This window comes from Cervus elaphus, chromosome 26 (assembly GCF_910594005.1).
Source record: "Cervus elaphus chromosome 26, mCerEla1.1, whole genome shotgun sequence".
Classification (NCBI taxonomy): Eukaryota; Metazoa; Chordata; class Mammalia; order Artiodactyla; family Cervidae; genus Cervus; species Cervus elaphus.
In genome coordinates, this window is record NC_057840.1 from 11,569,147 (window position 1) to 11,625,202 (window position 56,056).

Below are 56,056 nucleotides of genomic sequence, written 5' to 3' on the forward strand. Positions count from 1 at the left end.
TGGGTCGGCGGAGCACTCCCCTCTTCATCAGTGGAAGGTGTCCCATGGTGGACATCTCCACTTCAAGGAAAGGACTTTCTCCAAGTCTGCAAATGCCTTCAACAATCGCATGTGATGCCTCTTCTTAAACTGATGACATCTAACAACCTTAAGATGGACTGATGTAACTATGGACATAATGTGACTTTTCATTTTGATTTTAACTTGGTTTAATGCCTATTTTGCCTTACATCTGTAACTGTATAATGGGGTTTTCTAACCGTCTAAAAGCTTTTAATTTACAAATAGTTGTCCGAGCTCCTATGAGTGCCACAGCCTCCTCCAATTGTTACTTGGAGCCCCTGGATCAGACATCCTCACTATGAGGATTAGGAGAATATGTTGCCTCACCAATTTAGGGACAACGCCCCTTGTCAGCTCGGAAGCAGTTATGGAATGAGAACGACGCCCCTTTTCCCTAGGCAACATAATTCTGCTAAAAGAAAAGGGGGGAATGAGAGAGTCATTTCCTAGGCAGGTTGATAAGAAGTCTAGGGGTCCCCAAGGAGAGAGAGGTCTGGGATATTCAAGGAGGAAGAAAGGACAAACTTTTTTACTTTTTTTCCTCTACATTCCTTAGGATTAATGTATCCTGCCTGAGGACAGTCTTTGGATTAAACCTTCTAGCCAACTCTGTTATCTTAAAATGTAAATTATGGGAATGGGTCTGGTCTTTAAAAGGATGTATCCTGCCTGAGGACAATCTTTGGATTAAACCTTCTAGCCAACTCTGTTATCTTAAAATGTAAATTATGGGAGTGGGTCTGGTGAGGTCTTTGCAACCTCCAGACATTCTTTGGATTCATTGGAGAGTATATAACTCCATTGCTAACACTAGCAAAGGGGTACTCTTTTGCCCCCTTCTGATGCCTATGTCAGAAGCTTTCTCTATCTCCTTTATACTTTAATAAAACTTTATTACACAAAATAAATAAATAAATAAAATAAAGACCTGTTCCACCATTTTCCCTAGGGCACAGAGTGCCTCACTCTCCACCCTGAATTCCCCTCACGGGCTGTCAGCAGCTGCAGCAACACAGGGTTTAGTTTCCACAAAGGCCGATGGCAAATGCCCTTGTTGTTGTTCAGTTGTTGGCAAAGATTTTGGCAAGTGCAAAGAGATCCAACCAGACCATCCTAAAGGAGATCAGTCCTAGGTGTTCACTGGAAGGACTGATGCTGAAGCTGAAACTCCAGTACTTTGGCCACCTCATGCAAAGAGTTGACTCATTGGAGAAAACCCTGATGCTGGGAGGGATTGGGGGCAGGAGGAGAAGGGGACGACAGAGGATGAGATGGCTGGATGACATCACCAACTCGATGGACATGGGTTTGAGTAAATTCCGGGAGCAGGTGATGGATAGGGAAACCTGATGTGCTGTTATTCATGGGGTCACAAAGAGTTAGACACGACTGAGTGACTGAACTGAACTGAACTGACTGAATTTGTAGTTGACACCTCCATCAATATTCTCCTTCTCTAGTCAGAGGAAATCTAACAAAAATCAAATAGATCCCTCTTCTCCAAATTCTTTGGATTGTTCATTGTGTTTTAGATGTATTCTCTGTAACTATCTCATGTGGGATATTACTACACTTTGATCATATTTATTTTTATTGAAATGTAATATATATATATATATATATATATATATACACACACACACACATACACACACACACACAATTAAGAAACTGATCATGTTTCAAAAGTTTTGCTATCATTATTTACTTCTCTGTTACACATATGGTGTATGTAGAATTGTTCTCAGTCCCCTAATTCTACTTCTATCCAAATTAATTTTTTCCTCAGGTACATCCCTATCTTCAGGAATGCAAAAATCCCTTGGGTTACATTTTGTTCAGCCGGAAGCAAGTGTTAACTTTTTAACAGACCTGCTCCTCAAAAACATGTGGACTAGCATCATTTCTATCTTCCCCCACATAACAATTTAAACCTGAGTTTGGGCAGCTACATTGTTAATTGCAAGGTGGGTAACCTAAAATATCTCCCAATAGGATTTGTGCTTCACTAAAAATGGAGATTTTAAGTAATCAAAAAACATCTTAAGGAGAAAATGTATGCTTCAGATAGAAATGAGAAAAAACAAAAGTCATTTTGCAGGTTTTTCCTGGTGCCTCTGCTGACATAAAGACAATTCTGTGTTGGCAAATACTACCCAGAAGATGACCTTTTTTAGACTCTCATGGCCGGTTCCTCAAACGTAGAGTAGTATGACACAGAGCTCATTGCGTGGTCCAGTACTGAAGTACATTAGCGCTCCCCGCTGCTGTGAGAGTGACCAGGAGAGCCAGTGGGTGGACGAATGCAGTGCTTTTCTACAAGTGAGGGAGTGCTTTCACTGATACAAAGATCAATAATGTACTAAGATACTCTGGTAATTATGCTCTACATCAATTTCATAAATCTATATGAATAACCACTTTATATAAGAAAATTTTAGACTTAAAAATAAATATTAACACTTTTTACAATCTCATCGAGAAAAAAATTAAAATATACATACAGAAAAAAATTTTCATCTAAAAATGTATACCGCAAAAACACTTTCAAAAATGGAAAGATTCCTGCACTCAGAATCAGATCAAAAAAAGAACATTACTGGATTCTCAGAAATTGTCCCTACATCCATCAGAAATTGATTTTCTGTGTGATATGTGAGTTTGTATATTTTTAAGGTACAAAGTAGTGACATCATACAGCTTTTACACTTCTATGTCCAGCTTTTTTCACTCAAGATTATGTTTGTGAAGTTTCCCCATGCTCTTGTATGAGGATGTAGTTACTCATTCTCATTGCTCTGTGTACTTTTCCAGCATACAAACTTATCATAAAGTCACTTGTCTAATCTGAAGCAGGAGTCAGTAAACTTGACCTGTAAAGTTTTATTGAAGCTGTGACACACCATTTATTCATGTAAGAAAGGCAGATTTCCAAGCAAATACATAGTTTCATTAACACAGCTTAAGAGAACATTTCCATGAGTAAGACATATGGATTTGTTGAGCCATCATTGGTTCAAGGTTTGAGAAAAGTTAAGTCCAGGCTGAACCAGGTGTCATTCTGACAACACAGAATTTAAAAGAAACCTCCTTTTAATTTTGTATAGAGAAGGAACAAACAAAACAAACAAGCAAACAAGCAAAATGTCTGCCACTTGCAGTCTATTTCCTCTGCTTGGGGATTCCTAGCCTTCCTGCCTGTTACCCTCTCATAAGGAGTCTATGAGATTTTGAACTTGGATAACAGGGCATGTAAAACAGCTGTTTTTAAAAGTTTTTGGCCTACTGAAACTCACATTGTCTCGATGGCTTCATGTAACTGACATTTCAGGGTGAGTAAGTGAGTGAAAGTCACTCAGTCATGTCCAACTCTTTGCAACCCCACAGACTATACAGTCCACGGAATTCTCAAGGCCAGAATACTGGAATGGGTAGCCTTTCCCTTCTCCAGGGTATCTTCCGAACCCAGAGAATGAACCCAGGTTTCCCACATTTCAGGTGGATTCTTTACCAGCTGAACCACAAGGGAAGCCCTAGAATACTGGAGTGGGTAGCCTATCCCTTCTCCAGGGGATCTTCCCAACCCAGGAATCGAACTAGAGTCTCCTGCACTGCAAGTGGATTTTTTTTTTTTTTTTTTTTTACCAGCTGAGATAACCAACGTATATATTCAGATCATTTCTTTGATTGAATGTGAAATGACTCTTTTTTTTTTCATATTGTTTCCAATGATATGGATGGATTTACACAACAGTAAAGTTATATTTTATAGAAGCAGATCATATCACCTGAAAAGAACCTTAGAGGTAATCTAGCTTAAATCCCTTTTCTACACAGGGTGATCTGAGGGATAGAAAGCAAGAGTGTGGTATTTAGAGTGGTGTTCCTGCCTGGTTCATAGCATGGTTCTAACTAATGAGAAAGCCATCCAGGGAAGCTAAAGATTTCTGCCTCTAGCTTTAACCCAGATCCTCCTACTTACTGGTGTCATGAACATTACTGCTGTTCTATTTGTAAGTAGTTTACTTGTGCAGCTTACAACAAGTATGAGTGTGTCTATCCTTTGCATTAGACATCTACCAAATCTAACACTGCCTTGCCATGTTTCAGTCCAGGTCAGTCACTCAGTCATGACTGACTCTTTGCGACCCATGGACTGCACGCCAGGCTTCCCTGTCCATGACCAACTCCCGGAGCTTGCTCAAACTCATGCCATTGAGTCAGTGATTGCCATGTTTATGCCAAAGTATTTCAGTGGCAAGGATGCAAAAAGAGGTCAAGATATAGGAATTTGACTGTAATATTAAAACCTTACATCTGGCATTGATAAATTGCATTTGCACAATGATATTTTCCATGAGTCATTGGTGCATGTATGAGGAGAATATGATGTGAAGACATTAGAATGGTAAAGAATGAAGAATACTGAAATTGACAGGCTAGAATAAATTTTGTGTTGTATTGTTCCTTTTTTTCAGATTATTATCAGGAAAGAAGAATCATTTTGCCCAAATTCCTATCTGACTAAGAAATTATCTTGAACAATTTCTATAATTTCTAGTTAATTTCTTCAATTCAAGAAGAGGAAGCCTACAATCAACTGAATCAGTTCTATTTTTGGAAGTCCACTTAATGGGCTTAAAATTTTCTTCTCTTTACATATTAGTTACTAGGTACAATAAAATGGGCTAGTATTCATATTGACTCAGTCTTTAGATGCTGATGTTAAAATTGATCATATATATAAAGATGGATTAATTAGATCCATGTTTATTAACCGCTGAATTAATGGTATCCATTGACATCCATTTTGATTAGCTATATTTCTGACCATGTTTGCTGCCATGTTGTTGCCTTATTGTTGCAACAAGTCAAAAGAAGTTTGAGTGAATTGATAAAGTATGCCAGGAGCACACATTTAAGTCTTTTATCTTATGCAAGAATTTAGAGTTTTCCTTAACATGTCATAGTGTTTTACAAATACCACCTTGAACAACAGAGGAATTATGTAGGCTTTATTTTTCCATTCTGAAATATTGTCACATAAGGACATTTTACAGTGGCAGCTAGAAAATTGAAGACCATCAGAGGCTTTTAATTTTATAATTGTAATGAATAAATATCAGTCTTTCAGTACATTATGGTATTTAAAATACATTGTCACATCCTAGCTTTCTCAACCAACTAATTTAGTGCTTTAGCCTTCAGGAAGCCAGATCAAAGGCAGATGAAATAGTCAAATAGCAAGAACTCAGAGTTTATTCTTTCTAGTGAATGTCTTTATAGTATATGTATAGTATATGTCTTTATAGTGAATGCTTTTATAGTATATTATCTTAATGTCCAAAACCATTCTATGCACCTTCCAAACAAACTTGTGTATATGTGTTCAATATATTAACTGTACTCTGATATACATTTTTAAGCTACTTATCAAACCCTCATTTAATTTTGTATTAAGGAAAGTGAAAGTGAAGTCTTTCAGTCCTGTCTGACTCTTTGCAACCCCATGGACTATAGCCTACCAGGCTCCTCAGTCCATGGAATTTTCCAGGCAAGAATACTGGAGTGGATTGCCATTTCCTTCTCCAGGGTATCTTTCCGACCCAGGGATCAAACCTGTGTCTCCCGCATTGCAGGCAGACGCTTTATCATCTTGAACCATCAGGGATGCCCAGTTTTGTATTGACTATAATTGACATACAGTTGTATTGACATATAATTGACATATGATTAGCAGTGAAAAAGTGTTGTCTTCTATTTTTAGTTTACTACATATTTGTTTATTTGAATGCAATGCTCATTCTTTAGCAAAGAACTCTGATAAACAGGATAATATAAAGTAATCTTTTAATTAGGTGGTTTATTTTGTGAACCACAAGAGACAAAGAGGGGTATTTAACCAGAGCTAAGAATAAGGAAAAAGGGAAGAAAATTGGTGAGCAGAGAGTCACAGAAGAATTGATAGTTGATAATGAAGCACAATTATGTACTTTACTATGATTCTGTCCACTGTCCCTTACATTTTTTTATTGTGTGTGTGTGTGTTTAGCTGTATTCAGATAAAATTGACAAATAGCATGCATATAGTACAGGGCATGAAGATTTAATATATTTGTACATTGTGAAATAATTACTACAATAAAGTTAGTTAACACATTCATCAATTTACATAGCTATCATTTTGAGTGTGCATACCATGAAAACCCTTAAGATCTACTCTCTCAGCAAATTTCAGTCTTACAATACACAATTGTTAACTAGAGTCACAATGCACATGTGACTAATTCATGACTAATTCATCAAGTAGCAGAAAGTTTGTAAACTTTGACCAGTATCAACCATTGTTCCCACCTTTCAGCCCGTAGCAACAGCCAATCTATTCTCTATTTCTATGTGTTTGACCTATTGGATTCTACATGCATGTGAGACTGTATAGCACTTGTCTTCCTCTGTATGAATTATTTCATTTAGCATATGCCTTCATGGTTCTTCCATGTTGTAGCCAATATGGCTTCTTCTAACATGTATGGATTCATACACTTTAAGATCTGAGTAACTGTCAGATCCTCTGCCTGCTATTTTTTCATCTTCCAAATTGAATCCTTTTCTGATTTGACTGAATATCCAAAGATGACTTTCCTTTAGACTGGTTTTAGATACTTTTACTTTTGAATAATAGACCACTATGTGTTAGCTCATGATGAATTTCAGGCTTATTATGAATTACATGATTGTTTAGTTAATACATTATTAATACTAGCTTATATTTAGTAGTATTAAACTACAAGATATACTGTAGTACATAAAGAACCAAAAAGCTCAAAGATCAATGAATAAAATGCACTATAAATATTAGCATAATTTAAATAGTGCTTGACTAAAAACTGAGCAAAAACTAACATATTGAAAAAGTCAGAAAAAATTATCCCAGAAGCTAATGCCATATACAAATTCTGGAAATATAAAGAAGCATGACAGGTGGGGGAAATAGCAATATACCTCAAATAGAAATTATGTTTATCATGTAACCTACCATTTAATTTTAATAAATTATCAATCACCATATATGTATGGATGTGTATGTGTGCACGTATACAAAATATAAATTTTTAAAACCATTTATTCTTTATTTTTTCAGGGTCTGTTTCACATCCTTATTCCTTAGGCTATAAATCAGAGGGTTTAACATGGGAATCACAAGGGTGTAAAACTAAGAGGTCATTTTGTCTTGATCTAGAGAATAGGAAGAACTCGGCCTGAAATACATGAAAAGCATTGTTCCCTGGAAAACTGCCACAGAAGTTAGATGAGAGATGCAGGTAGAGAAAGCTTTGAACCCCACTTTGGCAGAGTGGATCTTCAAGGCCAATAGGATAATATAACAATAAGAGACAAGAACTCCTGAAATGGTACTCAGTTCAATGAAGCCAAAAGCAGTAAATATCAGTAACTCATTGACCTGTGTATCTGAGCAAGATAGCAATAGAAGAGGAGCAACATCACAAAAAAAGTGGTTAATCTCATTTGACCCACAGAAACATAAGCAGAAGGCTAATGTCATGTGTATCAAAGTCTCTGCTATGCTCACCAGGTAAACCCCAGCCATGAGCAGGGAGCACACTCATGTCCTGCTGGACATGCTGACCGCATAGAGCAAGGGGCTGCTGACGACCTTGGTCATAGGCCATCACTGCCAGCAGGAAACACTCACAGTCTATAAAGGTATAGAGCACCAGTAATTGCAGGGCACAGCCATAGAAGGGAATTGATTTGTTCTTAGCAAATAGGTCCACCAGCGTCTTGGGGCCAACTGCTGTGGAAATGCTGAGGTCACTGAAGGAGAGGTGGCTGAGGAAAAAGTACATGGGTGTGTGCAGCTGGGGATCCATCCTAATCAGGGTTATCATTCCAAGATTTGCCAGAAGATTGATGAGATAAACAAGGAGAAATATGGTAAATAGGATCATTTTGTTCACAGCATTATCAGTAATTCCCAAGAAAATGAATTCAGTTATGGAGGAACAATTCCCTCTATCCATTCTTGTTAGTTCTTATGTAAACTTCTGAGAAAATGATCAAGAAAAGGACACTTGCATGTGTAACACTTTTTGGTATCTACAAAATGTCATAAGACAGAATATATTTTTCTATAAATGTCTTTTTATAATTAGAAAAGTATTCAGTCATGTACCCACTCTTTAAAGAGGCATAGCTATCAATTCTTCAATAATAAAAAAGTATCTGAGAAAGACCTTTGAGAAATTGCATGTAAATCTAGATGTCATTCATGAGGTTTGTTGCTTTCTACAAGCTCTTCTCTGAGTGTTAGTTTCTTCATCCCAAGGAGTAGATTTAGAGAAATTTAACTCTTTACCTCTTGAGAAAAACCTAGAAGAGATGCCTGTGTTAGACACAGACTGTAAGACACAGGACTGAGCATTTATGATGACTGAAAATAGTCACTTATATATAAAAAATGAAAGCAATTTTTATGTTTCTCAAAAAAGCATGATTGGTTTCAGAGAATTTGACTTTGTTCCAGAAACAATCAGTATATCAACGACTAGTAATAAAAAAAAAAATTACATTACTTGTTTTAGTTTATGTTATGGTCAGTATTTGCTGAGACATGAATTAAGTATTATTGACCTGGTTTTCTAGAAATTTATTCTTGCTTTCCCACAATGTTCATTACCTCTTTGTGTAGTGGCAGTTGTCAAAAGGTGAATCTCTTAACGAGTGAAAAAAAGAACTAAAAGGAAGTGAAAACAACAGAATTTATTGTATGATTTGCATCGTTTTAGATTTTAAATGGTCTGTTAGTTACTAAATTGGAAATAAGATGAGGGACAATAATGTTTCTAAAATTCATAGACTTTCCTCTATGTGTATAGGTGTTAATGTTTATAAGAAGAGAATGTAAGCAATGAACTTTTTTCCCTCAGAACTAAGTAAACATGGCATGTGGTTCATGAATTTGTACATGTTTTTATTTTAATTGTGGTACCTAATCTATTTTAATAAAACAAAACATGCTTTAAATTCATGTATACATTTTTCCAAAGATAAAAAGAGTAAATATTTCCTGTGAATAAAGAGCAAAATAAAACAAATAAACAGTTTCATTGTGGATATTAACAAGTTCAGATTCTTGTGATTCTGAGGTTGAAATATTTTTAGCCATTGATTTCAGATTTTAATGAGTAAGTCGGCACAAAATGTTTCATTTACAATTTGTTTCCTGAAAATCTTAAGTATTCTCTTCCATATTCTTTAAGTTAGCAACTGGAAACCTACCTGAGATTAGCAGGTCTTGGCTAGTTGAGCAACAAGCAGATGACCTCATATTTTACCAGGTACATTGGAACTTAAATCCCTGTGCTACTGCCCCTCTGCTTTGATGTTATGCAAACATTTCATTAATTATATTTCTGCTTCAGTATTTCCCCCTGAGAATTCAGAAGCTACTTAGCACAGGCTGAGTTTTCATGCCTTCCTCCTGTCATCAAATTGACCTATGGTAAAAAGAAAACTGCAATTTTTTTTTTTTTTTTTTTTTTGTATGATGTGCTTCACAGTTATCCTGAAATGGTTTTCTCCTTCTTTACTTAAAGAGTAAACCTACTGAAACTCGAAAAAGATCCTCCCTCCATTATTTCCATTTCCTTAGATTTGTTCATAGTGTTTTAGAGTCTCCTTCACATCTCATTTAAGGATATTACCACACTTTGTTCATGTTTTCTTTTTTACTGAAATGTAATGTGTACATCATAGAATTCACCCTTCTAATGTCTACAGTTGTTTGTTTTTACTATATTTTTAAGGTTCTTAGGCTATCACCAGTATTTACGTCCACATTTTCATCACTATGATAAGAAATCCTTTATTCTTATTTATTAGATATTTATTAGCTGTTGCTTTCCCTTCCTTCCTTCCTTCCTTCCTGAGCCCTGGTAACTACTAATTTGCTTTCTAATTCTTTGTGCTTTCCAATTCTTGGCCTCCTTTTAAATAGAATTATGCAACATGCTTTTTTGTTTGTTTTTTGGTGGCTACTGTTATTCTTTTCATCAGCCTTGTCTTCATTGAAATATTTTCAAGGTTCATCTATATTGCATGCATTGCTTATTCATCCTTCTTTGAATTTTTGCCATACTTCATCTGTTTTGACAAACAAAATTAGCAGAAATATTCGCAAACCAATCAATGTAATACACCACATTAACAAATTGAAAGATAAAAACCATATGATTATCTCCAAAGATGCAGAGAAAGCCTTTGACAAAATTCAACACTCATGTATGATTAAAACTCTCCAAAAAGCAGGAATAGAAGGAACATACCTCAACATAATAAAAGCTATATATGACAAACCCACAGCAAGCATCACCCTCAATGGTGAAAAATTGAAAGCATTTCCCCTGAAATCAGGAACAAGACAAGGGTGCCCACTCTCACCACTACTATTCAAAATAGTGTTGGAAGTTTTGGCCACAGCAATCAGAGCAGAAAAAGAAGTAAAAGGAATCCAGATAGGAAAAGAAGAAGTGAAACTCTCACTGTTTGCAGATGACATGATCCTCTACATAGAAAACCCTAAAGACTCTTCCAGAAAATTACTAGAGCTAATCAATGAATATAGTAAAGTTGCAGGATATAAAATTAACACACAGAAGTCCCTTGCATTCCTATATACTAACAATGAAAAAACAGAGAAATTAAGGAAACAATACCATTCACCATTGCAACAAAAAGAATAAAATACTTAGGAGTATATCTACCTAAAGAAACAAAAGACCTATACATAGAAAACTATAAAACACTGATGAAAGAAATCAAAGAGGACACAAACAGATGGAGAAACATACCATGCTCATGGATTGGAAGAATCAATATTGTCAAAATGGCTATTCTACCCAAAGCAGTCTATAGATTCAATGCAATCCCTATCAAGCTACCAACGGTATTTTTCACAGAACTAGACCAAAGAATTTCACAATTTGTATGGAAATACAAAAAACCTCGAATAGCCAAAGTAATCTTGAGAAAGAAGAATGGAACTGGAGGAATCAACCTGCCTGACTTTAGACTCTACTACAAAGCCACAGTCATCAAGACAGTATGGTACTGGCACAAAGACAGAAATATAGATCAATGGAACAGAATAGAAAGCCCAGAGGTAAATCCACGAACCTATGGACACCTTATCTTTGACAAAGGAGGCAAGGATATACAATGGAAAAAAGACAACCTCTTTAACAAGTGGTGCTGGGAAAACTGGTCAACCACTTGTAAAAGAATGAAACTAGAACACTTTCTAACACCATACACAAAAATAAACTCAAAATGGATTAAAGATCTAAATGTAAGACCAGAAACTATAAAACTCCTAGAGGAGAACATAGGCAAAACACTCTTCGACATAAATCACAGCAAGATCCTCTATGACCCACCTCCCAGAATATTACAAATAAAAGCAAAACTAAACAAATGGGACCTAATGAAACTTAAAAGCTTTTGCACTACAAAGGAAACTATAAGCAAGGTGAAAAGACAGCCCTCAGATTGGGAGAAAATAATAGCAAATGAAGAAACAGACAAAGGATTAATCTCAAAAATATACAAGCAACTCCTGCAGCTCAATTCCAGAAAAATAAACGACCCAATCAAAAAATGGGCCAAAGAACTAAACAGACATTTCTCCAAAGAAGACATACAGATGGCTCACAAACACATGAAAAGATGCTCAACATCACTCATTATTAGAGAAATGCAAATCAAAACCACAATGAGGTACCATTACACGCCAGTCAGGATGGCTGCTATCCAAAAGTCTACAAGCAATAAATGCTGGAGAGGGTGTGGAGAAAAGGGAACCCTCTTACACTGTTGGTGGGAATGCAAACTAGTACAGCCACTTTGGAGAACAGTGTGGAGATTTCTTAAAAAACTGGAAATAGAACTGCCATATGACCCAGCAATTCCACTTCTGGGCATACACACTGAGGAAACCAGATCTGAAAGAGACACATGCACCCCAATGTTCATCACAGCACTGTTTATAATAGCCAGGACATGGAAGCAACCTAGATGCCCATCAGCAGATGAATGGATAAGGAAGCTGTGGTACATATACACCATGGAATATTACTCAGCCATTAAAAAGAATTCATTTGAATCAGTCCTAATGAGATGGATGAAACTGGAGCCCATTATACAGAGTGAAGTAAGCCAGAAAGATAAAGAACATTACAGTATACTAACACATATATATGGAATTTAGCAAGTGGTAATGATAACCCTATATGCAAAACAGAAAAAGAGACACAGAAATACAGAACAGACTTTTGGACTCTGTGGGAGAAGGTGAGGGTGGGATGTTTCAAAAGAACAGCATGTATACTATCTATGGTGAAACAGATCACCAGCCCAGGTGGGATGCATGAGACAAGTGCTTGGGCCTGGTGCACTGGGAAGACCCAGAGGAATCGGGTGGAGAGGGAGGTGGGAGGGGGGATCGGGATAGGGAATACGTGTAAATCTATGGCTGATTCATATCAATGTATGACAAAACCCACTGAAATGTTGTGAAGTAATTAGCCTCCAACCAATTAAAAAAAAAATAAAAATAAAATAAAAAAGATATCATCAAAAAAAAAAATTAGCAGAAATACTGTGAGTCATTTCTGGGTCTTGTCTTGAAGAAGACAGTATGTGAAAGCCATGAATTACCATGTAGAAATTCCAACTAGCCATCTGAATTTACAATGTGGCACATTCTGAGATTACATGAACTAAAAGGGGAGAATTTGGGTCCATCTTTCTAGACATTCTCATCTAATGTCAATTATTAAAGAACTTGCAACCTAGCCCACCTTTCCACTGAATATTTCATGCAGTCTCAGTAAACATGAGAAAGAACAAAATAAGGAGTCAGTGGTCATTCTCTTAAGTTATCTAGTTTTGAAATACAGTTTATGTAGGAAGAGATAACTAGAACAGTGTGCAAAAACGAATCAGAGAAACAAGCTTTTGAGTATATATGAATGCATGTATATTCAAGGGTTTCCCAGGTGGCTCCGTAGAAAAGAATCGGATTGTCTAGCAGGAGATGTGAGTTCGATCCCTGGGTAGGGAAGAGCCCCTGGAGTAGAAAATGGTAACCCACTCCAGTATTCTTGCCTGGAAAATTTCTTGGAGAGAGGAGCTTGGCAGGTTACGGTCCATGAGGTCACAAAGAGTCAGACACTACTGAGCACACATGGTCAGTGGCCATTCTCTTAAGTTATCTAGTTTTGAAATGCACTTTGTGTAGCAAAAGGTAAGTGGAACAGTGCAAAAATAAATCAGAGAAGCAAGTTTTTGAATATATATATGTGTGTGTGTGTGTGTGTGTGTGTGTGTGTGTGTATAAATGCATGTATATTCAAAGACTGAGGAAAAATGTTTGAAAACCATATAGATAGATAGATAGATAGATAGATAGATAGATAGATAGATAGATAGATAGATAGATAGATAGATAGATAGATAGATAGATGACAAAGAACTTGTAGCCAAAGTAAATGAAGAATCCTCACAGACAGTAAGACAACAAACAACCTAATAAAAATTGAACAAAGAATTTGAACAAATTAAGTCTCATCAAGAAGATATATACAAAGAAACCCACTTCAGACCTAGAGACACATACAGACTGAAAATGAGGGGATGTAAGAAGATATTCCATGCAAATGAAAATCAAAAGAAAGCTGGAAAAACAATACTCATATCAGACAAGATAGACTTTAAAATAACGAATGTTAAAAGAGACAAGGAAAGACACTACACAATGACCAAGGGATCAGTCCGTGAAGAAGACATAACAATTGTAAATATATATGGACCCAACACAGGAACACTTCAATATATAAGGCAAGTGCTAATATCTATAAAAGGGGAAGTCGGCAGTAACACAATAGTGGGGAACTTTAACACTCAAATTACACCAATGGATGGCTCACCCAGACAGAAAATTAATAAGTAAACCAATTCTTAAATGACACAATAGACCAGATAGATTTGATATTTGTAGGACATTCCATCTGAAAGAAGCAGAATACGCTTTCATTTCAAGTAAACGTGGAATATTTTCCATAACAGATCATATCATGGATCACAAACCAAGACCTGGTAAATTTTTAAAAGTTGAAATAGTAACAAGCATCTGTTTCCAATGACAATATGAGAAATCCATTACAAGATAAAGCTGTAAAAAACACAAACATATGGAGGCTAAACAATATGTGACTAAACAACCAATATCACTGAAGAAAAGAAAGAGGAAATTAAAAAAGAAAATACCTAGAGACAAATGACAACAAAAACATGACAATCCAACGCCTAAGGTGCTCAGCAAAACAGCTCTAAGAAGGAAGCTTATTGCAATAAAACTTACCTCAGGAAACAAGAAAAATCACAAAGAAACAACTTTACATTACACCTAGAGCAGCCAGAGAAAGAATAAACAAAGCCCGAAGTTAATAGAAGGAACCAAAACATAAAGGTCAGAGCATAAATAAATGAAAAATATAAAGAAAATAATAACACAGGCCAATAAAACTAAAAGCTGGTTCTTTGAGAATATAAAGTTGATAAGCCTTCAATCAGACTCTTCAAGAGAAGCAAAGAGAAGATTCAAGTCAATAAAATTAGAAATGAAAGATGAGAAGTAACAACTGACATTACAGATATTTTCCATCAGTCATCAGTGATGTGTAAGAAGGATGTGCTATGGAAAGAAGAAGGAAAGTTAGTGATGAGGACTGAAGTAGACAACCTAGAATACATCAGAGTCTTTTGATATGCTGTTCCCTATTTTTGTGGAATTTCAAGAATTTTCGTGGAATAGAAGAGTATCTTCATGCCATTGCTACAGCTTTGATTTGAATTGCAAATTTCCTAAAAAACACTCAGTTCTTCTTTAAGTTATCCAATTCCAGATGAGGAAGCCTATTTTAATCAAATGTTGTCTGCTGCAGCAGTATTTTTGACTTCCACTTAATGGGCTTAATTTTTTCTTCTTTTTTTTCATATCATATTTATTAAATCCAATAAAATGGAGTGATATGTAGGTCAAATCAGTCTTTAGATGCTGTAATATACATCGGACACTTGAATGGAGACAAATTAACTAGATTACATGTTTATTTACTGCACAATACCTGCCAATCCACTGATGCCCTGTTTGTCTTAGACTTTAATTTTCAGACAATATTTTCAGTTAGGCTGCCTTTTATGAGCAACAGTTCCAAAAGAGTTTGGTGAATTGATAAAATATGGTAGAGATAGAAACCTATACATCTTTTATGTAAAAATAAGACTTTTATAAGTTTGTAGCTTTTTCCACAATGAAAAGTTTTCCAACATGCCATAATGTCTCACAAATGCCCTTAAATTTTTTATCCCATGATGATTGTGTGGCTCATTTATTACTAAACTGCTTAGTTCATTAATGTCTACTAGTAGTACCAGCTTAAATTCATTAGTATAGAATCTATAAGATATACTATAAAATATACAAAACCTGAGTTCTGAAAGATTGCTCAGTAAATCTTTGATTTACTTTAAGTCAAAACCTTTAAGACATTGTATAATGTTTTAGTGAGACTGAAATAGTGTTTGAATGACAAATGAACCAAAAATTAGCATAAGTAGAGAAGTGAAAAGGTTTTTCAAAAACAGTAAGTGTCATATATAAATCCTGCCCACATACTAAGCATGATATCTGAGGAAACCTGCAATATTCCTTAACAGTGAAGCTGTGCATAGTCACTCAGTCATATCTGACTCTTTGCGACCCCATGGATTGTAGCCCACCAGGCTCTCCTCTCTATAGGGATTCTCCAGCAAGAATACTGGAATGGGTAGCCATTTCCTCTTCCAGTCTTTACAGTGGAGCTTAATACAAATAATTATTCACTTAGGAACTTGAGAAAATTGTTTCTCCTGTGTCGTGCCATAAAATTTTAATCACACAATTACTATATGTGGGTGGTTGTGTGCATATATGCATAATACAGATATTTAAAAATATAGTTTAGCTTTCAATTTTACTAATGCCTCTTTTATATCCTTTTTCCATAGGCTAAATATTAGAGGATTTAGCAGGGGTATCACAAGAGTGTAAAACAAAGAAATAATTTTGTCTTCATCTAGAGAATAGGATGAATTTGGTCTGAAATACATAAAAAATCATAGCTCCCTGGAAAATTGACACTGCAGTCAAGTGGAAGGTGCAGGTGGTAAAATCTTTGACTTTCCCCTCAGCAAAGTGGATCTTCAAGATTGAAAAGATGATATAAAAATAAGAGTAAGGACTCCTGAAAGAGTGCTCAGTTCAATAAAATCCAAAGCAGTGAATGTCACTAACTCAATGACCTGTGTTTCTGAGCAGGACAGGGAAAAAAAAAAAAAAAAAAACAGGTGTAAATCACAGAAAAAATGGTTAATCACATTTGACCCACAGAAGCATAAATGGAATGCTAATGCCGTGTGTATCTGAGAAATGTTATCCCCACCAGGAAAACCCCAGCCGTGAGCAGGGAGCACGCCCTGCTGGACATGCTGACTGCATAGAGCAAGGGGCTGCTGACGGCCTTGTACCGGTCACAGGCCATCACTGCCAGCAGGAGACACTCACAATCTGCAAAGATAAAGAAGACCAAGAATTGCAGAGCACAACCATAGATAGAAATTGACTTGTTCTTGGCAAATAGGGAGAAATATCAATAACCTCAGATATGCAGATGACACCACCCTTATGGCAGAAAGTGAATTAGAAATAAAGAGCCTCCTGAGGAAAGTGAAAAAGTTGGCTTAAAGCTCAACATTCAGAAAACTAAGATCATGGCATCCGGCCCCATCACTTCATGGCAAATAGATGGGGAAACAGTGGAAAGTGACTGACTTTATTTTCTTGGGCTCCAAAGTCACTGCAGATGGTGATTGCAGCCAAGAAATTAAAAGACCCTTGCTCCTTGGAAGAAAAGCTATGACCAACCTAGACAGCATATTAAAAAGTAGAGACATTACTTTGCCAACAAAGGTCCATCTAACCAAGGCTATGGTTTTTCCAGTAGTCATGTATGGATGTGAGATTTGGACTATAAAGGAAGCTGAGCACCAAAGCATTGATGCTTTTAACTGTGGTGTTGGAGAAGACTCTTGAGAGTCCCCTCACCTTCATGGAGATCCAACCAGTCCATCCTAAAGGAAATCAATGCTGAGTGTTCATTGGAAGGACTGATGCTGAAGCTGAAACTCCAGTACTTTGGCCACATGACATGAAGAACTGACTCATTAGAAAAGACTCATGCTGGGAAAGATTGAAGGCAGGAGAAGAGATGACAAAGGATGAGATGGTTGGATGGCACCACTGACTCAATGGACATGTGTTTGGGTAAACTCTGGGAGTTGGTGATGCACAGGGAGGCCTGGCGTGCTGCAGTTCATGGGATTTCAAAGAGTTGGACACAACTGAGTGACTGAACTGAACTGAACTGGCAAATAGGTCCACCAGCATCTTGGGGCCAATGGCTTTGGAATAGCAGAGGTCAGAGAAGGAGAGGTGACTGAGGAAAAAGTACAAGGGTATATGCAGCTAGGGATCCATCCTAATTAAAATAATCTTTTCAAGATTTGCCAGAATGTTAATGAGATAAACAACAAAAAACATGATAAATAAGATCACTTTAATCCCAGACTTATCAGTAATTCCCCTAAATATGAATTCAGTTAAGAAAGAGCAATTTTCTTTTTCCAATCTTTGGTATTCTTGTCTAAAGTTTTGAAGAAATGACGGAGAAAATGATACATATATGTGAACCACTCCTGGACATTCACAACATATTTATAAGAAAGCATAATTTATTTGTGCTATTTTCTTTTTACATTCCGAAAAGTCTCCATTAAAAGGCACTCTTTGAAGAGATATTGCTATTTAACTGATAATAATAAAAATATCTGAGATAGGCAGTTGAAAAACATCTGTCTGAATCTACATGCCATTCCTGAAGTATAATACTATCTATAAACTCTTTCCCAATAACCTTAGATAGGCAGATAACACCACCCTTATGGCAGAAAGCGAAGAAGAACTAAAGAGCCTCTTGATGAAAATGAAAGAGGAAAGTAAAAAACTTGGCTTAAAATTCAACATTCAAAAAACTAAGATCATGGCATCCTATCCCAACACTTCATGGCAAATAGATGTGGAAACAATGGAAACGTGTTGACAGGCATTACTTTCTTGGGCTCCAAAATCACTGTGGACAGTGACTGCAGTCATGAAATTAAAAGACACTTGCTCCTTGGAAGAAAAGCTATGACCAACCTAGACAGCACATTGAAAAGCAGAGACATTACTTTGTCTGCTGCTGCTGCTGCTGCTGCTAAGTCACTTCAGTCGTGTCCGACTCTGTGCGACCCCATAGACGGCAGCCCACCAAGCTCCCCCGTCCCTGGGATTCTCCAGGCAAGAACACTGGAGTGGGTTGCCATTTCCTTCTCCAATGCATGAAAGTGAAGAGTGAAAGTGAAGTCGCTCAGTCATGTCCAACTCTTAGCGACCTGATGGACTGCAGCCTACCAGGCTCCTCCGCCCGTGGGATTCTCCAGGCAAGAGTACTGGAGTGGGGTGCCATGGACTTCTCCGCTACTTTGTCTACAAAGGTCCATCTAGCCAAAGCTATGGTTTTTCCAGTAGTCATGTATGGATATGAGAGTTGGACAAAAAGAACGCTGAGCACCGAAGAGTTGATGCTTTTGAACTATGGTGTTGGGGAAGATTCTTGAGAGTTCCTTGGACAGCAAGAGATCCAACCAGTCAGTCCTAAAGGAAATCAGTCCTGAATATTCATTGGAAGAACTTATGCTGAAGTGAAGCTCCAATAGTTTGGCCACCTGATGCAAAGAACTGACTCATTGGAAAAGACTCTGATGCTGTGAAAGATTAAAGGCAGGAGGAGAAGGGGACTATAGAGGATGAGATGGTTGGATGACATCACCAACTCGATGGACATGAGTTTGAGCAAGCTTTGGGAGTTGGTGATGGACAGGGAAGCCTGGTGTGCTGCAGTCCATGGAGTCCCAAAGAGTCAGATGCGATTGAGCAACTGAACTGAACTGAATTTTGGACTAGTGTTTATGTAGCAAAAGATTGTCCTTCCCTGGTGACATATATGGTAAAGAATTCTCCTGCAATGCAAGAGAGCTAGGTTCGATATCTGGGTCTGGAAAATCCCCTGTAGAAGGGAACAGCAATCCACTCCAGTGTACTGGCTTGGGAAATCCCATGGATAGAGGAGCTTGGGGGGCTACAGTTATGGGTCACAAAGATTCAGACATGACTGAGCAACTTTCACTCACTCACAACAAAAAATAAACATAATCAGAGAGAAATATTTCCATAAAATAGAAAATATTTCAAAACCATTTATCCATATATATGACAAAGAACTTGTATCCACAATATACTAATAGCTTTCCTCATTGAAAAAAAAAAAAAAAGACTTAAAAAATGCCCCCCCAAAAATAAAAATTAACAGAAATGTTCAAAAAGAAAATACATAAGCAAGAAGTTAATGCATGAGATCTTCCTCAGAACCATTAGTTATTAAAGCAATGAGGATAAAGTCACAACACAATAACATAACACAAATGTCAAATGGACTGAAATTAATATACTCAGCATAACAAATTTCCTAATTCACCAGAAATCTCATCTGGGAACTATCAGAGACAGGCTTTCTTATCTGTTTGGGTGTTTTTCTTTGTTCTTTTCATTTGTTTGTTTTTCTACTTTTATTTTCTACAAATCCGGGAAATCATTTAGCTTAAATCCATATAATTATTTCATATTTAATTTTGGAAATGTGATTTTCTTTTTTTTTTAATGAGATTCTTAATGGCAACTTTTGATGCCTTTTTATGTCATTGTTATTCTTGGTTGTGAGGATCGCAACACTGAAATACCAATTGTACTACTGTGGAGCTATCAGTGAGGCAAAGTTCAAGCCAAAACTAATTGCTAATATTTTGCCAGTAAAATCAAGAAATTGATGGATTTGTGTTTCAGAAGAATTTTATTGTCATTCCACTTCTCTGTTGCACATATGGTGTACGTAGAATTGGTTTTGGTCGCATAATTATGGTGGTTAGTCACTCAGTTCTGTCCGACTCTTTGCTGTCCATGGGATTCTCTAGGCAAGAATACTTGAGTGAGTTGCCATTCCCTTCTCCAGGGGATCTTCCTGACTCAGGGATCAAACCCGGGTCTCCAGTATTGCAGGAAAATTCTTTAATGTCTGAGCCACCAAGGAAGCTCTAATTATACTCCAATCCAAATTAATTTTTACCTCGGGAATCCCTGTTTTCTGGGATGCAACTATTTGTTGCAACAACTAGTTTGTTCAGCCAGAACCCAGCTTTAGCTTTTTAACAGGACTGTTCCTCAAACACATGTAGATTAACTTCCTTTCAATATTCCCCCACCTAACAATTTAACTGAGCGTGGGTAACTACATTGTTATTGCAAGCTGGGTAACCTAAGGGGGGGAAAATCTTCCAATGGGGTTTGTGTTTCATTAAAAACGGAGATCTTAAATAACTGTAAAACATCTCTTAAAGAGAAAGTGTATTCCTCAGATATAAGCAAGTGAGAGAAAGGCTCTATATTTAGAGTTTTCCTGGTGCTTTTCAAACACTAAAACAATTTTAGGCAGACCATATCACCCAGACGATCTTCTTCAAAATACAGTTGTCTGTTCGTCAAACCTATTATGACATGGAGTTCATTGCGTGGTATGGTACTGAAGTATTTTATAGCTCACAGGTTCTGTGAAAATGAGGGGAGATCCAGTGGGTGGATAAAGACAGTGTTGTTCTACAGGCAAGGTGGCACTTTTAGTAACATAAAGATTAATAAGGTACTGAGATACTGAGAGGGTAACAGGCAGGAGGGCCAGGGGTCTCCAAACGGAGGAAAGAGGCTGCAAGTGCCAGACAATTTTATCTCTCTTAAGCGGCAGGAGGAAGCAAACCAGCAATATATTTTTTTCTTCTCTATACAAATTTAAAAGGAGGTTTCTCTTAAAATGCTGTGTTGCCATGATACCTGGTTTCACCTGAAGCTAACTACTCTCAAACCTTGAGTTAACCAATACATTTCTTTTTCTTATGGAAATGTTGTCTTAAGCTATATTAATGTACCCCAGACTCTGTCTTCAAGTTGGTTCCGCCAAACGGCCTAAACTACTTACTCAGATATTGTTCCCTAATCTATGTAAATGAAACTATCTGTTGGTAATCTGCCCTTCTACAAGATTCAAGTCAATCGTTTTATGGCCAGAGATGAATTATCTGGTGCCATTCTAAATTCTAAGACATTCCTTTCTTTTCATTAACAGACTGTGAGTGACTATATAATTTACAGCTAAAGACTAGGAGGTGGATACTCTTTTGCCCCCTTCTGATGCCTATGTCGGAAGCTTTCTCTATCTCCTTTATGCTTTAATAAAACTTTATTACACAAAAGCTCTGAGCGATCCAGCCTCGTCTCTGGCCCTGGATTGAATTCATCTCCTCCGGAGGCCAAGAATCCTGGCGTCTTATCGTTCAGCAACAACCTTTCAACACTCTAGAAAGTATGCACTATATCCATTACATAAACATACAATAAATCCTTTACAAGAGACTTTTAGAATTAAAAATAAAAATCAGTACTTTCCTACAATCTCATAGTGAAGGTACTGTGTTTATGGAATGTCATTTTAGATTGTAATATACACATAGAAATTTTTCATCTAAATCAGTACTATTTTTGGAATTACATTTAATGAGCTTAAAATTCCCTTCTCTTTACATCATTCCCACTAGATCTAATAAAATGAGCTAATATTTGCAATGCAGCCTTTAGTTGCTGAAATAAATATATATAATAAGCATGAAGAATGGTTAATTAATGTGTTCATTAACTCTTAATTAATGGAAATCCATCAACTTCCTATTTTGCTTGACTTTAATATAGTCCAGTCAATTTTTTCTGCCATGTTTCTCCTCATAAGCAACAATTCAAAAGACATTTGGCTGAGTTGATAAAATACACCAGGAGTAGAAAATTTCAACCTTTTATATTATACAATTATTCTAAGGTTTTTCCACCAAGAAAACTCTTTTCAACATGCTATAGTGTTTCACAAATACCACTCTGAATAACAAAAGAATTTTGTAGGCTTTATTTTTCCATTCTGAAATATTTTCACATAAGGATATTTTACAATGACATCTAGAAAATTTAAGACTATCAGAGGTCTTTTAACCTTACACTTTTAATGGATAAATAAGAGTGATCTTCAGTACTTTATGGTATTTCAAATATATGTTTATATTCTCACTTTCTGTCCTTTAGCCTTCAGGAAACAGATTCAAGGTATATGAAGCATCAAATATCAAGAACTTATAATTTCTTACATCTAATTCAATTAATAAATATGTATGTCTTTATAAAAGTCTGTTATTTTTTTTCCACAATCACTTCTGCACCTTCCCAAAGCTGTTGTTATATGCATACAATAGTTATAGTATATTGTGATATATAGGGCTTCCCTAGGGGCTCAGCTGATAAAGAATCCACCTGCATATTGTGATATATATATATGGCACTTAGAAAACTCTCAGTTAATTTTGTGTTTCTGAGATACAAGTAATAGCCAAAAAAGGTTGTCTAGTATTTTTAGGTTAATATATATTTGCTTATTTTATGCTTCAGGCAACTTTCAGTGCTTTGATTAACAAGGATGGAATGCTTTGTTCATTACCAAAGAATGAGCACAAACAGTGTGGTATAAAACAATGCTTTAGGTAAGTGGTTGTTTGTGAACCACAAAGAGACAAAAAAGGGGCACTTAGGGCTGAGAAAGAAGGAAGGAAAAGTATCTCGGGAGAAGTGCAGAGGAATTGGTAGTTGATAACAAAACACAATATTGTATTTTAACAAGTCACTTTCTATACTTTCCATAGGGCTTTATAATCTAATATTAAGACTTCTTTCCTTCTCATTTTTAACATAGCTACTTCAAATGTAATTGATAGATACCACATATAGTTACAAGGTATACAATGTGATGAAGTGATATATGTATACTTTGTGAAATGATTATCACAATAAGGTTAATTAATACATGCATAACCTCACATAGTTACCATTTTGAGTGTGTGTATGGTGAGGACAGTTAAAATCTACTCTTTTAGCAAATTTCAAGTTTATACTACAGTATTGTTAACTGGAGTATCATGTAGATTAAATCCCCTAAACTTGTTCAGTAAATAATAGAAAATGTGTGCACTTTGACCAACATCACCCTTTTCTCCTGTCTTTCAGCTCCTAGCAACAACCAATCTATTCTCTACTTCTATGAAATTTATTTTTTACTTAGGCTGCACCCCAAGGCTTGCAAGGATCTTAGTTCCCTGACCAGGGGTCAAACCCAGGCCTGGGCATTGAAAGCACCAATTCCTGTTCACTGGACTTCCAGGGAACTCCTGAGTTTTACTTTTTAGACTCTATCTGTATGTGAGACCACGGAGTACCTATCTTCCTCTGTATGGATTATTTCACTTAGTATGTTGCCTTCACGGTTCTTCCATGTTATAGCAAATATGACTTCTTCTAACAAACATGGACTTCTATATTCCACAACCTGAATAACTGTCAAATCCTCTATCTACTATCCTTTCATCTCTTAAATTGAGTCTTATTTAGATTTGACTGAATATCTCTATTCAAAGATGATTTTATTTTGGACTGGATTTAGATATTTTTGCTTTGGAATTATAGCCCTGTATGTATTATTTCATGATGAAGTTGAAGTTATAATGAGTTACTTGACCATTTAGTTAATATGTTATTTGTTTTGGCTTATATTTAGTAGTATTTAAACTGCAAGATGCACTATAGTATATAAAGAATCTACATGCTCAAAGATCACTGAGTAAATGCACAGTAAGTCTCAGCATAATAGAAACAATGTTTGAATAAAAACTAAACAAAATTAGCATAATGGAAAAGTCAGAAATGTTTTTCATTTAAACTAAATGCCATGTACAAATTCAGGAAAAATAATTAAACATGACAAGTGGGAGGAACAATAATAGACTTAAGATTGAGATTTAGTGTAATACTACCTTAAGAAATTGAAAAATTATGTTTGTCATGTATTCTACCATATAATTTTAATAAATCATTTGTCACTATATGTGTGTGGATGCATGTTTATTCACATATGCCTAACATAAATATTTAAAGCCATTTATTTTTCAATTTTTCTAGGGCCTCTTTCACATCCTTGTTTCATAGACTGTAAATCAGAGGGTTTAACATGGGAATCACAAGGGTGTAAAACAGCGAGGTCATTTTGCTTGATCTAGATAATAGGAAGAACTTGGTCTGAAATACATAAAGAGCATAGTTCCCTGGAAAATTGCCACAACAGTTAGGTAGAGAGAGCTTTGAATCTCCCCTCAGGAGAGTGGATCTTTAAGACTGATAGGATGATATAACAATAAGAGACAAGGACTCCTGAAATGGTACTCAGTTCAATGAGGCCAAAAATCATGAATATCACTAACTCATTGACCTGTGTGTCTGAGCAAGATATCAACAGGAGAGGAGGAACATCACAAAAAAAGTGGTTAATCTCATTTGACCCACAGAAACATAAGCAGAAGGCTAATATCGTGTGTTATCAGAGCATCTGCCATTCCCACCAGGTAAACCCCAGCCATGAGCAGGGAGCACGCCCTGCTGGACATGCTGACCGCATAGAGCAAGGGGCTGCTGACGGCCGTGTACCGGTCATAGGCCATCACTGCCAGGAGGAGACACTCACAATCAGCAAAGATACAGAAGACCAAGAATTGCAGAGCACAACCATAGAAGGGGATTGATTTGTTTTTGACTAAAAGGTCTATCAACATCTTGGGACCAATTGCTGCTGAATAGCAGAGGTCACAGAAGGAGAGGTGGCTGAGGAAAAAGTACATGGGTGTGTGCAGCTGGGGGTCCATCCTAATCAGGGTTATCATTCCAAGGTTTGCCAGAAGATTGATGAGATAAACAAGGAGAACCATGGTAAATAGGGTCACTTTGTTCACAGTGTTATTAGTAATTCCCAAGAAAATGAATTCAGTCACACAGGAGCAATTCTCTCCTTCCATTCTTTTTAGATCTTGTATCAAACTCTTGAGAAATTGATCAAGAAAAAAAATAAATGGCACATTCATGTGTAACACTTCTACACATCTGTGAAAAATCATAAGGCAGAACATGTTTTATATTTGTTTGGCTATTCTGTTTTTATATTCAGAAAAATATCCAGTCATGCACACAAATTAAGGAGGCATAGCCCTCTATACTGAGAGAATAAAATGAATTTGAGAAAAACCTTTTTGAAAGATTGATATAAATCTAGATGCCATCCACAGGGTTTGTCACTTTCTACCAGCTCTTTTCTGAGCCTTACTTTTTCTTTTTTTAACCTCAGAGAGTAGATCTGGAGAAATATACCTTTTTTTCACCTCTTGAAAACCATATGAAAGAAACTCCAATGATAGAGAGGTTAGTCTCTAACACTTAGGATTAAATATTTTCAATGCTTGAAAATATTCACTTGAGTAAAAAACATGATTACAATTTTTGTGTTTCTCAAAAAAGCATGATTTGTTAAAGAGTTTTTTACTTAGTTCCCTACATGGTGAGTATATCAATGACTAGTAATAACAACAGCAACAAAAGAATTATGTTACTTATTTTAATTCATGTTGTGTTTAGTCTTTGGTGAGACATGAAATAATCATTACTGACTTGTTTTCTAGAAATTTGCTATTGCTTTCCCACAATGCTCACTATCTCTTTGTGGTGTGGTTGTTGTCAAGGGATGAATTTTTTTACCAGTGGGAAAAAAGAGCTAAGAGGAAGTGAAAGCAACAAAATTAATCACATACATTTGCATCACTTTAGATTCTAAATGTCTTTTTTATATAATAAAATGGAAATGATAGGAGAGACAATGTTGTTCATTGCTTAGTTGCCACATCATGTCTGACTCTTCACGACCCTATGGACTGCAGCAAGCCACGCTTCCCTGTCCCTCACCATCTCCTGGAGTTTGCTTAAACACGTGTTCAGTATGCCATACAGCCATCTCATCCTCTGTCGCCCTCTTCTTCTGCCTTCAATCTTTGCCAACATCAGGGTTTTTCCCCATGAGTTGTCTGTTTGCATCAGGTGGCCAAAGTATTGGAGCTTCAGCTTCAACAACAGTCCTTCCAGTGTGTATTCAGGGTTGATTTCCTTTAAGACTGACTGATTTGATCTCCTTGCTGTCCAAGAGACTTTCAACAGTCTTCTCCAACACCACAGTTCAAAAGCATCAATTCTTTGGCACTTTGCCTTCTTTATGGTCCAGATCGGACAACTGTATGTGACTGCTGGAAAAACCATAACTTTGACTATACAGACCTTTGTCAGCAAAGTGATGAGTTTGCTTTTCAACACACTGTCTAGGTTTGTCATAGTAACAGAATTTATCACACATATTTGTGTCACTTTAGATTCTAAATGGCTTTTTATATAATAAAATGGAAATGAGATTAGGGACGATACATATTTCTAAAATACATAGACTTCTCTCTCTCTTATACATTTGTATTTATGTGTGAACATATGTATATATTTAGGTGTATGGAGAAAGAGTATAAGTTATGGACTTGTCTTTAGACCTAAGTTAACATGGCATGTATTCACATGGGGATACATTTGTACATATTTTTATTTTTATTGTGGCACCTACACTATTTTTCAATACAACAAAACATATCTTAAGCTCATATACACATGCGCAATGCTATAGGGAGTAAAGGCTTTTGTGTAAACCAACAGTAAAATAAGATAAAATGTTGTATTGTGGATATTAACAAGCTCAGACAGATCCTTTCAATTATGAGAAGAAAACACTATTTCTAGCCATTAGATGCAGATTTTAGTGAGTAACCAAGCATAAAATGCTTCATTTACATATTTTTTTTCTTTTTTTATCAAAAAGTTAAATATTTTCTCTTACATTTCTTAAGATAGGATCTAGGAACGTACCTGAAACAAGCAGGTATTGGTTAGCTGAACAATAGACAGATGGCTTTTTATTTAACCAGATTCATTGGGATTTAAATCACTGTGCTACTGTCCTTTGGCTTTGATGTTATTCAAATATTTCCTTAACTACATTTCTGCTTCTGTATATTCCCACATGCATTCAGGAACAATTTAGCAAAGGCTAAGCTTTTTTGCTTCACTATTGTCAGCAAATTGATTCATGGTAGAGTGAAAACTGCAAATTGTCTTTGTGGTGTGCCTCACAGTTAGCCTGAAACTATCTCCTTCTCTAGTCAAAGAGGAAACCTAATGAAACTGAAAAATATTCTCCCTCCATCATTTCCAGCTCCTTTTGATTGTTCGTTTTGTTTCTGAAACACTATCCTTTACTATCTCATTTTGGAGTATTATTACACTTTGCAGTACCTTTTTTATTAAATTATAATGCATATAAAATAAAGTTCACCCTTTTAATGTATACTATTCTTTAGCTTTTAGTATATTTTCAAGATTGTTCAGTTATCACTTAAGTAGATACCACTATCTACTTCAGAACATTTTCATCACTCCAATAAGAAACACAAGCTTATTAGTTGTCATTCCGCGTTCTTCCCTCCCTGAGCCCTGGAAACCACTCCTTTCTGATACAGCATGGCTTCCTATTCTTGGCCTTGTGTATAAACAAAATCATGTAGTATGTGTTTTTATTCTGTCAGGCTTCTTTTCTTCAGTATACTGTTTTCAATGTTCATCTATGTTCTTGAACATATAAGTTTGTTTCATTAAGTGACAGAATAATAATTCATTTTCAGGCTATAACACATTTTATTGACCCATTTTTCAGTTAGATGATCATTGGGTTATTTCTATTTAGTTGTGAATAATGACACTATAAACATTCCTTCTAATGCTTTCTTTTTTTTTTTTTTCATTTATTTTTATTAGTTGGAGGCTAATTACTTTACAATATTGTAGTGGTTTTTGCCATACATTGACATGAATCAGCCATGGATTTACATGTATTCCCCATCCCGATCCCCCCTCCCACCTCCCTCTCCACCCGATCCCTCTGGGTCTTAACTTTCAAGGCAGCTCTTATCACCAATTATCATCTTATTCCCATCCTCCAACCACATATCATCCAAGGATATTTCACTGATTTTGTGACTCTCTCACATTCTCTAAATTGTGCACTCTTTTTTGAGTTATGTTTATTTTGTTCATTTGAGAATCTCTCTACTACAATTAAGGCCTCAGAGATATGATCAATGCTTATTTTGCATTTCCTAAGCTCCCTGGTACAAGAAGATGAAAAGTAGGGCTTTCTAAACACTTATTATTAAGTATTTCTTGTTATCAAAGTGATATAAAATAAATAAAATATAGCTGGTTGGGGAATTTTAATACAGATATGGCTCATATGTGCAAAGATGACCCATTTAGAAAATTGCACAGGTATGACAATTTTTTCTAAATCATCAGAGTTCCAATTTATTCCTAAAATAATGTGTTCCCTGGGGACGCAGATGGTAAAGAATCTAAAATTTGATCTAACATCTTGGTATCTCTGATATGACTGGACTATTTCCCAGCGTCCCAGAACTAGTTCTCTTCACAACGACCTGAATGACCAAAATGTCAGTCCCTCTCCCTCTATATGCATGTTGTTTCAGAAGTGCTTCATAAAGGCACTTTGTGTGCATGTATGCACAACAAAATTAAGAAGAGACTGCACCCCTGCTCACAGATTTAATAACAATAACATTAAAAATCATTAATAACCAAATCAGCACTTAGAAATTAAAGAGTTCTACAATGAGCTCATTGATAGTTTGGGAAAAATAAAGCAAATTGTACATTTTTCCCATATTTTCCTCAGAGATACAGTACCTCTTTACCTTTTTTTTTTAAATTTTTGCCACACTCTAACTGCTTTGATGAACAAAAATTGTCAGAAATATTGTAAGTCACTTCTGAGTCTAGCCTTTAAGAAAGCAGTGTCTAAAAGTCATGACTTACAGTACAGAAAGTCCGACAAATCATGTGAGTAACAGATTTGACAAGTTCTGAGATAACATGGACTGGGAAGAGAAGAATTTGAGTCCATTTTGCTAGTCATTTACATCCTGTGCAGTTAGGAAAGACCTTGCAGTCTAACCCATCTTTCCATGAATATTTCATGTATCCTCAGTTAACATGAGAAAAAAACAAGATAATGAATCAATGGTCATTATTTTAAGTTATTTAGGTTTGAAATACAGTTTTATGTAGTAAGGGATAACAGGAACTGTGTGGGGAAATAAATCAGAGAGAAACAAATTTTAAATGTATTATGCTGTGCTTAGTCACTCGGTCATGTCTGACTCTCTGTGACCCCATGGACTGTAGCCTGCCAGGCTCCTCTGTCCATGGAATTCTCCAGGTAAGAATATGGGAGTGGGTAGTCATTTCCTTCTCCAGGGGATCTTCCCACCCAGGAACTGAAACAGGATATCCTGCAAAGCAGGCAGATTCTTTACCATGTGAGCTACCAGGGAAAGTGTATATATATACATGAAAACCATATATTTATCTGACAGAGAGATAATGTCTTTTGCAGCATAGGTCCATGAATGGACCCAAAGATTTTCATATTGAGAGAAGAGAGAAGTCAGACAGAGAAAGATATATATCATAAGATAGCACCTATATGTGAAATCTAGAATATGGCACAAGCAACTTTTTTACAAAACAGAAACAGAGTCACAGTTGTTTGGGTTCCTTTTCTGATTGCTTCTTTTATTTGTTTCTTGCTCTCATCTACGTTATTTTCTCTAAAACTACGAAATTCAGCAGGTTAAAGTTCATTTAATTAGTCCAATTTTAATTTGGAGGAAAAGATACCTAGTGAAAAATTGTGTTGCTTTTTTAATTGTTATTCCCATTCTTGGTATAATAATCCCAACTGTTGTTTATTATTTTAGTCATTGTGTCATGTCTGAGTCTTTCGTGACCCCATGGACTGAAGCCCACCAGGCTCCTCTGTCCTTGGGATTTCCCAAGCAAGAATACTGAAGTGGGTAGCATTTTTCTTCTCCAGGGGATCTTCTCCCAGGTATCAAGCCTGTGTCTCCTGCATTAGCAGGCAGATTCTTTACCACTGAGCCACTGGGAAGCCAAATCACACCAATACTAAGGTATCAAGTATAGTACTCTATGGAGATATTTTTGAGGCAAAGATCAAACCACATAACTGTTAATAATTTCTCACTAAAATCAAGAAACTGATCCATTTGTATTACAAAATAGTCTTATTATCATTATTTACTTCACTCTCACACATATGGTATACATAGAATTGTTTTAGTTAAGTCATTCTATTCCTATGCATTTGAATTTTCCCCTCAGCTACATTCTTGTCTTCTGGGAAAAATCCCTTCTGTTGCATTTCATTCATCCAGAACCCAGCTTTAGCTTTTTAACAGTGCTGTTATCAAGACCATGTTGACTAACACTTTTCAATCTACTCTCACCCAACAATTTAAACCTGAGTTTGGGTAGATAAAATTATTATTTTAAATTGAATAACATAAAATATCTCACAATGGGATTTGTGTTTCATTAAAAATGGAGATCTTACATAATTGAAAAACAAGTCTTTAGAAGAAAATGTCTTCCTCATATATAAGCAAGTGGGAAAAAAAAATCTCTAGGATTTTCCTGGTACTCGTGGTAACATTAAGACAGTCCTCTATTGGTAAATATGTACTGAGGAAGAAATTACTTTTTTCAGGATACAGTTACTGTTCCTCAAACCTAGAGTACTATGACACACAGTTCATTGGATGATACTATACAAAATACATTATGTCTCACTACAGCTAAGAGAATGACTGGGAGAGCCAGTGTGTGAATAAAGGCACTGTTTTTCTATGAGTAAGGCAGCATTTCTAACAACATAAAAATAAATACTGCACTGAGATACTCTGTGGAATTATGCATTACACTAAAATCACATATATACACTGAGCATTCATTCTGTACAATAGGCGTTTAGATTAAAAAATAATAAACAAGATTTCTTACCATTTCTCATTGAATCTACTTTGCTTAATGAAAATCAGAGTCCAATATGCATACAGAAATTTTCACCTACAAAAGTACACTGCAAGAACATTTTAAGAAATGAAACTATAACCAGACCCCCCCCCAAAAAAAATAATTTGTTGCTTCTTGGCAATTTTACTCATACCCATCACAAATTAATGTTCAATACCATATATCACTTAGCTTGTTTATTTTTGAGGTATATACCAAAGAAATCATATTGCCTTTACACTATTATGTCTGGCTTCTTTCACTCAGTATTATGTTTGTGAAATTTCTCTATATGTTGTTGTATGCAGAGGTAGTTTATTCATCTACATTTCAGTCTACTTTTTCAACATATAAACTTGCCATAAAGTAATTTATCTAATCCAGAGCAGGAGTCAGTAAACTTGATCCATGACATTTTACCTAAACTGAGACATACCATTTCTATGTGTATTACAGATGGTTCCTTTTGTCATATAGCAAAAAACTGTTTAGGTGTGGCTAAGATTTTATGGCCTACAAACCCTAAAATATACATTAAAGAAAAGCTTATCAAGTCCTGTACTAATGTACTGGGAAAAATTGAGTTATTTTAAATGTTATAGTATTTCAAATACTACTATGGTGGATATTTCTGTACATGTCTTTTAGTGAAGATATTCATTCTTCCCTCTTGGGCTTAATTCCAGGCATGGTATTTTTGGTCCTAGGACATTTGTATAGCCAGCTATAGAAGACTCAGCCATGGAGTTTTACCAAGCACTGTGGCAATTTTCCATCTACTGTCAATGTGTGAAGGCCATGGTGTTTCACAACTTCACCAGTAGTTGACATTTCAATTGTTTATATTCTGCCATTCTGTAGGTGATAAAATATGACTTTACTTTTTGTTTCAATTTTATTTACCTGAGCACTAGTAAGGTTGAATATCTACTTCTATGAGGAATCTATCAGATTCCGAATTTGAGTAACAGGCCACACAATTCTTTGTTTAAATACGAAATGCTCTTTTTTCTTTCATTTTTCAAATCTTTTCTAATTATAGGGATGGCTTTACATAGAAGTAGAGTCATATTTTATAGGGGCAGGTTGTATCATCTGGAAAGGACCTTACAGGTAATCTGGCTGAAATCCCCACTTTACACAGGGGGATCTGAGGGATAGAAAGGAAGTGATGAGTTCCATTTAGAGGGGCATCGCTACCTGGTCTGGAGCATGTTTCTAACTAGGGAGAGAGATTTCCAGTGAGGATAAAAGTCATTCCCTCCAGCTTAAACAGAAACCCTCTTATGTATTGGTTTATTGAACATTACTACTGCTCTTTCTATCAAATGTAGTTATACAGCCTATGACCACTATACATCTCTCTCTTCTTTGTGTTAAATAGATAACTGAGTCTACTATCATGCCACATTTACAGATAACAATTCAAATTCAAGGATGAAGAAAGGGATTATAGAATGGAAATTTGACCACTGTCACTGATAATACTGCACTTGAACAAATACATTTTCCATCAAGATCGGTGATATGTCAGAGGGATGTAATGTGGAGAAAAGGAAAGATAGTGATGAAGACTGAAGTAGACTGGCTTGAATACATCAGAGCCTTTTGATATGTTGCTCCTTATTTCTGTAAAATTCCATTATAGGAGAGTCTTTACACACCATGCCCAAGCTTCTATTTGAAATATATATTCCTTAAAAAATATTCCCATAATTTCATCTTTAACATCTGTAATTCCAGACATGAAAGCCAGATATTATCTAGATGTTGTTTGCTGCAATTCTATTTTTGGCTATCAATTAATGAGCTCAAATTTTCTTTCATTTTCATATCACTTACATTGGATCCAATAAAATGGACCAATATGCAAATCATATCAGTCTTTAGATAATGTAACAAATATCTGTCATGTGAATGGAGATGGATTAATTAGATAATATGTTACATCACAATCCATTGATGCCCCATTTTTCTTAGACTTTAATTTTCAGACAGTGCTTTGATCAAGCTGCTTTTCAGAAGCAACAGTTCCAAAAGAGTTTGATAAAATGATAAAATATGCTAGGATTAGAAACCTATAAATCTTTTATCTAAAATAAAAATTCTTTGCAGTATTTTTCCACCATGAGAATTTTCCCTAATATGCCATGCATGTTTGTGAGCTCAGTCATGTTTGACTCTTAGCAATGCTATAGGCTGTAGCCTGCCAGACTCCTCTTTTCATGGGATTCTCTGAGCAAAAATACTGGAGTGGGTTGCAATTTCCTCCTCCAGGGGGATTTCCTGACCCAGGGATCAAACCCATGTCCCCTGCATCTCCTGCATTGGCAGGCAGATTCTTTACAACCAAGACATCTGGGAAGCCCAATATGCCATAAAGTCTTACAAACGAAATTTTGAATAACAGAGTAAGTTCTTTGACTTTACTTCCATTCTGAAATACATTCACATAAAGATATTGTAGAATGGGAACTAGAAAATTTAAGACAATCCTTGGCTTTTAGCTTTTAAAATTTTAATGGATAATGAACAGTCTTTCCGTAGCTTATGGCCTTTCAAATATATGGCCATATCTTCACTTTCTCAACAAACTGATTCAGTGCTTAACCTTCAGGAAACAAGAACAAAGGTGAATATCAATAATTCATAGCTCTTTATTTCTAATGTAATCATTCTGCAGGTCTTTATAGATCCATTATTAGTGTCCACAACTAATTCATCTGCATTCCCCCTCAAAAAAAAACTGTTGTATACATGTATAAACAATATGTATATTCAATTATGCTGTATATATAGATATGTATATATATGTGTGTGTGTGTGTACATATATATATATATACATGACCTTACATATATTAACATGGGCTTCCCAGGTGGCACTAGTGGTAAAGAACCTGCCTGCCAATGCAGGAAACATGAGACATGGAGTTCCAATCCATGGATTGAGAAGATGCCCTAGAGGAGGGCATGGCAACCCACTCCAGTATTCTTTCCTGGAGAATCCCTATGGGCAGAGGAGCCTGGTGGGCTACAGTCCATGGGGTAGCAAAGAGTCAGACATGACTGAGCAACTAAATACAGAACAGCACTTGTATGTATACACATACATATACGTGTGTGTGTGTGTATGTATATACATATATGTGTATATATACACATATATCTTTCTTTTACAATAGTTTTGGACATTTTGCCTTTGGATTTACAGCTCTCAATCTTTATTTCATAATGATTTTAAGTCTTATTATGAATTGCTTGAATGTTTAGTTCCTTAATGTTTAATATTAACACTAGCAACTTTTAGTACAGAATCTACAAGATGTACTACAACATATAAAGGAAATAAGTGCTGAAAATTCTCAGTAAATGCACAATAAGTCTTAGGGTAATTGAAATAACATTTTAATGAAAAACTGAAACAAAAATTACCATAATTAGCGAAGTCAAAAGTTTTTGAAAAACAGTTAGTGCCACATTTAAATTCTGGACACACACTAAGCAGACTTGTGAAGGAAATTGCAATATATTTTAGGATTGAGATTTAATCCAAATACTTCTTTATTTAGGAACCTGAGAAATTTATATTAATTTCTTAATTTTTTAATTAAACAACTACTATATATTTGTGTGGGTGTGTACACATACATATGATATAAATATTTAAAAACTCAATTTAGTTTTCAGTTTTACTAGGGCCTGTTTCACATCTTCATTCCTTAGGCTGTAAATCAGAAGGTTTAACATGGGAATCATGAGGGTGTAAAACAATGAGGACATTTTATCTTGATCTAAAGAGTACGAAGAACTTGGCCTGAAATACATGAAGAGCATAGTTCCCTGGAAAATTACCACAGCAGTTAGGTGGAAGGTACAGGTGGAAAAAGCTTTGAGCCTCTCCTCAGCAGAGTGGATCGTCAAGACTGAAAGGATAATATAACAATAAGAGACAAGGACTCCTGAAATGGTACTCAGTTCAATGAAGCCAAAAACCGTGAATATCACTAGCTCATTGACCTGTGTATCTGAACAAGATGGCAATAGGAGAAGAGGAACATCACAAAAAAAAAAAGAGGTTAATCTCATTTGGCCCACAGAAACATAAACAGAAGGCTAATGCCGTGTGTATCAAAACATCTGTCATCCCCATCAGGTAAACCCCAGCCATGAGCAGGGAGCACGCCCTGCTGGACATGCTGACCGCATAGAGCAAGGGGCTGCTGACGGCCTTGTACCGGCCATGGGCCATCACTGCCAGCAGCAGACACTCACAATCAGCAAAGATACAGAAGACCAAGAATTGCACAGCCAACAGTCATAAAAAGGGAAATAGGTCTTAGAATCTTGGAAAATAGGTCTAAGAGCATCTTGGGGTGAATTGCAGTGGAATAGCAGAGGACACCTAAAGAGAGGTGATGAGGAAAAAGTACATGGGTGTGTGGAGCTGCAGATCCATCTTAATCAGCAATATCATCCCAAGATCTGCCAAGTGGCCAATGAGATAAACAGTTAGAACCATGGTCTAACTTTGTCCTCTGTGTTATCAGTAATTCCCAAGAAAATGAATCCAGTCATGGAGGAGCAATTCCCTCCATCCATTTTTCTTTGTTCTTGTCTAAGCTTTTAGAAAATGATCAAGAAAAGGACACATGGATGTGTCACACTTCTGCACATCTGCAGTATATCATAAGATAGAACGCAGTTCCACCTGCAATAGTCTTTATATTCAGAAAATTATACATTCATGCACCCACTCTTTAAAAAGGCAGAACTATTATTACTCAATAAAAACAAGCACCTGGAACAGAACATTGAGAAACTGAACCTAATCTAAATGTCATTTGTGAGGCATGTTACTTTCTACAAGCTTGTCTCTGGGCCTCCCTTTCTTTACTTCAGAGAATACATTTGATGAATTTACCTGTCTTCTCCTCTTCAAAATAATGTGGGTGAGACTCTAATGTTAGAGGTACCTGGCTGTAAGAGTCAGGACTAAGCATTTTCTTTGAATATTCATGTGGATACAAAACAAGATAGCAATTTTAATATTTCTCAAAACCATGATTGTTTTAATAGTATCTGTATCAGTTCCAGAAATAACAAGCATATCATGGATTGATGATAATAAAATAATTATGTTTCTGGTTTTGGTTTATGTTATGTTCAGTATTTGGTGAGACATAAGCAGGTATTAATGAGCAGTTCTCTAGATATGTATTTTTGATTTGTCATAATATTAATTACCTTTTTGTGGGAATTGTCTCCTGCCAAAGAAAGAATCTCTTTACTCATTGAAGGGAAATATTTCTACAAACTTATTTAACACATGGATTTTCATCTCTTGAGTTACCATGTATCTCAGCTGGTAAAGAATACAGGTCTCCTAAAAAAAAAAAAAAAAAAAGAATACAGGTCTCCTGCAATACAGGAGACCCTGGTTCAATTCCTGTGCCAGGAAGATCCCTGGAGAATTGGTAGGCTACCCACTCCAATATTCTTGTGCTCCCCTGGTGTCTCAGGTGGTAAAGGCTCTACCTGCAATATGGGAGACCTGGGTTCAAACCCTGGGTTGGGAAGATCCCCTGGAGAAAAGAACAGCTACCCACTCCAGTGAAATATAAAAAACTCTTTTTCTTTATAAAATGCAAATGAGATGAGTGATAATAAATGCTGTAGGCTTGCTTTGTAGCTCAGTTGGTAAAGAATCTACCTGCAATGAGGGAGACCTGGGTTTGATCCCTGGGTTTAAAATGAGCTCTTGGAGAAGGAAATAGCTACCCACTCCAGTATTCTAGCCTGGAGAATTCCATGGACTGTATAGTTCAGGGGGTCACAAAGAGTCAGACACGACTGAGTGACTTTCACTTTCAATTGTTTCTGAAATGTATAGACTTATCTCCATTGTGTTTGCATGCATTATATGTGTGTCACGTGTTTGCATGTGTGTGTGTCTTGGATAATATGTGAAAATTGGAATGTGAGTGATGTGTATATTTTTTAGACCTAAACAATATGACATATTGTTCACATGAAGTTCATTTTTTCACATGTTGTTATTTGTAAGATGGAATGTCAACTACTTTTGAAATAAAGCAACAAGAATCTTTTTTTTTTTCATTTATTTTTATTAGTTGGAGGCTAGTTACTTTACAATATTGTCATGGGTTTTGTCATACATTGACACAAATCAGCCATGGATTTACATGTATTCCCCATCCCGATCCCCCCTCCCGCTTCCCTCTCTACCCAATCCCACTGAGTCTTCCCAGTGTACCAGGCCCAAGCACTTATCTCATGCATCCAACCTGGGCTGGTGATCTGTTTCACTATAGATAATATACATGTTTTGATGCTGTTCTCTCGAAACATCCCACCCTCCCCTTCTCCCACAGAGTCCAAAGGTCCGTTCTGTACATCTGTGTCTCTTTTCCTGTTTTGCACATAGGGTTATCATTACCACTTTCTAAATTCCATATATATGTGTTAGTATGTTATAATGTTCTTCATCTTTCTGGCTTACTTCACTCTGTATAATAGGCTCCAGTTTCATCCATCTCATTAGAACTGATTCAAATGTATTCTTTTTAATGGCTGAGTAATATTCCATGGTGTATATGTACCACAGCTTCCTTATCCATTCGTCTGCTGATGGGCATCTAGGTTGCTTCCATGTCCTGGCTATTATAAACAGTGCTGCGATGAACACTGGGGTGCATGTGTCTCTTTCAGATCTGGTTTCCTCAGTGTGTATGCCCAGAAGTGGAATTGCTGGGTCATATGGCAGTTCTATTTCCAGTTTTTTAAGAAATCTCCACACTGTTCTCCAAAGTGGCTGTACTAGTTTGCATTCCCACCAACAGTGTGAGAGGGTTCCCTTTTCTCCACACCCTCTCCAGCATTTATTGCTTGTAGACTTTTGGATAGCAGCCATCCTGACTGGCATGTAATGGTACCACATTGTTGTTTTGATTTTCATTTCTCTGATAATGAGTGATGTTGAGCATCTTTTCATGTGTTTGTTAGCCATCTGTTGCCTTCTTTGGAGAAATGTCTGTTTAGTTCTTTGGCCCATTTTTTGATTGGGTCATTTATTTTTCTGGAATTGAGCTTCAGGAGTTGCTTGTATATTTTTGAGATTAGTCCTTGGTCTGTTGCTTCGTTTGCTATTATTATCTCCCAATCTGAGGTCTGTCTGCAACAAGAATCTTTAAACTAATGTTTATACTTGGTTGTTGTTGTTGTTTAGTCACTAAGTCACGTTTGACACTTTAGCAACCCCCTGGACTGTAGCCCATTGGGCTCCTCTGTCCATGGGATACTATATGGTTTGATACCATCTGATCATGGTCAACATGAAGAATAACAGAAGACAGCCCAGTTATTTAACCTGTGCCATTTTGAGATAGTGTTTATAGAGCAAAAGAAAACTGAAGCAGTATGAATAGAATATAAGCAGAGGGGAAAAAATGTTTTGTTGATTATTAATTATTCCTGTTACATAATTTTATGAAATCATTTTTAATGTTTTGTATTCTTAGGTAATGTTATGTATTATTATGTAATATAGATAGATGTTAGATTTATAGATGAAGAAAATATTTGCAAAACATTTTTGCAACAAAGAATTTGTAGCTAGACTATACAAAAATGTTTATAAATAAGAAAAACAAAATCCAGTTAAAAATAGGAACATGATTTGAACAGATATCTCACCGATAGATATATAAGTGGCAATTAAATAATGATATAATAAATAATAAGGATGAAAATAATAATAAATAGCAAAAACATAAGTTATAGAAATATATTTTGCAATTATATATGTCCTTTTATGTCCAGGCTTCAAGTAAATGTTCACTGTGGTGCTTCCCAATGTCACATCAGTTGACCGGCTATTGAAAACACAGGTTATACGCTCAGTAGCTCATTGTGTTTCTGAGATACCAGAGAAGGATGTTCCACACTTTCAGTAATACTTTCAGACATAAAAAATAAAAGATAGGGAGGAAAACAAATACTTTGCTTGCAATTAAACCTTAGTCTACAAGATGCCACCTAGAAAAATGTTTTCAAATTAATTTGGATTAGGTTGGGTATAAAAGGTTCTTGACTTGTTATTGGACAGCACTTAAGAAAAGGTATTTGATTTTGTATTATTGCTTTCCTAGCATCCCTGCCTCACACGATCTTGTTGCACTTTATGTATTTTAATTGATTAAAGAAATGCATGTATTTAAGATCTATCAGGTATTTAAAATGATTCAGCATGATTCTCAGCATTTAGTCAAACATACAACAGCCACTGATGTAGGTACTATACTCTCCTCACTTTACAGGTCAGACAATTGAGACAGAAAAATTAAGCAACTGATCAAAGTGCAATTGACTAGTTGGGTACAAGAGATAGCACAGAAACCAAAGGAATCTGGCTTCCTCTCTACTCCAGTAATTTTGTAAATGCAATCTTCTTAAGGAGATATTCTACACATGAAAACACACACAGGCACAGTCTCTGAGGTTCTTACTATATCTTTTCAGACAACCTAATACAATCTGTTCTAGTATTTACTTCCAGCTCCTAATGGTTGGACGTGATAGACTTTATTTCCTTGGGCTCCAAAGTCACAGCATATGGTGACTGCAGCAATGAAATTAAAAGACACTTGCTCCGTGGAAGAAAAGGTATGACAAACCTAGACAGCATATTAAAAAGCAGAGACATTACTTTAGCAACAAAGGCCCATCTAGTTAAAGCTATAGTTTTTCCAGTAGTCATGCACAGATGTGAAAGATGGACCACAAAGAAAGCTGAGTGCCAAAGAATTGATGCTTTTGAACTGTCATGTTGGATAAGACTCTTTAGAGTCCCTTGGCCTGCAAGAAGATAAAACCAGTCAATGATAAAGGAATATTCATTGGAAGGATTGATGCTGAAGCTGAAGCTCCAACAGTTTGATCACCTGATGTGAAGAACTGACTCATTGGAAAAGACCCTGTAGCTGGGAAAGATTGAAGGCAGGAGGAGAAGGAGACGACAGAGGATGAGAAGGTTGGATGGCATCATCACCTCAATGGACATGAGTTTGAACAAGCTCCGGGAGTTGGTGATGGACAGGGAAGCCTGGTGTGCTGCAGTCCACGGGGTTGCAAAGAGTCAGACACTACTGAGTGACTGAACTGAACTGAATAGTTGGAAAGTTATTCAAATATTACTTTGCAGCAATTTTGAAACTTTTAAATGTTTCCTTTATCTTGGGGCTATGAAATGTGTTTGGTTCTGTGAAAACAAGTGTTTGATAAAATGTTTGTGTGAGAAATTGTGTATATGCTGGCAAGGTTGTTGCAGGTTCTTAGTTACACTTTGTCCCAGGCACTGCAAGGGTAAAGAATCTGCCCGTCAATGCAGGATAAGCAAGAGATACAGGTCCCACCCCTGGGTGGGCAAGATTCCCTGGAGGAAGAAATGACAACCCACTCCAGTATTCTTGTCTGGATAATTCCAAGGACAAAAGAGCCTGGCAGGTTATAGTCCATGGGGTTGCAAAGAGCTGGACACGACTCAGCATACACACAGCTGGAGTTTGCAATTGGGGATTTAGATGAATCCTGGAACCTTATGTCTCAGGAGGAATTTATCTTTGGTTTTAAGACTTTTTTTAGCAGCATCTTTTACGTCTTTGTTTCTCAAACTATAAATCAAGAGATTCAGCACTGGGATGATGATGGTGTAGAACACAGATGATTTTATCAGTGTTGGGGGAATACAGGTAGCTGGGTCGTGAATAAATGAAGAGCAGAGTCCCCTTGTAGATGGCCACGGATGTCAGGTGGGAAGCACAGGTGGAGAAGGTCTTCTTCCTTCCGGTGGAAGAACGGATCTTTAAGACTGAGAGGAGAATGTAAAAGTAGGAGATGGTGATGACAATGAAGCAGATAATTTCCACTGAGCTGCCATATGTGGAGAGAAGCCACTCATTGAGTGACGTGTCTGTGCACGATAACTTAAGCAAGGGAGTCAGGTCACAGAAAAAAATGATTAATGATATTTTTATCACAGTATTTTAGAATAAATGCAAAGGATGTGTGCACCAGGGAATTCGTATTGCCTCCAAAGTATGACAAGACGATCAACCATATACAGATTCCCCGAGACATCACAGCCATGTATAGTAAAGGGTTACAGATGGCGACATAGCGATCATACGCCATGGCAGCCAAGATAAAGGATTCAGTATCTGCGAAAGTGCAGAAGAAATAGAACTGCAGGGCACAGCCGTGATAGGAAATTGACATGTTCCGAGAAAGGAAGTTGACAAGCATTTTGGGAACGAAGACAGAAGAATAGTAAAGGTCTACAAAGGATAAGTTACTAAAGAAAAAAAAATACATGGGTGTTTGAAGGTGCGGATCAACCCTGATTAGCATCATCAATCCAATGTTCTCCATTAAAATCATAGAGTACAAAGTCAGAAACCGGAGAAACAGGACAATCTGCAGTTCAGGGCAAGTTGGAAACCCTAACAGAATAAACTCAGTCACCAAGGTATAGTTCCCAACTATAAAGTCCATATCACGTGCTGTTTTCTTCTTATGAGAATTCTAACATCCTAAGATGCTATGTTGATGGAAAGAGAAAAAAAAATAGATAAAATTATAAGGTTATTTTATTGTTTCAACAAATAAGCAATCAAGTCAAGAGTCCCAGATCAAATCTCCTTCCAAATATAAATTCTGAGAAACATATTTCAGAATTTAGTAGCTTTATCTCTTGGTTGATAGTTTTGTTGTATTTGTTTGATCAATAGCTAGTTCTTCCACTGGACAGACATGTGCAGATAACATCTCATATTGTTTACTTTTTTTAAATTCTCAAGTATAGGGCTATAGCTAGTAGAGGATGAAATGAATAATGAAGTAATGAGTGAAATGATGATAAGAGGAAAAATATATCTGTTATTAAAAGTATGCTAACTTGAGTACATCTTGTAATGATAACTCTAGAAAAATGTACTCCTTTTGTCTAGTATTTAATAGATATTAATGTGTTGTACTAGAAAAGGCAGAGGAACCAGAAATCAAATTGCTAACATCCACTGGATCATCAAAAGAACAAGAGATTTCCAGAAAAACATCTACTTCTGCTTTATTGAAGACGCCAAAGCCTTCAACTGTGTGGATCACAATAAACTGTGGAAATTTCCAAAACAGATGGGAATACCAGACCACCTGACCTGCCTCTTGAGAAATCCGTATGCAGGTCAGGAAACAACAGTTAGAACTGGACATGGAACAACAGAATGGTTCCAAATAGGAAAAGGAGTACGTCAAGGCTGTATATTGTCACCCTGCTTATTTATCTTCTATGCAGAGTACATCATGAGAAACGCTGGGCTGGAAGAAGCACAAGCTAGAATCAAGATTGCCAGGAGAAATATCAATAACTTCAGATATGCAGATGACACCACCCTTATGGCAGAAAGTGAAGAACTAAAAAGCCGCTTAATGAAAGTGAAAGAGGAGGGTGAAAAAGTTGGCTTAAAGCTTAACATTCAGAAAAGTAAGATCATGGCATCTGGTCCCATCACCTCATGGGAAATAGATGGGGAGACAGTGGAAACAGTGTCAGACTTTAATTTTTGGGCTCCAAAATCACTGCAGATGGTGATTGCAGCCATGAAATTAACAGATGCTTACTCCTTAGAAGGAAAGTTATGACCAACCTAGACAGCATATTAAAAGCAGAGACATTACTTTGCCAAAAAAGGTCTGTCTAGTCAAGGCTATGGTTTTTCCAGTGGTCATGTATGATGTGAGAGTTGGACTGTGAAGATAGCTGAGCACTGAAAAACTGATGCTTTTGAACTGCGGTGTTGGAGAAGACTCTTGAGAGTCCCTTGGACTGCAAGGAGATCCAACCAGTCCATCCTAAAGGAGATCAGTCCTGGGTGTTCATTGCAAAGACTGATGCTGAAGCTGAAACTCCAGTACTTTGGCCACCTGATGCAAAGAGTTGACTCATTGGAAAGGACCCTGATGCTGGGACGGATTGGGGGCAGGAGGAGAAGGGGACGACAGAGGATGAGATGGTTGGATGGCATCACCAACTCGATGGACATGGGTTTGAGTAAACTCTGGGAGTTGGGGATGGACAGGGAGGCCTGGCATGCTGCAATTCATGGGGTCGCAAAGAGTCGGACATGACTGAGCGACTGAACTGAACCTAACTGAACTGAATGTGTTGTACTCTTGACTGTGATTAGAGTGATGCAATGAAATATATTTTAGCTATTAAAAATAATAAAAGCAAAAATGATATTAGTGAAATGAAAGCAAATGTCAGTAAACATCAGCTGAGAGCATGTTTTAGACAGGGATTTAAGGCAAGTCCTTAAATCCTGTCAAGATACTAAGTCAAGGAGATTAAAGTAACTGCTTTTCTTTTTGGCATTCTTTATCACTCTTGGCTTACAGTAAGCACAGCATAAATATTAGATGACTGAGTAAAGTGGGCAAAAAATTAGTATTAACTTCTCATCTTTAAATATCACTCTGTATAACCACCTCACTAATTATATATGTAAGCAAACACAAATAGCTGCATTTAATTTTTATCCTAGTATAATTCAGGATGTTGAGTCTAAGAATTTTGTCAATTTCTGATTCTGTAATCTTAAAATTTTTCTAGAAGCAAGGAGAATTTGAACATGACTTTGAAATATAAGACTTTTTATTGTAACCTTGAAGGTTGACTTGGAAAAGTCATCTATAAAACATGCAAGTGAAACCTCCAATGAGCTTTGAGCTTTGTTACTACTGCCGCAGTTGGCTAGAACAAATGGTTGGGGTCATTCTCTCACTTATACAAAACTATTGAGACAGCTGCAGGGCTAAGAACTCCGTTGTTGTAATATCATTTAATCACTAAAAGTGTGTTATAACATAGGCACAGAGAAGTCTAAGATAATTAGAAGGGTTAGGACGCTGTCTTATGTTCTTACCTCAAACAGTGTGAATGATGTGCAGCGCCTTGTTAGGACAGTAGTTAATTTATACTTATTTTGCCCGTTTTCAAGGTAATCAGAGTGTTCAGGAATGATAAGACCTAAATTTAGAGTTAATAAACATTTTATTAGAATCTCGTATTAGCCACGTGGATTGTATGACCTTGTGTGTGTGTGTGGGGGGGGGTGTATAAGAGAGAGACAATCTGCTATACTTAATACATATACTATATGTATATTATATATACCATTATATATATTTAAAATTTTACTATAATAATGACAACAGTATTTCACGTGGCTTCTCTGCCAGGTTAAATTAGGAAAACTCTCTATCTAGAGTTTCTTGCTGTCTCACTTTAGATGGACAATCACATAATAGGTAGAGAGAGAAAATTAGTTTCAATTACTCCACTGCTGTCTGCTCAACAGTAAAGAATCCATTTGCCAAAGCAGGAGATGTGGGTTCAATCCCTGATCTGGGAAGATCTCCTAGAGAAGGAAATGGGAACCCACTCCAGTTTCCTTGCCTGGAGAATCTCAGGGACAGAGAAGCCTGACGGGCTACAGTCCACAGGGTCACAAAGAGTTGGACACGGGTTAATGACGAAACAACAACAGAGACAATCCCAGTGCTCTCGCTCATCCCTAGCTAATAATCAGAACTATGTCACTAGGTTTTTTTAAATAATAGTTATCATTTATGCAATGATTGTGATATGAAATGCAATATTCTTAACCCTTTACATATAATTCATTTAATTGTCACACAAAAGTATACTAACAGAATTTCACAGCAGTTTCTGTCACTGTCATCTTTCTCTCACAGTTGAGGGAGCTGAAGCAGAGAGCTGGAGGGCCAAGATGTGATGAAAATAGGATTGGAGCCCAGGCTGCTGCCTCCAAAACGTCAAGACAGATTGGCTGTGTAAGCTAGATTCTCATTATTGATTCTGTATGTTGCATGGGGACACTGACGCTTAATGTTCCGAGTCACTCCACGAGTAGTTGACAGGTATAATTCAAATTCATATATGTGTGAAGTCACAGTTCATGAGGATAGCCATGAAGGTGGTTAGAGATTTATTAGTGTGGCTTCTGTGAGACAGGCTGTGGTGCAGACTTGCTGAAGGCAGGGCAGAATGACTCAGTTATTTCCTGTAACACAGTCCATTACTCTCAGGGACTCACAGTGAGCATCCCTTTTTTTTTTTCTTTTTTTCTTTTAGGTTTTTTTTTTTTTTTTCCATTCTTTTTTATTAGTTGGAGGCCAATCACTCTACAATATTGTAGTGGGTTTTGTCATACATTGACACAAATCAGCCATGGATTTACATGTATTCCCCATCCCGATCCCCCCTCCCACCTCCCTCTCTACACGATCCCTCTGGGTCTTCCCAGTGCACCAGGCCCGAGCACTTGTCTCATGCATCCAACCTGGGCTGGTGACCTGTCTCACCATAGATAATATACATGTTTCAATGCTGTTCTCTCAAAACATCCCACCCTCACCTTCTCCCACAGAGTCCAAAAGTCTGTTCTGTACATCTGTGTCTCTTTTTCTGGTTTGCATATAGGGTTATCATTACCATCTTTCTAAATTCCATATCCCTTTCAATAGCCTAAGAATGGTTTCCCTGGTGGCTCAGCCCTTAAAGAATCTGCCCACAATGCAGGAGAATGCCTACAATTCAGGAGACCTGGGTTTGATCCCTGATCAGGAAGAGTCCCTGGTGAAAAAACACAGCAACCCATTCTAGTATTCTTACCTGGGAAATCTAATGGACAGAGGCGCCGGGCAGGGTCACAGTCCATGTGGTTGCAAAGAGTCAATTATGATTTAGTAACTAAATCACCTCCACCACCACCACCAATATGCATGTAGAGAAACGTGAGTGAGAAGAGAAGCACGAGGGGAAAAGTCAGATGAGAGTGAATCTTGGGTTCTTGCTTTCAATGGGAATGACCCAAAAGATTCAATCAAACTGAAGTGATTCACTATCTTTTCTTTCATAAGTATATAGCAAAACAATGTTAGAACAGAAAATAAATTAATTGAAACTATCAGGTAGCCAATTATGTTTCAGTTTATTTCTATTAACAAAAAAGCTTATTGAAACAAGGTGAGTGTTTCAGATCCCTATAGAAGCTATAGTAGAATGACACAGGTCGATTTGTTTGTGGGTAATATGCTAATGCATAAAATTTTGTAACTATTTTGACACATCAGTGGTCTCAGATCCATAAAAGTCTATTTTTGCATCAATAAAGCCAAAAGACAATCTGGTAAACACAGAAGTGACTTACCAAAGAAGGAGACATTTTCCTATTACCTAGATGAATACTTTCACCAATAGAACCAAGGACTTTTATATACATTCTCAAGTCATTAGGGACCTAATAACTGAAGATTCCAAACATGTTCATTTCCAAGATATCCCTAGGGAATAATTAGTAGGTTATTGTGAATTATTATTTTGAAACAACTTCATAATTATAATGGCAATTCTGTCAGTGTTAGTTTGAAGAGGCAATTTTTACTCTCAGTAATATTATGGTGGTTTTTTCCTGACACTTGAAATCCCACTAGAGTCCTACACTCTAATACTGTAGAGGTTCTTTCAAATAATTCATATATTTTAAAATGGAGCTCTCATTTAGATTATTTCAAAAACCACATGGAAGTTCCTAAAAATGTTACTTGATACCCTCAGCACTGAAATGTAATATTTTTTATTGAACTGAATGGGGAGACCAGCGAAGGCTACTATAGAACATGTTATCAGTAGGTGCTTCCTGAGAAGATGAAAGGACTTTATTTTTAAAAATTATCTAGCTACCTACCTGCTTACTTTTGGCTGTGCAGGGTCTTCCTTGCTGTTCGTGGGCTTTCTGTGGTTGCAGAGAGAGGGGCTACTTTCTGTTGCAGACCACGGGCCCTAGAACTTGGGCTCTAATATCACAGGTTCAGCAGCTGCGGTGCACGGCTTAGATGCCCTTTGGCCTGTGGCTATCTTCCTGGACCAGGGATTGACCCCATGTCCTCTGCCGTGGAAGGTAGACTCTTAAACACTGGACCGCTGGGAAGTCCCAGAAGGACTTTTAAATAAGAGTCTTATGCTTGAGAGCATCAAAAGGAGGCAAAACCATCCCAGTTAGTAAATACAGTTTTTCATCATCAACTTGATTGTTCTTATGTGCGTTTTGTATGACAGATTCACTAAAACAATGATATTTCAGCTGCTCTCAGAAAAAAAACTTGCAGAACTTTTGGTAATTACACAGTACTAGAGTACCCAAACTGGAAATCTGCATGGCTACAAACACAGAGCTGTCTTCCCTTCACAGCATTTGCCAAATTTCAAATCGCTTGGACTGGGGGGTTAAAGATATGTCAAAAACCTCTGAAATACAAGAGTAGACAATTCTATATTCCTTTTGTGCTGAATAGACTAAGAAAGCTCAAGTACTTATGTGAAAATCCTAGGTCATTATGCCCTAGTAAGAGGGGTAAACTGGAGATACAGTGCATATTGCCAAAACCAAAAGAATCAGTGTTCTATTGAATGGAGCTTATCACTCTTAATTGCATCAGAAAAATAATGGAAGCTTCATTGATTTGAGAAATCCTGTAGAACATCTTTGTAGTCTGTATGGCATGTAATAAACAAATTACTAAGCATGATAACAGGAAAGATTTTATGCCCATACTAGAGGGAAAATGCCAAAAGCAAATGCACATTGAACCAAAATTGGAGTTAGCAAGCAAGAATTTAAAAATGATTCTAAAAACATCCTAGAGAAAATTTTCAAAAAAATAGAAAATGACAAAAGTTGGGAGACATTCCGCAAATGATTGGAAACCTTAGAAAATAAAATAGAATTGAAAAATACATCTAAATTAGCAACTTATTGAATAGATTTATTGATACATTGAATTTTTAAAAGCAGAGAATTGGATGAAAAGTGACAATGGCAAAAGGGTTTGTATTAAGGTTCTTTGGTTTGGAAGTTGCAACTAATGTGGTAAAGGAGGTCATCAGGAAAATATATGTTCAATTCAGTTCAGTCACTCAGTCGTGTCCAACTCTTTGCAACCCCATGAATTGCAGCACGCCAGGCCTCCCTGTCCATCACCACCTCCCAGAGTCTACCCAAACCCATGCCCATCGAGTCTGTGATGCCATCCAGCCATCTCATCCTCTGTTGTTCCCTTCTCCTCCTGCCCGCAATCCCTCCCAGCATCAGGGTCCTTTCCAATGAGACAACTCTTCGCATCAGGTGGCCAAAGTACTGGAGTTTCAGCTTCAGCATCAGTCTTTCCAATGAACACCCAGGACTGATCTCCTTTAGGATGGACTGGTTGGATCTCCTTGCAGTCCAAGGGACTCTCAGGAGTCTCCTCCAACACCATAGTTCAAAAGCATCAATTTTTCGGGGCTCAGCTTTCTTCATAGTCCAACTCTCATATCAAACTAGTCAATTCTAGAGGAATTAACTCTGAATATTCATTGGAAGGAGTGATGCTGAAGCTGAAGCTCCAATACTTTGGCCATCTGATGCAAAGATACAACTCATTGGAAAAGACCCTGATGCTGGGAAAGATTGAGGGCAAGAGGAAAAGGGGGCTACAGAGGATAAGGTGGTTGGATGGCATCACTGATTCAATGGATATGAGTTTGAGCTAACTCGGGGAGATAATGAAGGACAGGGAAGTGTGCTGCAGTTCATGGGTCACAAAGAGATGGACTTAGCCACTGAGTAACAGCAACTCTCTTACACACACACCACTGAAGGCGTGATTGAGCTCTAGCAGGAGAGAGGGGGAGAGAAGGTCTGAATCTGGGATAGGAACCTTTGCTTACACCTTGGGGACTTTTCTCAAAAAATAACAATCAAATTGATTCACTCAATTTATTCAAGCAATTAGTATATCAAGTTTTTGGAAGAGATATGTTAAGCCTTGTACAAAAATGTATAGAGAATATTCAAATAAATTTATAATCTAATTATAGCTATTAGAAAAGTATAATATAAAGATGGGCAATTTCAGCTCAATGCATTCTCATGCCTGAACTAACAGACACACACATAACAACAACAACAGAAAGAATGAATGTAGTAAATGGCTAGCAGAACAATAGCAATTATAGAGGAAGGGGGTAATTTAGGAAGATTTCAGAGGTGAGTTGGGCTGATGTCTCTTAAAATAAGTGTGTGAGGGGTGAACATTCTTGTTAGAATTTCTTGCTTGAACAGAAGTGATAGATGAACATGCCTCTTACATCTAGAGTTCCTGAGCAAGAAGATGAGTTTAGTTTCTTTTCTTTTGACTGAAAAATCTGAATATAAATTATGACTGCTGTTTTTATATACCTTATGTTGAAATGCATCACTCTAAATATTATTACAGTATATTTATCATCCCATAATACTGATTTGTCAACATGTCAATTTTGTTTTCAGATAAAATGGCCTAAATATGCAAATGTCCAAAGTAAACAGCAGCAGGGAAATCATCACTTTCAAAATTAAATACATGTCAATGTTTGGCAGAAACCAACAAAATTCTGTAAAGCTATTATACTTCAATTAAAAAATAAAGAAATTTAAAAAATTAATGGTAGTTATGCCTAAAAATTTCTTAGGTGGCTTGCAAATAATTTACTTGTGCAGCCAAATTACTTTCACATTGAAAATGATTAAAAACAGAATTGAGAAGTGAGAAGCAAAAGAGATCAGCCAGAATAAGGAAATGACTGATAGAACTGAATATAAATTCATATTTTGCATTTTTTATTATTTAATTGAAGACACATACTTACATTATAAACACATGAGCTTAAATATAAAAAATATATGATAACCCATGATAGATAAAAGAGACTGGAGAGATTTATTTTCTTAAAAATATATTTAATATTAATGAAAAATATATTTCACTATACTTTCACAGGTTTTATCAATAATAGGTTTTGTTTTTATAAGGAACTGAGAAAATAAAAGGCCATAGCATCCTGTTTATACATAAGGAAACAAAAGTAAAAAAGTGAAATAACGGTATTTCTGATTGAATCATTCCCACAGATGAAATATGAAGAGATGGAAGCAGAAGACAATGTATCCAGAGTGATACAACTTGTCCTCCTGGGGTTTTCCGACCTTCCAAACCTCCAAGGGCTGCTATTTGGGGTGTTCTCCATCATTTACATCATTATCTTAACTGGAAATAGTCTCATAATAATACTAACTAAGCTTGACCCTGCACTGCAGAAACCCATGTATTTCTTCCTGTCAAACTTTTCCTCCTTGGAAATCTGTTATGTGTCCATCACTCTCCCTAGGATTCTGGTGAACCTTTGGACTCAGGACAGAAGGATATCTGTACTGGACTGTGCCACCCAAATGTGCTTCCTTCTTATCCTCGGAGCCACTGAATGCTTCCTCCTGGCGGTGATGGCCTATGACTGCTGTGTGGCTGTCTGTGACCCTCTGCACTATCCCCTGGTCGTGACCCCAAAGGTGTGCCTCCAGCTGGCTGTGGGCTCCTGGGTCAGCGGAATTCCAGTGCAGATAGGGCAAATGTGCCAGATCTTCTCTCTGCGTTTCTGTCCTTCGAACCAGATTAACCACTTCTTCTGTGACATTCCCCCGATTCTGAAGCTGGCCTGCAGAGACACTTTGGCACATGAGCTCTCAGTCTATGTAGTAGCTCTGCTGGTTGCTGCAGTGCCTTTTATGTTAATACTTGCCTCTTCCAGTAAAATCATCTGCACTATTCTGAGGTTGCCAACAGCCAGCAGAGCCAAAGCCTTCTCCACCTGTTCTTCTCACCTGTGGGTTGTGCTTTTATTCTTTGGATCTGCTACTATTACCTACTTAAGGCCCACATCCAGCCATTCTGCAGGAACTGACAGACTGCTCTCCTTGTTCTACATCATAGTGACTCCGATGATCAATCTCATGATATACAGCCTCCGGAACAAGGATGTGATTGCAGCACTGAGGAAATTGTTACTTAAAATATAGATTGGAGGCAGGAGGAGATGCGATGACAGAGGATGGGATGGTTGGATGGCATCACCGACTCAATGGACACGAGTTTGAGCAAACTCTGGGAGTTGGTGATGGACAGGGAGGCCTGGCGTGCTGCGGTCCATGGGGTCACAAAGAATTGGACGCCACTGAGTCACTGAAAACATATAAATATAGTGTGATGAATATATTTATAAATGTTTTAGCAGAGAAAGATTTTAAATATCTATATTTTCCCCTTAAAAACTTAACTATTTCTAGCTTATAAGATACTTTTAGATACTTTAAAATAACCCACAGTTGACTGTGCTTAAATATTTTTTGGGCTTCCCTGGTGGCTCAGATGGTAAAGAATCTGCCTGCAATGCAAGAGACCTGGGTTTGATCCCTGATTTGGGAAGATCCCCTGGAGGAGGGAATGGCTACCCACTCCAGTATTCTTGCCTGGAGAATCCCTACAGACAGAGGTGCCTGGCAGAATATTTAGTCAAAGTGTCTTCAATATTTCATACCTAAATAATCCTGTATTGTGAATAAAGAACAATATTCATGACATACTTTATGATAAAACAAAATAGAATTCAAGCTCTTAAGACTTTTGGCTTAAATGTACCTTAAAACATGCAAGATTCCTTACCTAAATCACAGCTTCTATTTTTTCCACTTCTATTGTTGGCATTTTTTGAACCAAGTGCATGGAAACTGACCAGTACCAGTTAAGTAATGACTATTTGAAGGAGGAATTGAACAAGTGAATGAACAAATGCAAATTACCTTGCCCTATGTCAGACTTCTGGCAAAATCTAGAAACTTCAAAGAATCATTAAACACTAGGAATATGTCTACTTAGCCCACTGTACCTTCATGAAGAATTACCTCAATCATCATAACAAAAGAAAATCTTTCATGTACCGAGTACTCTTCCTAACTGCATGTTATAGAAGAATCTCCCTGTTTGCCTCAACCCTTTTACTTTGTACATATTTCTATATTCTATGTAGCAATTTTGACCCCAATATAATCTGCTTTGAATTATTTCATCACTGCCTTCCAAACTACCCCAATGCTAATTCATATTTTAAAAATCAAATATATGCATTTTTAATGTGAAGAAAATGCTAGAAGTGCTTTTCCGAATTACACAAAGTTTCCACAATTGCATTTACTTTAGTGTGCTTGCCTAATCCTCCATAGTTTTAACCTTCTCTAAGTGATATAATTTTTAAAACTTTGAACTGATATTCTCAAGGAAAATGAACATCTGTCAATACAATCATTAACAGGTATCCTCCTAATTCCATTCAGATGGCATGGTGGTAAAGAATCTGCCTGCCAATGCAGGAGATCCAAGAGACACGAGCTCAATCCCTGGGTCAGGAAGATCCCCTGGAACAGGAAATGGCAACTCAGTCCAGTCTTCTTGCCTGTGAAATTCCATGAACAGAGGGGCCTGGTGGGCTACAGTCCAGGCAGACACAAAGAGTTAGACATGACTGAGCGACTGAGCACACACACACATAAACACAATCAACAACTCATTTAGAGAATACTTCTGCTGACAGTTCTTTTGACAGTTATGCTCTTTTGTTGATTTACTTATAATTGTGCACATGTGCATAAGGCAATGTTAGCTCTTGTTGTGAAGCTAGTTATATTTCACTTCTCAGTCCATTTGCTTCCTTTAGTATCTAGGCAGTAAATATGATGTACTAGGTTTAGTTATTTATACATTTTATTCATAGTGTCTAAATGCATATATACCTTCTAATTAAATGTTTAGTATGTTTATATATTTTTATATATAGTCCATAATGTAACCTAGGATGAGGATTATAATAGTGATGATAAGGATGATGATAGTAGTTTTGTTTTGGAAATTTAGGAAAGCAGGAATCACAGCGTCAAGGAAATAGGGCCGTTCCCTAAATTCACAAATTTTCATGTGTAAAGCAAGTGATTCAACTATATATATACATGTACCTTTTCTGTTTCAAACTCTTTCCCCGTTTACACTGTTACATAATATTGAGCAGCATTCCCTGTGCAGTACGTAGGTCTTCATTCAACATCCGTTTTAAATATAGCAGTGTGTTCCTCACATCTTTTCTTTTTTTTTTTTAATTCTGCATGTAAATGATATCACACAATATTCCTCTTTCTATGTCTGACTTCACTCAGTATGACAATCTCTAGGTTCATCCATGTTGCAAATGACATCACTTCATTCTTTTTAGCAGCTGAATAATATCAGGTTTTAATACTTTTAATGTGTGTGTTATGACTGACATTTTGGATGTTCCAAGGGAAGTGTGCTTTTCTTTTCTGTGCATGCATTCAACACAACTTCATCCAATTTCTGAACTTCTGTGGATGTAGACACATCCAACTTCTGTGGTGCTGGAGAAGACTCTTGAGAGTCCCTTGGACTGCAAGGAGATCCAACCAGTCCATCCTAAACGAGATCAATCCTGGGTGTTCACTGGAAGGACTGATGCTAAAGCTGAAACTCCAATACTTTGGCCACCTCATGTGAAGAGTTGACTCATTGGAAAAGACCCTGATGCTGGGAGGGATTAGGGGAAGGAGGAGAAGGGAACAACAGAGGATGAGATGGCTGGATGGCATCACCGACTCGATGGACATGAGTTTGAGTAAACTCTGAGAGTCGTTGATGGACAGGGAGGCCTGGTGTGCTGAGATTCATGGGGTCGCAAAGAATCGGACATGACTGAGTGACTGAACTGAACTGAACTATGGATGTAGACAGCTGTGAATATAGATACATTTCATAAGCATTTTGCAAGAATTTAATATATCCACAATGTCAATGGGAAAAATAGTAAGAAAGGCCCTGGAATGACCTCTTGATATTTCAAAAAAAAAGAATTGTGTGTCTCTGTAAGTGTGGCTTTCATAATTATGATATTCCACAGCTAGGAATTTGATGACCTGAAAGCAGTTATCAGACACATCTCTTACATTTTAAATAATGTTTCATTTTGTAATCAATTTTGTTGTATAATTCTGGCATGTAAAAACATTGTTAAACCTGCAGGCCTTGAACTTTTCTTATAACTTGGTTCATAACAAGTATGACCCCTTCATCATTACTTGAAATAGTAACCCGAAAATAAAAATGATTTCAAAAGACATTGTTAATAATACCTGTGTCTGTACTGATCTGTACTTATTTTCAATCTATTTTTTGTTTTTAATTTTCATACAGTCCTAATAAGCTCGTACATCTAAAATTTTATCATTAAGATAAAGTCAGCAGAATGTTTTTGAAAGGTCTCTAAAGGAGGAGTAAGTTGTGCTAACTGTCTTTACAAATATCAAGTGACAGTGAAATTCACTCAGTTGTGTCCTACTCTTTGTGTCCCCATACAGTCCATGGAGTTCTCCAGACCAGAATACTAGAGTAGGTAGCCTTTCCCTTCTCCAGGGGATCTTCCCAACCCAGGGATCAAACCCAGGTCTCCCTCATTTCAGGTAGATTCTTTACCAGCTGAGTCACAAGGGAAGCCCAAGAATATTGGAGTGGGTAGCCTATCCCTTCTCCAGCGATTCTTCCTGACCCAGGAATCAAGCCAAGGTCTCCTTCATTGGTGGATTCTTTACCAAATGAGCTATCAGGGAAGCCCAAATAGAAAATACAAGCTAAAAGGGAAAATATTTGAAAGTCACACATTTCAAATAAGAAATAAACAGAAAGATTATGCAAGGAACTCTCAAAATCAACAGGAAGAAAAGAAGCAATCTAACATCAATGTACAAGATTTTTCTTTTTTCCTTCATTGGAGTATCATTGCTATTCACTGTTGTGGTAGTTTTTACTATATAATGAAGTGAATTAGCTATATGTATGCATACACCTCCTCCCTCCAACCCCTGACATCCCATCGTCTAGGTCACCACAGAGCACTGAGTTGAGCTCCCTGTGTTTTATAGCAGGTTCCCACTAGCTCTCTGGCCATCATCAAAACATCTACAAACAAAAACCACTAGAGAAGGTATGGAGAAAAGGGAACCCTCTTGCACTGTTGGTGGGAACTTAAATTGACATAGCCACTGTTCAGACCGGTGTGAAGGTTCCTTAAGAAACTAAAAAAGACCTGCCATTGACCGAAGAATTCCACTACTGGGCATATACCCTGAGAAAACCATAATTCAAAAAGACACATGGACCCCAATGTTCCCTGCAGCACTATTTACAACAGCCAGGACACGGAAGTAGTCTAAATGTCCACTAAATGTACAAAACTCCTAGCTGGAACATAAGTGCCAGATATACCTACTTCTTATCTCTTGGGTGTTCCTGGACAGAAAGGTCAGTTTAATGATTCTTTTTTCCAAGTTGGAAAATCTGAATAAAACTTATGACTACTGGAACTTCCTTGGTGGTGGCCCAGTGGTTAAGTTTCCCTGATTCCACAACAGGGCTCTGGATTTGATCCCTAGTCTGGGAACTACGATCCCACATGCCTTGTGGCCAAACTAAAATAAATAAATGAATAAAAACAGAAATTATATATTTTAAAAAAACTATGACTGTTGCTTTTATAGACATTACATTGAAATACACACTTTTAAAAAATAAATAATCATAAATGAGTGTTGAATTTTGTCAAAGGCTTTCTCTGCATCTATTGAGATAATCATATGGTTTTTATCTTTCAATTTGTTAA

General features: G+C 36.8%; 1 protein-coding gene and 5 pseudogenes across 1 annotated transcript; 1 reads left to right on the forward strand and 5 right to left on the reverse strand.

The window, feature by feature from the left end:
* Positions 1 to 7,192: 7,192 nt before the first annotated feature.
* Positions 7,193 to 9,802, reverse strand: LOC122684097 (annotated as a pseudogene).
* A 6,329-nt stretch (positions 9,803 to 16,131) lies between these two features.
* Positions 16,132 to 21,972, reverse strand: LOC122684098 (annotated as a pseudogene).
* A 2,431-nt stretch (positions 21,973 to 24,403) lies between these two features.
* LOC122684331 lies at positions 24,404 to 25,320 on the reverse strand (annotated as a pseudogene).
* Positions 25,321 to 34,995: 9,675 nt separating this feature from the next.
* LOC122684330 lies at positions 34,996 to 35,931 on the reverse strand (annotated as a pseudogene).
* A 5,022-nt stretch (positions 35,932 to 40,953) lies between these two features.
* Positions 40,954 to 41,901, reverse strand: LOC122684327 (annotated as a pseudogene).
* An 8,510-nt stretch (positions 41,902 to 50,411) lies between these two features.
* Positions 50,412 to 51,362, forward strand: LOC122684333 (olfactory receptor 10AG1-like). The gene has a single exon (XM_043888389.1). The coding sequence runs from the start codon at positions 50,421 to 50,423 to the stop codon at positions 51,360 to 51,362; it is 942 nt and encodes a 313-aa protein (XP_043744324.1). The 5' UTR covers positions 50,412 to 50,420.
* Positions 51,363 to 56,056: the final 4,694 nt, after the last annotated feature.

Coding starts and splice junctions, on each gene's coding strand:
- LOC122684333 (XM_043888389.1), top strand. CDS start 50,421: ATGAAATATGAAGAGATGGAAGCAGAAGACAATGTATCCAGAGTGATA.